Raw genomic sequence first — 72,089 nt, 5'->3', positions numbered from 1 at the left:
GTGGGAGAGCATTTTGGAGATAGTGATCATAATTCTATCTCCTTTACAAAAGCATTGGAGAGAGATAGAAACAGATAAGTTAGAAAAGCATTTAATTGGAGTAAGGGGACTTATGAGGCAATCAGGCAGGAAATTGGAGGCTTAAATTGGGAATAAATGTTCTCAGGGAAATGTACGGAAGAAATGTTCAGGGGATATTTGTGTGGAGTTCTACATAGGTATGTTCCAATGAGACAGGGACTTAGGGTAGGGTACAGGAACAGGGTGTACAAAGGCTGTAATAAATCTAGTCACGAAGAAAAGAAAAGCTTATGCAAGGTTCAGAGAACTAGGTAATGATAGAGATCTAGAAGGTTATAAAGGCTAACAGGAAGGAGCTTAAGGAAATTAGGAGAGCCAGAAGGGGACATGAGAAGGCCTTGGCGGGCAGGATTAAGGAAATCGCCAAGGCATTCTACAAGTATGTGAAAAGCAAGAGAATAAGACGTGAAAGAATAGGACCTATCAAGTGTGACAGTGGGAAAGTGTGTATGGAACCAGAGGAAATAGCAGAAGTACTTAATGAATACTTAAGTATTCACTATGGAAAAGGATCTTGGTGATTGTAGTGATGACTTTCAGCAGACTGAAAAGTTTGAGCATGTAGATATTAATAAAGAGGATGTGCTGGAGCTTTTGGAAAGCATCAAGTTAGATAAGTCACCGGGAGTGGATGAGATGTACCCCAGGCTACTGTGGGAGGCGAGGGAGGAGATTGCTGAGCCTCTGGCAATGATCTTCGCATCATCATTGGGGACGGGAGAGGTTCCGGAGGATTGGAGGGTGGTGGATGTTGTTCCCTTATAGATAGATAGTGGATAGTCATACTTTATTGATCCCGGGGGAAATTGGTTTTTGTTACAGTTGCACGATAAATAATAAATAGTAATAGAACTATAAATAGTTAAATAGTAATATGTAAATTATGCCAGGAAATTATGAAATAAGTCCAGGACCAGCCTATTGGCTCAGGGTGTCTGACCCTCCAAGGGAGGAGTTGTAAAGTTTGATGGCCACAGGCAGGAATGACTTCCGATGACGCTTTGTGCTGCATCTTGGAGGAATGAGTCTCTGGCTGAATGTACTCCTGTGCCCACCCAGTACATTACGTAGTGGATGGGAGACATTGACCAAGATGGCATGCAACTTAGACAGCATCCTCTTTTCAGACACCACCGTGAGAGAGTCCAGTTCCATCCCCACAACATCACTGGCCTTACGAATGAGTTTGTTGATTCTGTTGGTGTCTGCTACCGTCAGCCTGCTGCTATTCAAGAAAGGGAGTAGAGATAGCCCAGGAAATTATAGACCAGTGAGTCTTACTTCAGTGGTTAGTAAGTTGATGGAGAAGTTGATTCAGGGATATTCAATATTCAGGAGGGATAGACATGAAGGAAGGGGAGGTGGGGTGGGGTGGCGTTGCTAGTTAAGAAGAGATTAACGCAATAGAAAGGAAGGACATAAGCCGGGAAGATGTGGAATCGATATGGGTAGAGCTGCGTAACACTAAGGAGCAGAAGATGCAGGTGGGAGTTGTGTACAGGCCACCTAACAGTAGTAGTGAGGTCGGAGATGGTATTAAACAGGAAATTAGAAATGTGTGCAATAAAGGAACAGCAGTTATAATGGGTGACTTCAATCTACATGTAGATTGGGTGAACCAAATTGGTAAAGGTGCTGAGGAAGAGGATTTCTTGGAATGTATGCGGGATGGTTTTTTGAACCAACATGTCGAGGAACCAACTAGAAAGCAGGCTATTCTGGACTGGGTTTTGAGCAATGAGGAAGGGTTAATTAGCAATCTTGTCGTGAGAGGCCCCTTGGGTAACAGTGACCATAATATGGTGGAATTCTTCATTATGATGGAGAGTGACATAGTTAATTCAGAAACAAAGGTTCTGAACTTAAAAAGGGGTAACTTTGAAGGTATGAGACGTGAATTAGCTAAGATAGACTGGTAAATGACACTTAAAGGATTGACGGTGGATATGCAATGGCAAGCATTTAAAGGTTGCATGGATAAACTACAACAATTGTTCATCCTAGTTTGGCAAAAGAACAAATCAAGGAAGGTAGTGCACCCGTGGCTGACAAGAGAAATTAGGGATAGTATCAATTCCAAAGAAGAAGCATACAAATTAGCCAGAGAAAGTGGCTCACCTGAGGACTGGGAGAAATTCAGAGTTCAGCAGAGGAGGACAAAGGGCTTAATTAGGAAGGGGAAAAATGATTATGAGAGAAAACTGGCAGGAAACATAAAAACGGACTGTAAAAGCTTTTATAGATATGTAAAAAGGAAAAGACTGGTAAAGACAAATGTAGGTCCCCTGCGGACAGAAACAGGTGAATTGATTATGGGGAGCAAGGACATGGCAGACCAATTGAATAATTACTTTGGTTCTGTCTTCACTAAGGAGGACATAAATAATCTTCCAGAAATAGTAGGGGACAGAGGGTCCAGTGAGATGGAGGAACTGAGCGAAATACATGTTAGTAGGGAAGTGGTGTTAGGTAAATTGAAGGGATTGAAGGCAGATAAATCCCCAGGGCCAGATGGTCTGCATCCCAGGGTGCTTAAGGAAGTAGCCCAAGAAATAGTGGATGCATTAGTGATAATTTTTCAAAACTCGTTAGATTATGGACTAGTTCCTGAGGATTGGAGGGTGGCTAATGTAACTCCACTTTTTAAAAAAGGAGGGAGAGAGAAACCGGGGAATTATAGACCGGTTAGCCTAACGTCGGTGGTGGGGAAACTGCTGGAGTCAGTTATCAAGGATGTGATAACAGCACATTTGGAAAGTGGTGAAATGATCGGACAAAGTCAGCATGGATTTGTGAAAGGAAAATCATGTCTGACGAATCTCATAGAATTTTTTGAGGATGTAACTAGTAGAGTGGATAGGGGAGAACCAGTGGATGTGGTATATTTGGATTTTCAAAAGGCTTTTGACAAGGTCCCACACAGGAGATTAGTGTGCAAACTTAAAGCACACGGTATTGGGGATAAGGTATTGGTGTGGGTGGAGAGTTGGTTAGCAGACAGGAAGCAAAGAGTGGGAATAAACGGGACCTTTTCAGAATGGCAGGCGGTGACTGGTGGGGTACCGCAAGGCTCAGTGCTGGGACACCAGTTGTTTACAATATATATTAATGACTTGGATGAGGGAATTAAATGCAGCATCTCGAAGTTTGCGGATGACACGAAGCTGGGTGGCAGTGTTAGCTGTGAGGAGGATTCTAAGAGGATGCAGGGTGACTTGGATAGGTTGGGTGAGTGGACAAATTCATGGCAGATGCAATTTAATGTGGATAAATGTGAAGTTATCCACTTTGGTGGCAAAAATAGGAAAACAGATTATTATCTGAATGGTGGCCGATTAGGAAAAGGGGAGGTGCAACGAGACCTGGGTGTCATTATACACCAGTCATTGAAATTGGGCATGCAGGTACAGCAGGCGGTGAAAAAGGCGAATGGTATGCTGGCATTTATAGCGAGAGGATTCGAGTACAGGAGCAGGGAGGTACTACTGCAGTTGTACAAGGCCTTGGTGAGACCACACCTGGAGTATTGTGTGCAGTTTTGATCCCCTAATCTGAGGAAAGACATCCTTGCCATAGAGGGAGTACAAAGAAGGTTCACCAGATTGATTCCTGGGATGGCAGGACTTTCATATGAAGAAAGACTGGATGAACTGGGCTTGTACTCGTTGGAATTTAGAAGATTGAGGGGGGATCTGATTGAAACGTATAAGATCCTAAAGGGATTGGACAGGCTAGATGCAGGAAGATTGTTCCCGATGTTGGGGAAGTCCAGAACGAGGGGTCACAGTTTGAGGATAGAGGGGAAGCCTTTTAGGACCGAGATTAGGAAAAACTTCTTCACACAGAGAGTAGTGAATCTGTGGAATTCTCTGCCACAGGAAACAGTTGAGGCCAGTTCATTGGCTATATTTAAGAGGGAGTTAGATATGGCCCTTGTGGCTACGGGGGTCAGGGGGTATGGAGGGAAGGCTGGGGCGGTGTTCTGAGTTGGATGATCAGCCATGATCATAATAAATGGCGGTGCAGGCTCGAAGGGCCAAATGGCCTACTCCTGCACCTATTTTCTATGTTTCTAAGATCCTGAGAGGCAGGTTTTATGAACATTTGGAGAGGCATAATATGATTAAGAATAGTCAACATGGCTTTTTCAAGGGCAGGTTGTGCCTTTCGAGCCTGATTGAATTTTTTGAGGATGTGACTAAACACATTGATGAAGGAAGAGCAGTAGATGTAGTGCATATGGATTTCAGCAAGGCATTTGATAAGGTACCCCATGCGAGGCTTATTGAGAAAGTAAGGAGTAATGGAATCCAAGGGGACATTGCTGTGTGGATGCAGAACTGACTTGCCCACAGAAGGCAAAGAGTGGTTGTAGACAGGTCATATTCTGCATGGATGTTGGTGACCAGTGGTGAGCCTCAGGGATCTGTTCTGGGACCCTTACCCTTCGTGATTTTTATAAATGACCTGGATGAGGAAGTGGTGGGTTGGGTGAGTAAGTTTGCTGATGACACAAAGGTTGGGGGGTGTTGTGGATAGTGTGGAGAGCTGTCAGAGGTTACAGTGGGACATTGATAGGATGCAAAACTGGGCTGTGAAGTGGCAGGTGGAGTTCAACCCAGATAAGTGTGAAGTGGTTCATTTTGGTAGGTCAAATATGATGGCAGAATTTTGTATTAATGGTAAGACTCTTGGCAGTGTGGAGGATCAGAGGGATCTTGGAGTCCGAGTCCAAAGGACGCTCAAAGCTGTTCCGTAGGTTGACTCTGTGGTTAAGAAGGCATACGGTGCATTGGCCTTCATCAATCATGGAATTGAATTTAGGAGCCGAGAGGTAATGTTGCAGCTATATAGGACCCTGGTCAGACCCCACTTGGAGTACTGTGCTCACTGCAGGAAGGATGTGGAAGCCATATAAAGGGTGCAGAGGAGATTTACAAGGATGTTGCCTGGATTGGGGAGCATGCCTTATGAAAACAGTTTGTGTGAACTCGGCCTTTTCTCCTTGGAGCGACGGAGGATGAGAGGTGACCTGATAGAGGTGTATAAGATGATGAAAGGCATTGATCATGTGGATAGTCAGAGGCTTTTTCCCAGGGCTGAAATGGCTCCCACAAGAGGGCATAGATTTAAAGTGCTTGGGAGTAGGTACAGAGGAGATGTCAGGTGTAAGTTTTTGACGCAGAGAGTGGTGAGTGCTTGGAATGGGCTGCCGGTAACGGTGGTGGAGGTGGATACAATAGGGTCTTTTAAGAGACTTTTAGATAGGTACATGGAGCTATGGGTAAGCCAAGTAATTTCTAAGGTAGGGACATGTTTGGCACAACTTTATGGGCTGAAGGGCCTGTATTGTGCTGTAGGTTTTCTATGTTTCTATGTCTCCTGATCATTTCCCCAGCACCAGGCAGTGAGCGGTGGAGAGCAAAGATAGGGGGCAGTCCTTCTGGGACAGAGGGGAACAAAGGAGCAGTTTCCAGAGACGGGGAGACTATGGTGAATGTAAAGCAGAGACTGTTGTGTGTTTACGGTATGCGCAGGCCCTTGGTGTGAGGAGGTCTGTGAGCTGGGACGCTGGGGACCAGACTGTGCCTTCGAGTGCCGCTGCCTGAATGGAGGTCGTTGCCACTGGGAGAACGGAAACTGTCTGTGCGCGCCGGGCTACAGTGGTCCGAACTGCCAGCACCGTGAGTAAACACTGCAAACCCTTACCCCGTGCCCAGCTTCAGGCTTGGGGAAGAGTCTGGGCCTCTTGCTCCAGCTAGTAGCTCGGTCCCAACCACCTCCAGGCCCAGGCCTCCATCACCACCATTGCGTCGTACTGCTCCCCTGTTTCCACCACATTCCTCACCCCTCACCCCCCCATCACTCCTCTGAGCCTTCCCTCTTCCTGCCACTTGACTTCCACGAACACCCTAACCTCCTCTCTCCTCTGACCCCGCAAATGCTCCCTTACCCCAGCCCCTGCTGCATCTTCACCTTCCCTTCTGACCTTACCCTCTCTGAGGCAAAATGTTCTGTCCACAGCAAGGAGCTTTCCTTTGTCCCCTTCCACACATACCTCAGTGAGTTCTGCACCCACCATGACGCCAAGCTCATCTCCAGCTTCGAGTCTACTTCCTTGACAAGGATTCCACCCCCTGCACTGATAACCTTAAAAACCATAGGATTAAAGGAGCAGAATTAGGCCATTTGGCCCATCTGCTCGGCTCCACCATTTTATCATGGCTGATCCAATTTTCCTGTCAGCCCCAATCACCTGCCTTCTCCCTGTATCCCTTCATGCCCTGACTAATCAAGAATCTATCAACCTCTGCCTTAAATATACATAAATATTTGGCCTCCACAGCTGCCATTGGCAAAGCATTCCACAGATTCACCAATCTCTGGCTAAAGAAATTCCTCCTCATTTCCATTCTAAAAAGACGCCCCTCTATGCTAAGGCTGTGTCCTCTGGTCTTAGACTCTCCCAGCAGAGGAAACATCCTCTCCACTTCCACTCTGCCAAGGCCTTTCACCATTCGATAGGCTTCAATGAGGTCACCCCTCATTCTTCTGAATTCTAGTAAATACAGTCCCAGAGCCATCAAATGCTCTTCACATGACAAGCCATTCAATCCTGGAATCATTTTTGTGAACCTCCTTCGAACCTTCTCCAGTTTCAGCACATCCTTTCTAAGATAAGAGGCCCAAAACTGCTCACAGTACTCCAAGTGAGGCCCCACCAGTGATTTATAAAATCTCAAAATACATCCTTTTACATTCTGGTCCTCTGGAAATGAATGCTAACATTGCATTTGGCTTCCTCACACAGATTCAACCTGCAAATTAACCTTTAGCGACTCCTGCACAAGGACTCCCAAGTCCCCTTGCACCACAGTTGTTTGCACTTTCTCTCCATTTTGAACATTGTCAACCCTTTCATTTCTTCTACCAAAGTGCATGACCATACACTTCCTAACACTGTATTCCATCAGCCATTTCTTTGCCCATTCTCCTAATCTAAGTCCTTCTGTAGCCTCTCCACCTCCTCAAAGCTATCTGCCCCCCACCACTCTTCATATCATCTGCAAACTTTGGAACAATGCAATCAATTTCATCATCCAAATCATTAACGTACAATGTAAAAAGAGTCGGTCCCGACACAGGCCCCTGTGGAACGCCACTAGTCACTGGCATCCAACCAGAAAAGCCTCCCTTTATTCCCATTCTTTGCCTCCTGCCAATCAGCCACTGCTTTCCCCACACTAGAATCCTTCCTGTAATACCATGGCCTCATAGCTTGTTAAGCAGCCTCGTGTGTGACATCTTGTCAAAGGGCTTCTGAAAATTCAAGTACACAAAATCAACCAATTCTCCTTTGTCTATCCTGTTTGTTATTTCTTCAAAGTATTCCAACAGATTTGTTAGGCAAGATTTTCCCTTCAGGAAACCATGCTGACTACAGCCTATTTTAACATGTGTCAACAAGTACCCTGAGACCTCATCCTTAATAATTGAACATCTTCCCAACCACTGAGATCAGACTAACTGGCCTATAGTTTCCTTTCTTCTGCCTCTCTCCCTTCTTAAAGAGTGGAGTGACATTTGCAATTTCCAGTCTTCCAGAACTATTACAGAATCTAGTGACTCTTGAAAGATCTTTACTAATGCCTCCACGATCTCTTCAGACACCTCTTTCAGAACCCTGGGGTTCTGGTGCAGGTGACTTATCTACCTTCAGACCTTTCAGTTTCCCTCGAACCTTCTCTCTAGTTATGGTAAATTCACACACTTCATGCCCCCTGAGTTTTGGAACCATACTGCTAATGTCTTCCACAGAGCAGACTGATGCAAAATATTTGTTCAGTTCATCCGCTATTTCGTGTCCCTCATTACTACCTCTCCAATTTTGTTTCCTAGTGGTCCAATATCCACTCTCACCTCTCTTTTATACTTTATGTATCTGAAGAAACTTTTGGTATCCTCTCTAATATTATTGGCTAGCTTACTTTCGTATTCCATCCTTCCCTTAATGACTTTTTAAGTTGGTTTTTAAAAGCTTCCTAATTCTCTAATTTCCCACTAATTTTTGCTCTAACCCCTAATCCCATTGTAACGCTCAGCTATATTGGCTCGTATTGATCTAGGGGAAATCCTGTCCGCCGCCCAAGCTTGCCTCCCGGTTGCGTCGGTTGCTGTGCAATGCCACCCGATACGGCCTCAAACATCAATCATCACAGCACACAACGTACATTTTACAGATTACACTTCATAAATCTTACTAGGACTATGAGATTAATAGAGATACAATATTAAAAGGAAAAGAAAAAGGCACCAGACTTATCAAAGTTCAATTTCTTTGTGCACACAGTTGGAGCTCAAATACCCGGGGTCTTCTCTCTTCACCCTGCGATCCACTCCGACCCCCTCGACTCGCAGCTCGAGATCACCCAAGGTGATTGACCAGGGCACTCCCAGCACGTCCATCTTACTCCTGGTCTCTCCTCCAAAAAGCCGCCAAAAACACCGTTTCCCAGCCAAATGAGACAGAGTATCACCCCAAAAAAGAATAACATGGACACCCATTGGTTCCTTCGCTCTCTTATCGATAATATAACCCAAACAAGCCACCAGCGAGAGAACCTTCTCAGCATTTAACATAACAGAAACCATTTTAATTATAACATAACAAAGAAGCCATTTTGATTAACATACATAGTAACATAAAAGAAGAAACCCCTTACACCATTTTCAGCTTTCTTCCTTTACTTGGACACCCTGCACGGGATCCTTTTCATCTCTAACTGCTGACAAGAGATTAACTGTCTTGTCCTTACCACGCCACTGTTCTATTCCAACCCTGCTCACTCTGAACGCACTGCCATCCACTTCTACCACTCTGTGCACCAATCCCAGTCCCGAAGAGGGACCGTGGCCCATAATGTCGACTGTTTATTCCCCTCCGTACAAGCTGCTTGACCTGCTGAGCATTCTGTGAGTGTGTTAACTGTGGTATGGTGGGTATACCTGCTGCCCTCCAGCCCTCGAGGTCTGGGTTCAATCCCAAGCTCTGGCACTGTGTGTACATGTGGAGTTTGCACATTCTCCCTATGACCGCATGGATTTTCCCCGGCAACCCCAATTTCTTAGAATAGTACAGAATTGGGAGAGACCCTTCAGTCCATCATGTGTTCTGACCATGGTGCTGTACAATGTCCATCTCCCTCTGTTCTCTGCACGTTCACATGGTGCTGTACAATGTCCATCTCCCTCTGTTCTCTGCACGTTCACATGGTGCTGTACAATGTCCATCTCCCTCTGTTCTCTGCACGTTCCATGGTGCTGTACAATGTCCATCTCCCTCTGTTCTCTGCACGTTCACATGGTGCTGTACAATGTCCATCTCCCTCTGTTCTCTGCACGTTCCATGGTGCTGTACAATGTCCATCTCGCTCTGTTCTCTGCATGTTCACATGGTGCTGTACAATAGCCATCTCCCTCTGTTCTTTGCACGTTCCATGGTGCTGTACAATGTCCATCTCCCTCTGTTCTCTGCACGTTCCATGGTGCTGTACAATGTCCATCTCCCTCTGTTCTCTGCACGTTCCATGGTGCTGTACAATGTCCATCTCCCTCTGTTCTCTGCACATTCCATGGTGCTGTACAATGTCCATCTCCCTCTGTTCTCTGCACGTTCACATGGTGCTGTACAATGTCCATCTCCCTCTGTTCTCTGCACGTTCCACGGTGCTGTACAATGTCCATCTCCCTCTGTTCTCTGCACGTTCCATGGTGCTGTACAATGTCCATCTCCCTCTGTTCTCTGCACGTTCACATGGTGCTGTACAATGTCCATCTCCCTCTGTTCTCTGCATGTTCCATGGTGCTGTGCAATGTCCATCTCCCTCTGTTCTCTGCACGTTCCACGGTGCTGTACAATGTCCATCTCCCTCTGTTCTCTGCACGTTCACATGGTGCTGTACAATGTCCATCTCCCTCTGTTCTCTGCACGTTCACATGGTGCTGTACAATGTCCATCTCCCTCTGTTCTCTGCACGTTCCATGGTGCTGTACAATAGCCATCTCCCTCTGTTCTCTGCACGTTCCATGGTGCTGTACAATGTCCATCTCCCTCTGTTCTCTGCATGTTCCATGGTGCTGTGCAATGTCCATCTCCCTCTGTTCTCTGCACGTTCCACGGTGCTGTACAATGCCCATCTCCCTCTGTTCTCTGCACGTTCACATGGTGCTGTACAATGTCCATCTCCCTCTGTTCTCTGCACGTTCACATGGTGCTGTACAATGTCCATCTCCCTCTGTTCTCTGCACGTTCCATGGTGCTGTACAATAGCCATCTCCCTCTGTTCTCTGCACGTTCCATGGTGCTGTACAATGTCCATCTCCCTCTGTTCTCTGCACGTTCACATGGTGCTGTACAATGTCCATCTCCCTCTGTTCTCTGCACGTTCCATGGTGCTGTACAATGTCCATCTCCCTCTGTTCTCTGCACGTTCACATGGTGCTGTACAATGTCCATCTCCCTCTGTTCTCTGCACGTTCCATGGTGCTGTACAATGTCCATCTCCCTCTGTTCTCTGCACGTTCACATGGTGCTGTACAATAGCCATCTCCCTCTGTTCTCTGCACGTTCCATGCTGCTGTACAATGTCCATCTCCCTCTGTTCTCTGCACGTTCACATGGTGCTGTACAATGTCCATCTCCCTCTGTTCTCTGCATGTTCACATGGTGCTGTACAATGTCCATCTCCCTCTGTTCTCTGCACGTTCCATGGTGCTGTACAATGTCCATCTCCCTCTGTTCTCTGCACGTTCCATGGTGCTGTACAATGTCCATCTCCCTCTGTTCTCTGCACATTCCATGGTGCTGTACAATGTCCATCTCCCTCTGTTCTCTGCACGTTCACATGGTGCTGTACAATGTCCATCTCCCTCTGTTCTCTGCACGTTCCACGGTGCTGTACAATGTCCATCTCCCTCTGTTCTCTGCACGTTCCATGGTGCTGTACAATGTCCATCTCCCTCTGTTCTCTGCACGTTCACATGGTGCTGTACAATGTCCATCTCCCTCTGTTCTCTGCATGTTCCATGGTGCTGTGCAATGTCCATCTCCCTCTGTTCTCTGCACGTTCCACGGTGCTGTACAATGTCCATCTCCCTCTGTTCTCTGCACGTTCACATGGTGCTGTACAATGTCCATCTCCCTCTGTTCTCTGCACGTTCACATGGTGCTGTACAATGTCCATCTCCCTCTGTTCTCTGCACGTTCCATGGTGCTGTACAATAGCCATCTCCCTCTGTTCTCTGCACGTTCCATGGTGCTGTACAATGTCCATCTCCCTCTGTTCTCTGCATGTTCCATGGTGCTGTGCAATGTCCATCTCCCTCTGTTCTCTGCACGTTCCACGGTGCTGTACAATGTCCATCTCCCTCTGTTCTCTGCACGTTCACATGGTGCTGTACAATGTCCATCTCCCTCTGTTCTCTGCACGTTCACATGGTGCTGTACAATGTCCATCTCCCTCTGTTCTCTGCACGTTCCATGGTGCTGTACAATAGCCATCTCCCTCTGTTCTCTGCACGTTCCACGGTGCTGTACAATGTCCATCTCCCTCTGTTCTCTGCACGTTCACATGGTGCTGTACAATGTCCATCTCCCTCTGTTCTCTGCACGTTCCATGGTGCTGTACAATGTCCATCTCCCTCTGTTCTCTGCACGTTCACATGGTGCTGTACAATGTCCATCTCCCTCTGTTCTCTGCACGTTCCATGGTGCTGTACAATGTCCATCTCCCTCTGTTCTCTGCACGTTCACATGGTGCTGTACAATAGCCATCTCCCTCTGTTCTCTGCACGTTCCATGCTGCTGTACAATGTCCATCTCCCTCTGTTCTCTGCACGTTCACATGGTGCTGTACAATGTCCATCTCCCTCTGTTCTCTGCACGTTCACATGGTGCTGTACAATGTCCATCTCCCTCTGTTCTCTGCACGTTCCATGGTGCTGTACAATGTCCACCTCCCTCTGTTCTCTGCACGTTCACATGGTGCTGTACAATGTCCATCTCCCTCTGTTCTCTGCACGTTCCATGGTGCTGTACAATGTCCATCTCCCTCTGTTCTCTGCACGTTCACATGGTGCTGTACAATGTCCATCTCCCTCTGTTCTCTGCACGTTCCATGGTGCTATGCAATGTCCATCTCCCTCTGTTCTCTGCACGTTCCATGGTGCTGTACAATGTCCATCTCCCTCTGTTCTCTGCACGTTCCATGGTGCTGTACAATGTCCATCTCCCTCTGTTCTCTGCACGTTCACATGGTGCTGTACAATGTCCATCTCCCTCTGTTCTCTGCACGTTCACATGGTGCTGTACAATGTCCATCTCCCTCTGTTCTCTGCACGTTCCATGGTGCTGTACAATGTCCATCTCCCTCTGTTCTCTGCACGTTCCATGGTGCTGTACAATGTCCATCTCCCTCTGTTCTCTGCACGTTCACATGGTGCTGTACAATGTCCATCTCCCTCTGTTCTCTGCACGTTCCACGGTGCTGTACAATGTCCATCTCCCTCTGTTCTCTGCACGTTCACATGGTGCTGTACAATGTCCATCTCCCTCTGTTCTCTGCACGTTCCATGGTGCTGTATAATGTCCATCTCCCTCTGTTCTCTGCACGTTCACATGGTGCTGTACAATGTCCATCTCCCTCTGTTCTCTGCACGTTCCATGGTGCTGTACAATGTCCATCTCCCTCTGTTCTCTGCACGTTCACATGGTGCTGTACAATGTCCATCTCCCTCTGTTCTCTGCACGTTCCATGGTGCTGTACAATGTCCATCTCCCTCTGTTCTCTGCACGTTCCATGGTGCTGTACAATGTCCATCTCCCTCTGTTCTCTGCACGTTCACATGGTGCTGTACAATGTCCATCTCCCTCTGTTCTCTGCACGTTCACATGGTGCTGTACAATGTCCATCTCCCTCTGTTCTCTGCACGTTCCATGGTGCTGTACAATAGCCATCTCCCTCTGTTCTCTGCACGTTCACATGGTGCTGTACAATGTCCATCTCCCTCTGTTCTCTGCACGTTCCATGGTGCTGTACAATGTCCATCTCCCTCTGTTCTCTGCACGTTCACATGGTGCTGTACAATGTCCATCTCCCTCTGTTCTCTGCACGTTCCATGGTGCTGTACAATGTCCACCTCCCTCTGTTCTCTGCACGTTCACATGGTGCTGTACAATGTCCATCTCCCTCTGTTCTCTGCACGTTCCATGGTGCTGTGCAATGTCCATCTCCCTCTGTTCTCTGCACGTTCCATGGTGCTGTACAATGTCCATCTCCCTCTGTTCTCTGCACGTTCCATGGTGCTGTACAATGTCCATCTCCCTCTGTTCTCTGCACGTTCACATGGTGCTGTACAATGTCCATCTCCCTCTGTTCTCTGCACGTTCCATGGTGCTGTACAATGTCCATCTCCCTCTGTTCTCTGCACGTTCCATGGTGCTGTACAATGTCCATCTCCCTCTGTTCTCTGCACGTTCCACGATGCCGTACAATGTCCATCTCCCTCTGTTCTCTGCACGTTCACATGGTGCTGTACAATGTCCACCTCCCTCTGTTGTCTGCACGTTCCATGGTGCTGTACAATGTCCATCTCCCTCTGTTCTCTGCACGTTCACATGGTGCTGTACAATGTCCATCTCCCTCTGTTCTCTGCACGTTCACATGCCTTTTAAGCGGCTCTATTGTATCTGCCTTGGGGGAAAAATTACCCCACGCACCACCTTTGAACACTCCCCCGCACACAGTTAAATATATGCTCTCTGATATTGGACATTTTCACCCTGGGGAACAGATGCTATCCACTATGTCTCTCATAATCTTTCGTCAGCTTCTGCTGCTCCAGAGAGAACAGCCCAGGTTTGTTCAATTCTCCTTGTAGCTCACGCCCTCTAATCCAGGCAGTATCCTGGTGAGTGTCTCCTGCATCTTCTCAAAAGCCCCCTCAAGCTGCCCGCAGGAGGTAAGGCTCAGGGTTAGGGAGCAGCTCTCCCCACGGTCCTGGGTCCCACCTGACCAGATGCAGATTCGTCTCCCACGTGGGGGAGATTTGGGACGACCTGTGTGAAGGGAAGTGGGAGGACAGAAGCCAGTTGCTGCCTTGTGGGGGGGGCGGGATGTGGGGGATGCATCGAGACGTGTGGCCTCATATCTTCTCCGGCCTCCCGTCAGATCAGCCGGGGAATAATTCCAGTAAGATCACCCCAGCTCCTTCAGCAGATGGACTGTCACTTGGGGCCACGATCAGCATTGTGATCCTGCTAGCCGTGGTTGTCTTCCTGCTCTCCTTCTTCATCTGCCTGAGACACAAGTACGGAGGGAAAGCCACCAGACTGCCTCCAGTGACCTACACAGCAGCCATGGGGATGAGCAACGGAGAGTACGTTGTACCAGGTGAATGCGCAACACGCGCGGCAGGGCAGAGTGGGGAGTGTGGCTTCAATAACACACACTAACCTAGTGAATCATCCTCCAGACACACATAGTGCCCTGGTTCATACTCTTACTGTTATGCTGTATGTACCTCATTTTGGGCAGTTCTGTAAGAGCAGTCTGTTTTCAGCTTGTTTGGGTTATTGTCGAAGATGAGAGATGAGAAATGTGTGCCATCCAATTAGGATGGTCGGATAAAGGGGAGGTCCCTCTGGTGAGGGACACTAAGATTGGGCTTGGGGCTTTTGTTCGAGAGGAGATGGAGAGAGAAGGCGCAGGGGAGAACCAGTCGTAGCGCGTGATCCAGTGGGAGACCTGTTTGTTCAAGATGGATTACGAGCGACGTTCGTATGGTGGTGTGTGCTTTCACGTTGACCGAGGGCCCAGTGTGTGAGTGACAGAGCAGTTCAAAATGAGCTCCAACTTGTGCACTTTTGACTGTTTAATTAGAATGGGCCCTTTTCTTTTTGTTATGCCTTACTAACCCTTTAGTTAAGATTCATACATATAATTCCGTTAATCGTATGCAGTGTGCTGTCTGTTGTTTCGTGGCGTTAATTTGTAACAGGGTAGCGAATGACACAGCGTCCACACAAACCAGGGTTTGGGTGGGATCGAGTGCGCTTTAATCTCATGGGTTTGGTGGGGCCGCAGGTTGTCTTTTCTACACTTACAGACAAGGAAACGGGGTGTCTCACACAAATCCCCAGGGTCAGACACAGAGTGAAGCTCCCTCTATACCATCCCATCACACACTCCCGGGGTCAGACACAGAGTGAAACTCCCTCTACACCGTCCCATCACACACTCCCGGGGTCAGACACAGAGTGAAACTCCCTCTGTACCGTCCCATCACACACTCCTGGGGTCAGACACAGAGTGAAGCTCCCTCTACACTGTCCCATCACACACTCCCAGGGTCAGACACAGAGTGAAGCTCCCTCCGCACTGTCCCATCACACACTCCCGGAGTCAGACACAGAGTGAAGCTCCCTCTACACCGTCCCATCACACACTCCCGGCGTCAGACACAGAGTGAAGCTCCCTCCACACCCTCCCATCGCATACTCCCGGGGTCAGACACAGAGTGAAGCTCCCTCCACACCCTCCCATCGCACACTCCCGGGGTCAGACACAGAGTGAAGCTCCCTCCACACCGTCCCATCACACAAAACCCCAGGGTCAGTCACAGTGAAGTTCTCTCTACACCATCCCATCGTATGCTCCCCGGGTCAGACACAAGAGCTGCAACACTTGGGAGGCATTAGCAGGGGACTGGAAAGGTCAGTGGGGGTTAGCAAGATGGAGGTGGGGTTTAACCACTCTCCTGGGGTTGTCTGGAGATGGGACACATCAATGACAAGGGAGCATCACCCATCGCAGAGGTTGAGAAATTTGTGGATATCCGGAGAGTTTCGATAAGGTCCCGGGTGTGAGGGCCATATGGAGGGCTAATGTCGATGGGACTGGGTTGCAACATACTGACAAGGACAGAAAACAGTCCAGTTGGTGACGTGGTCACCCTTGGGATCTGCGTTGGGACTATCAACATCGATAATATGGCTGAGGGGGAACTATATGTAACGTCTTTCCCAGAGCCTGGGCTCTGGGGCGGGGAGAAGGTGTCCACTGGGGAGGATGCAAAGATATCCAAAGTGAGTTAACATCAGAGTTAAGGTTGATTTTATTGCCAAATGCACAGGTCCATTGACATAGAGGTCCAAAGCAAAAGTTGTTTGCAGCACATAGCACATTGATTGGGTAGGCAGCGTTCACAAGAAAAACATATTTTAAACATAAAATATACAGAAATCTCCAAGCGAGAACAAAGAAAACAAAGCCAGTTTCATTGCCAAGTGTTGCTGTACTGCGGTGACTCAAGAACCGAACGGTTGAAGAGAAGTAGCTGTTCCTGAACCTGGTGGGGTGGGGCCTGAGGCCTCTGTACCTCCCGCCCAGTGGTAGCTGTGAGGAGGTGACATGGCCCAGATGGAGGGGTCTTTGTAGGTGGACTTTGCCTCCTCGAGATAGCGCCTCTTGTAGGGATCTTGGGGCTCCAATCCCGTAGCTTCCTGAAAGTGGCTGTACAAGCTCACCGGGTGGTAAAGGAGGAATGTGGCGTTGTTTGCCGTTACTAGTCAAGGAACTGAGTTCAAGAGTTAAGGAGTAATGTTGCAGTTTTATGAAACTCTGGTTGCATTGCATGTGGAGAATTGCACTGAGTTCTGGTTGCCCCATTAGAGGAAGGATGGGAAAGCTCTGGAACAGGAGCTTCACCAGGATGCTGCCTGGATTAGAGGGCGTGAGCTATACGGAGAGGTGGGACAGACTGTGACTGTTTCCCCTGGAGTAGTGCAGGCTGAGAGGAGACCTGACAGATGTGTATAAAATCATGAGAGGCACACATAGACTAGTGAGTCAGTCTATGTTCCATGGTAGGAATGTAAGGTACCAGAGTAGGTGAGAGGCAGAAGGCTTAAGAGAAATGTGTGGGGCAAGTTTCTTGTTAAACAGAGTGGTGGGTGGCTGGAATGTGTGGCTAAGTTGTTAGAGGGGCAGATAGAGGCAAGCAAGAGTCTCTTAGATAGATACATAGGTGTAGGGAATGGGACATTGTGTAGCTAGAAAGGGTCAGTTTAGTTAGAACTGGCACATGTAAGGGCTGGAGGGCCTGTTTTGTGGTGTGCTGTGCTTTGCCCCGATCTAAATGAACATTGTTCCCCTCTCTCCTTAGACGTGCCACAAAGTAACGTCCACTACTACGCCAACCCCAGCTACCACACCCTGCCACAGCGACCACCCTGCCAACCACCCCTCCCTGAGCTACCCGGCAACAGGAACAGCACCAAGGTAAGGCCTCCCTCATTGGCTGGGCCGGGCCAGTGGGAGTGAGCAGCAAACCAGAGTCACTGTGTTCTGATTAGATGGTCCATGGGCATGAGCCGCGCTGGTCAGTTGCTGGTCCGTTGGTCAGTTGCCACACACAGAGAGCAGAGCGGGGAATTCTACATTCAGAGACAAGACCAAATCCCAGTTGAGCTGAACTGACCAAAACTCAGTCAATACACCCTATCGACTCCTGGGGCTCTGGCTTCCACAGCGCCCATTCGCGGCTGGTCAGGACCCCTCGTTCCGAGGGCCAGTCAAAGTAAATTTATTATCAAAGTACTTGTATGTCACTACATATAAACAAAGACTGACATTTAACCAATGTGTAAAAGGACAAACTGTGTAAATTAATAATAATAATATTGAGAACATGAGTTGTCGAGTGCTTGAAAGTGAGTCCATAAGTTGTGGAGTCAGTTCAGTGTTGAGGTGAGTGACGTTGTCCATGTTGTTTCAGGAGCCTGATGGTTGTATGGTAAAACCTGGTGGTGTGGGAGCTCCTTCCCGATGACAGCAGTGGCCTGGGTGGTAGGGGTTTTGATGATGGATGCCGTGTTCTTGAGGAAGCGCTCCTTGTATATGAGCTGAACAGTTTCTCAGTTCCTGGGCACTGGTATTTCCAACAAATCATGGCACTGTCTGCTGTGCCTTTATAGAAGTTAGGTTATGAAGATACGCAGTCCTCTTTTATTGTCATTTAGTAATGCATGCATTAAGAAATGATACATTATTTCCTCCGGTGTGATATCACAAAACACAGGACAAACCAAGACTGAAAAAACTGACAAAACCACAGAATTATAACATATAGTTACAACAGTGCAACAATACCATACCATAAGAAGTCCGTGAGCACAGTAAAGTTCAAAGTTTCTCGAATGTCCCACATCTCACACAGACGGGAGAAGGAAGAAAAACTCTCCCTGCCATGCCAACCACAGTCCGACTCTGAGTCATCCGAAAACTTTGAGCTCTGACCAGCTCTCCGACACCAAGTACTGAGCGGTATCTCTGCCGAATGATTCGACCTCCTTTTCGGTCGCCAAAAGCAGGCAAGGCCGGGGACTTTGAGGCCTACCCTCCGAAAGATTCCGGACCACACAGTAACAACAGCAGCGGACGGGCGTTTCAGAAATGTCTCCAGATGTTCCTCTGTGCTTTCACGTCCGTTCTCCATCAAATCAGAATTGTCCACAGCCCCTATTTAACAGATACGACATCATTTTTCACCGGAGGGCTGTGCACGCGTGGCACTCCACCATCTTCTCCTCCCGCCGAATTTATTAAAGTTTATTAAAGTTTTAAATGAAGTGCTGCATCTACGCAAATTTCTAAGAAAGTAGAAAGTCTAAGATTAAAGTCTTGCCTTCTTTGTGATGGCATGTATGTGCTGGTCCCAGGACAGATCTTCTGATATGATAACACCAAGGAATATAAAAGTACTGACCCTCTCCAACTTCGATCCCCAAATGAGGACTGGCTCATGGAGCTCCAGTTTCCTCATCTTTAGAAGTCAGCTCTGGTTTGGCTGATGTGGAGTGAGAGGTTGTTGTTGTGGCACCACCCAGCCAGATTTTCAGCCTTCCTCCTATATGCTGATTCATTGCCACCTTTGATTCAGCCAACAACAGTGACGACATCAGCAAACTTAAATACGGCTTTGGAGCTGGCTTAGTCACACCTTCGCGGACATAAAGCAAATCGAGCCGCTGGAGCGACAGTGCTGATGCTGATTGCGAAGATGTTGCTTCCATTTCATACTAACTGGTGCCTGTCACTGAGAAATTCAAGGATCCAATTGCACAGGCAGTTATCGAGGCCCAGGTCTTGGAGCTTAGTGATGAGTTTCGAGGGGATGATGGTATTGAATGCTGAGCTGTAGTCAATGAAGAGCATCCTGATGTATGCATCTTCATTGTCCAGTTGTTCCAGACCTGACTGAAGAGCCAATGAAATGACTTTGACCTGCTGTGATGGAAGGCAGATTGAAACAGACCCAGGCCACTCCAGGAGTTGATATGCTTCATGACCAATCTCTCAGAGCACTTCATCACCGTCGACGTAAGTGCTCCTATGAGTCAAGTTACTATTTCATTCTGGGTACTGGTATGATTGAAGCCTGTTGCTCCTGAAGGATGCTTTCACATTGGCCTCAGAGACTCAAATCACAGGGTCATCATGGGCTGTGGGAATTACTGAGGGTGCCTCCATGGTCAGTCAAAGTGAGCATAGAAGGCATTGAGCACATCTGGGAGCAAAACTTGTCATTTATGTTACTTGGTTTTACTTTGTAGGGGGTGATGGCATTCACAACTGTTAAACATCCTTCAAGCTCAGTGCAGAATTGCCACTTTGCATGTGAGATGACGTTTGGAGGTTACACCAGGACCTCTTGTAATTTCCTCAATTGTCAGACCTGAATGCCGTCAATCTAGACTGTGAATGCAGGTCTTCGGGTTGGGGAAGACGGAATGATTTTGTGGTGACACACTCGTGCACAAGTGCACTTATTCATTCAGGTCCTCGGAGTCCTTCAACACTGTCCAGTCCACTGACTCAAAGAAGTCCCATAGCTGTTCCCCTGCCTCCCAGGACACATCTTTGTTGTCCTTACCTCAGGCACAAACTCTTGATGGTAGCATAACAGTGGTCAAGTGTGTTGGGTCCTCTGGTGCTGCAGCTGACGAAAGCTGGCAAAGATTTCTTTAAGGCAGCCTGATTAATTCCTTCAGCAAAGGATGGGAAAGGCGTCAGGCTAAGCCATTTCTTGTTTATTAACCAACGGTTTCAGTGAAGTGCTTTGGGAGGGGAAAAGGGTCTGGCTGTTCCTGAGGCATAGACCTGGGACCTCCCCCACCCCCCCCACTGAAGAGTGGGAGAGATTGGGACTAACACTTATGGTCGCTGTGCTCTTTCACCAGAACTCTGTGTCCTTGGTATGACCCACCCACTCACTGTCCTCTCTGCTCCGCACCCCCCAACAGAAGACCGACAACCTGTTCTGGAGCAAGAAGAACCTGGAGGTGGAGAGTCCTGGGCTGCTGCTGGACTGTAATGCCACCTTGCCCGCTGACTGGAAGCACAGCGCCAAGCACAAGGAGCTGGGTAAGGCCGCGACACTCAGTGAAATCCCCGTGCTGAGTCTACGTCCAGCATCCTTACCTGTCTGCGGCCAAGCACGCACGCCACTGACCCACAGAGGTTCTGCCTGCCAGTCTGTGCTGAGGGTGGGATGTGGGTTCTGTGGGTCTGTGCCCTCAAGGAGAACGTAATTGGCGTGGGCCAATGCTCCTTGTTCTGGTCTGAGCAGAGTCGAATACCCACCCCTCCCAATTTCTGCCTTCTCCCCCCTCTCTCCCACATCCCCCCTCCCACCAGTACAAACCCTCTGTCTCTCCATAACCTGTCCCTCTAAATTCCTACTCTGCCCTCCACTATTTCCCTCTTTCCCCACTCTCCTGCTCGCTACATGCACAGTGCCAAAGATGGGAACTGGACCAGTGTTCCTGGAGCTGGGGTGGTGTGGTAGGCAGCCTCTGAGCCAGTGGGATGTTTAGTCTGCAAGTGCTGGGTCGATGGACAATATCCCTGTGTTAAACTTTGTAGGGAAGTTAGAGTTGAAGCTCAGAGATGCAAGAGTGTAATTACAGACTGTTTTCTCCCTCCCCAAACCCCTCAATCCCATGACACTCTCTACCCATGTTCTCTGCTCCTCTATCTGCTTCCTTGCTGAGTTCATTCCCTCTCCTGTCCCCTCCTCTCTACACCACTGTCAACACCCATTCCATCTGCCCTCTCTTCCGTCTCCCGACTTCCTTCTCCCGCCCTCTGCCCCCATCCCATATCTCTGTATTCTGTCCACAGGCATGTGTCCAATGGACAGAAGTTATAGTTGCAGCAACAATCTCCCCAAGTACAGCAACACAGGTAGTGACATTCCCCTGCACCCCCCTCGTGACTTCCTTCACCATCCCACCGGTTCAGCATCCCTCTCAACACTGTCCCCTCCCCACTCCCCCCTCCCCCCACCAGCATGGTCCCCCTCCACTTCCCTACCTCCCCTCAGTTCGGTCCCCACCTCCTGCCCCCCCCCAGCACTCTTGCCCTTCCTCCCAGCCCTTTCCTGGACTCGCCCCTCTCTCCTCGTCCCGTCCCACTCAGGTACCGCCAGTCCCCCCCAGCCGCCGGGTGTTGGTGACCCTGCCCTCTACCCCCAGTACTCCCGGCTTCCGGGTCCGACGCCGGCTCCAACGAGGGGTCGCTGAGCAGCGGGGAGAACGTCTACGCCACCATCCAGGACCTGCCGTCCCTGGAGGGCAGATTCCCCGAGAGCAGCTACGTGGAGATGGGGTCACGGGGCGGACACGAAGAGACCCACGCCAGCAACGCAAGGGAGAAGGCCAACACAGGTGAGGGGAGCAGAGAGGTGTGGGAGGGAGTGAGCGGAGCTGGTGGAGAGTGAGAGGCGAGGGGAGGGGAGGGGAGGGGGATGGTGTCGGGATGGAGGGGAAGGGAAGAGAGTGGGAAGTGGGGAGGAGGAAGGGGAGGGGAAAAAGAGGGAGTGGAACAAGAAGGAAGGGGAAAGAGGAGGGAGACGGGCAGGAAATAGGGAAATGTGATGGAGCGCGGGGGGGGCGCAGGGGGGTTGGGAGAGAACTGATCTCACCACTGCCTGCACAACTCGAGTGCTCCTTCTCTCCTCGCTCCCTTCACGTTACTGCACCCCTCTTTCTCTCCTTTCCATTCCCTCACATCCTTCCCATCCTTCTCCCCCATCCCACCACCCCATTCCCATCCCCTCCCATTCCTCTCCCTTCTCCCCCAGTATAACCCCTTTCTCCTCTACAACCCCCTTCTCCACTTCCCCCTTATAGCACCTACCCTACTCCCACCTTCTCCTCTTCTAACCTCTCCTGCCACTATCCTTCATTCTCTCCCCTTCACCCGCTCCCCGTCCCCCTCCCCCTCCCCACCCGTCCCAACCACTTCTTGCCTCCCTTTCTACACCCTTCACCCCATCCCAACCAGCTCCTCTCCGCTTCCCTCTCTAACCCCTTCCCCTGCTCCTCTCCCTCCTCCCGTTTCCCCTCCCTTCTCCTTCACCTCCCCCTCTCCTCCTCACCCTCCCCCACTCACCACCTTCTAATCTCTTCTCCCCTCCCCCTTCTAAGTCTTCACCCGCTCCCCTGGTCCCTCTCCCTTCTCCTTCAACCGTTTTAACCCGTCTCCTAACTATCCTCCCCACCAATCCCTCCCCTTACCCACCAATCCCTCCCTTTCTATCCTTCCTCTCCCCTCCTACCTTCCTGTCTTCCCCTTGTTCCCTCCACTTCACCCACTCCTTCAACTTCTCCCCTTTTAACCTCTTTCCCCTCCCCTTCCCCTCACCCCCTCCCAGTCTCCCTTCTAACCTCTTCTCCCCCCTCCCCCACCTCACCCGTTCCCTCCCTCCCATATCCTGTCCCCTTCTCCCTCCCCTCTTCCTGTCTCCCTATCACCTCTCTATCCCCCACTAATCCCCTTTCTTTCTCCATGTTCCCCCATCTCCCTCTCCCCTGACTTCACCCTACCCCTACCCCTCCACAGGCAGGTGGGATTCGATCAGAAATCTTTCCCTGACCCGTGTTTTTTCTTTCCCCGCCCAGGGCCACCTGTGCGAGGAGAGACCGTTCCGGTATCCCGGGACAACCCCGGCCACTACTCCTGGCCCAGGAACAGCCACATCCCCAGTCACTACGATCTTCCCACCAGCCACCCCCATTGCCCCTCCCTGCAGCAGCAGAGATAGAGTCTGGGAAGGGATGGACTGGGGCAACCCCAGCGGCCTTGCGCTACCTGCCCATTGCCCCTCCAACACGCCACTCGAGTACTGAAACCATCATTAACCAGCCACTGTTCCCTGGATCTGAGGAGCTGCCGACAGACCTATCTTCCCAAAATACCTGCCTCCCACTGGATTTCCCAGCTGGTTACTAAGCTGCCGTCTAATGTCGTAGCAAGGCTGGAATTGTGGAAAATTCCCTCAGGCTGAAGACGGCATTTCCAATCAAAGGAGACCAGGGCAAACGCAGGTCCTAAGGAAATGCAAGACACTGGGAAACGCAGACTGGGGAATGTGGGCCACTGGGTAACACAGGACGGAAGAAAACACAGGCCATTGGGTAATGTGAATGGCAAGCGGGGACAGAGTGCGATTAAAATGCCCCCAGCAAACACACAGACTGTGTTGGGGTGGGGGCGGTGGAGATGACGGAAAACGCAGGCTGCAACACAGACCACGGGGAAACAGCATGTAAATCTGAGCAGGGTTGTTAAATGCGGCCCGAGCACAGATCTTTGATTCCGCACGTGAATTGCAGGTTTATTGTTGGGCGAGGGGTGGGAAGGTACACTTGCTCGGCTCCCGTTGGATAGTATCGTCGCTTTGTGGGAGGGGCGGTGCTGAGGGAGGGAACGTCGCACCGTGAGAGGGGCTGAATTGTCATCTTCTGTGGTGTATTGAATGCTGCATTATTGCCAGTGCTGATGCCATGATTAGCGATTTTCCTTCTGTTACCGCTCCGAGCCCCGACTTGAGTTTGGAACTGTGAAAGTATGTAGCTGAACACTTCCTGCTTCTCGATTCCTGTGTGATGAGGTGTGGTCGGGCCTGCAGGTTCGAACCCAACTCTCACAATAAGGTTTATAAGCACTGACGTATATGACAAAATTACTGAAAATGAATAAATGGTGCGTGGGAAAAAATAGAATAACGAGGTAATGTTCCTGGGTTCATGGACTGTTTGGAAAACTGTTGGGCGAGGGGAAGAATCATTGAGGCTCCTATATCTCCTCCCAAAGTGGGCATGTCCCCAGTGGCTGGGGTTCTCAGTGATGAATACCACCTTCTTCAGAAATCACCTTGACGAAGATGTCAAATTTCCCAGCTGGAAAACAGCTTTGGAAGAGTTTAAAACCATCCTTGCTCCCCTCTTACCCTTTTTTTTCTCCTCACCTGCCCCCCCTTCCCTTTCTCCCGTGGTCCACTGTTCTCTCCTATCAGCTTCCTTCCTCTTCAGCTCTTTGCCTCTTCCACCCGCCACCTCACAGCTTCCCACTAACCGTCCACCGCAAGAGGCTTCTCCCAACACTTCCCAGCTTGGACTCTTCTCTTCCTTTCAAATCCTGATAAAGCCCAAAGCTTCCCCCATTTATTCCCCTCCATAGATGCTGCCCGACCTGCTGCGTTCCTCCAGCATTCTTCAGAACAGAACGACTCTGTCGTATTTATTCCAACCAGGAGAATGGCCGGGAAACGTGGTCCTCCGGCGGGCGGCTCCAGACTGTGGATCCCACCGCCCCAAACTTCGGGTCCAACGACCCCAGACGCCTTAGGACTGTGAAGTATGCAGCCTCTAGCTCCGGGTCCAGCTCGGACTCGGCCTCGGCCGTCACCACGTCCTGTCTGAGCCCCTCCTCGCTGCCACTGGGCCCCCGGACCACCACTCTGCAATGCTGGTCTCTCAGGCTGCCCTGTCATCTCTTAGGTCGTCAGCCCCTCCACCTTCCCTTCCCTTCCCTGAACACCCCAACCCTCCCCTTTCCTCTGATGCCAGTTCTTTTGCCCTCTCTGCTCCCAGCTCTAATGCCTGCTGTATCTTCACCATTGCCTCTGATCTTCCCCTCTCTGAGTCAAACTCAGCAAGGGCCTTACAGTTGTCACCCTTCTCTCATACCTCAGTGAGTCCCACGACACCAAACTCTTCTTCAGTTGCCTCCGTCTCCCAGCCCACTTCTTTGACAAGAATTTCCACCCCGTGCCAATGACCCTTTTTCCTGCCTTCAAACTTCTTCCTCTTCTTGGACACTCCGCTCTGGTTCTCTGCCAGCTCTGCATCCTTTCATCTCAAATTGCCAGTGAGACATCAACCGTCTCGGCTTCAGCACTCCTCTTTCCTCCTCAAACGCACTGCCCTCCACCCTCTTCCCACAGATCCCAACCTTGCCATCAAACCCACAGATAAAGCTGGGTGCTGTTGTAGAGTGGCGGACTGACCTTTTCCTCGCGGAGGCCAGGCAGCAACTCTCAGGCAGCTCCTCATACCTACCCCTCGAAGAGTATCCCACTGCGGACCATCAAAATAAACCTGTCTCTGACACCATCACTAACCTCATCAGCTCCAGAAAGCTTCCATCCATTGCCAACAAACTCATAAATCCCTTACCCTACACTGCTCATTTCTACCTCCTGGCCCACTGGACTCGTGTATGCGTACCTCCGCTCCATTCTTTCCCTCTTGGTTCAATCCCTTCCAACTCGCATCCACAACACTTCTCATGCTCCATCTCCTCAATGACTTTCAATTCCCCAGCCCTGACCATGGATGTCCAGTCCCTATACACTTCCATGCACCATCAAGAAGACCTTAAGGTTCTCCGCTGAATTCTCAACAAAAGGCATCCTGCAAATCACCCCTTCCCTTACCTCAATTCAGGGCCTCAAACAGTCCTTCCAGCTGAGGCAACACTTAACCTGCAAATCAGTCATGGGGGACTGCTTTGTCGAGCACTTCTGTTCCATCCGCCAAGATCGGAATTTCCCGGTGACCAACCATTTTAATTCCTATCCCCATTTGTGCTTTGACATGTCCATCTTTGGCCTCCTCTTCTGCCACAATGAGGCTCCTCTCAAGGAGGAGGAGTGATACCCTATATCTGTTTGGGCAACCTCCAACCTGATCGCATGAACGTTGATTCCTCATTGTTTTCCTCCCTCCCCTTCCCTCTTATTTTCCACTCTAGTCACTTACCTCTTCTCAACTGCCCATCGCTTGCCCCCTGGTGCCTCTCCTCCTTCCCTTTCTCCCATGGTCCACTCTCCTCTATCAGATTCCTTCTTCTTCAGCCCTTTACCTTTTCCATCCACCTGGCTTCATCTATCACTTTCTCACTATCCTCCTTCCTCCCCCCACCCCACCAACCTTTTTTATTCTGGCGTCTCCCCTTCCTTTCCAGTCCTGTAGAAGGGTCATGGCCTGAAACATTGACTGTTTACAAGACCAGATAGACCATAAGACTTAGGAGCAGAATTAGGCCATTTGGCCCATCGAGTTTGCTCCGCCATTCAATCATGGCTGATCCTTCCCCCCCCCCCCCCCAACCCCATTCCTCGGCCTTCTCTCCGTAACCTTTGATTCTACACCCAATCAAGAACCTATCAAGCTCTACCTTAAATATACCCAATGAGCTGGCCTCCACAGCTGCCTGTGGCAACAAATTCCACAAAGTCACCACCCCTTAACTAAAGAAATTTCTCTGCATCTCTGTTTTAAATGGTGCCCCTCTACCCCAACACTGTGCCCTCTTGTCCTAGACACTCCCACCATGGGAACCATCCTTTCTACATCTACTCTGTCCAAGCCTTTCAACATTTGAAAGGTTTCAATGAGATCTAAATTCCAGCAGGTACAGAAGCAGTGCCATCAAACATTCCTCATATGATAAGCCCCCATTCCTGGAATCATCCTTGTGAACAACCCTCAGCATCACATCCTGCTCCTGTACTCGAGACCTCTTGAAATTAATGCCAACATTGCATTTGCCTTCCTCACCACCCTCACAACCTGCAGGTTCACCTAAGTGCCTTTGCATCTCAGATTTTTGTTTGATTTTTCTCCCCATTTAAATGCCCATTTATTTCTACTACCAAAGTGCATGACCATGCATTTTCTAACATTGTATTTCATTTGCCACTTCCTTGCCCATTCTCCTAATCTGTCTAAGTCCTTCTGCAGCCTTCCGGTTTCCTCAACACTACCTGCCCCTCCACTAATCTTCATATCATTTGCAACAAAGCCATCTATTCCATCATCTAAGTCATTTATATACAGCACAAAAACAAGTTTTCTCAACACTGACCCCTGCGGAACACCTCTGGCAGCCAACCAGAAAAGAATCCTTTTATTCCCACGCACTGCCTCCCATCAATCAGCCAATACTCTAATCATGCTAGCAACTTTCCTGTAATACCATGGGCTCTTAACTTGGTAAGCAGTGTCATGTGTGACACCTTGTCAAAGGCCTTCTGAAAATCCAAATATACAAGATCTACTACATCCCCTTTATCTATCCTACTTGCAATTATTTGAGATTACAATAAGTTCGTTAGGCAAGATTTTCCCTTAAGGAAACCATGCTGACTTTGTCCCGCGTTACCAAGTACTCCACAAACTCATCCTTAACAACTGTCTCGAACTACTGAGTTTAACTAGTCTGTGGTTTCCTTTCTGCTGCCTTCCTCCTTTCTTAAATAGTGAAGTGACATTTGCAATTTTTCAGTCATCTGGCATCGTGCCAGAGCCCAAAGATTCTTCAAATGCCACCACAACCTCTATTGCAAGCTCTTTCAGAGCCCTAAGGTGCAGTTCATCTGGTCTGGATAACTTACATACCTTTAGTTCTTTCAGCTTTTTGAGCACCTTCTCCCTTATAATAGCAACTTCACTCACTTTTCTTCCCTCGCACGTTTCAACACCCGGCATGCTGCTAGTGTCTTCCACAGTGAAGGCTGATGCAAAATACTCATCTGCTATCTCCTTGTCCCCTATTATTTCTTCAGCCTCATTTTCTAGAGGTTTTGTATCCACTTTCATCTCTTATTTTTATATTCTTGCAAAATCTTTTTCCATCCACCTTGATATTGTTTGCTAGCTTGTTTTCATAGTTCATATTTTCCCTCCGAATGATTCTTTTAGTTGCTTTCTGTAGGTTTCAAAAATGCTTCCTGACCGTCCACCTTCCTGCTAATTTTTGCTTTGTTGTATACCCTCTCTTTTGCTTTTACTTCCCTTGTCAGTCACAGTTGTACTATTTTGTCATTTGCATTGGAATACATCTATCTTTGATTTTGGAATACATCTATCCTGCACTTCCACATTTTTCCCAGAAGCTCAAGCCATTGCTGCTCTGCTGTCATCCCTGCCAGCAACTCCTCTCTCATACCACTGTATTTCCCTTACTCCAATGAAATACTGCTACGTCAGACTTTACTTTCTCTCTGTCAAATTACAAGTTGAACTCAACCATATTGTAATTATTGCCTCCCAAGGATTCCTTTACCTTAAGTTGCTTAATCACCTCCAGTTCATTACGTAACACCCAATCCACTATAGCTGATCCCCTAGTAGGCTCAATGACAAACTGCTCTAACAAGCCATTTCGTAGGCATTCAACAAATTCACTCCTGAGATCCTTTACCAACCCAATTTTCCCAATCTACCTTCATGTTGAGATCTCCCATGACTATCATTGTGCCCTTTTGGTAGGACTTTACTATTTACCATTGTAATCTGTAGTCCACATCCCAGCTACTGTGTAGAGATCTCTGTATAACTGCCATTAGAATTCTTTTACCCTTGCAGTTTTTTTAAAAAAACTTAACCCACAAGGATTCAAAACACGAGGAAATATGCAGATGCTGGAATTTCAAGCAACACACAAAAGTTGCTGGTGAACGCAGCAGGCCAGACAGCATCTCTAGGAAGAGGTACAATGGACGTTTCGGGCCGAGACCCTTTGTCAGGACACTGAATTCCACAAGGATTCAACATCTTCCAATCCTATGTCACAGCTTTCTAATGATTTGATGCCATTCTTTACAAGCAGAGCCACTCCACTCCCTCTGCCTTCCCTCACATTCCTCCGATACGATGTGTAACCCTGGACATTCAGCTCCCAAATCCAACCATCCTTCATCCATATAACCATATAACAATTACAGCACAGAAACAGGCCATCTCAGCCCTCCTAGTCCATGCCGAACTCTTACTCTCACCTAGTCCCACCGACCTGCACTCAGCCCATAACCTTTCATTCCTTTCCTGTCCATATAGCTGCCCAATTTAACTTTAAACAACAACATCGAACCTGCCTCAACCACTTCTGCTGGAAGCTCATTCCACACAGCTACCACTCTCTGAGTAAAGAAGTTCCCCCTCATGTAACCCCTAAACTTTTACCCATTAACTTTCAACTCATGTCCTCCTGTTTGAATCTCCCCCCGTCTCAATGGAAAAAGCCTATCCACGTCAACTCTATCAATCCCCCTCGTAATTTTAAATACCTCTATCAAGTCCCTCCCTCAACCTTCTACACTCCAAAGAATAGAGACCCAACTTGTTCAACCTTTCTCTGTAACTTAGGTGCTGAAACCCAGGCAACATTCTAGTAAGCCTTCCCTGTACTCTCTATTTTGTTGACATCTTTCCTATAATTCGGTGACCAAAACTGTACACAATACTCCAAATTTGGCCTCACCAATGCCTTGCACTATTTCAACATTACATCCCAACTCCAATACTCAAAGCTCTGATTTATAAAGGCCAGCATACCAAAAGCTTTCTTCACCACCCTATCCACATGAGATTCCACCTTCAGGGAACTATGCACCATTATTCCTAGATCCCTTTGTTCTACTGCATTCTTCAATGCCCTACCATTTACCACGTATGTCCTATTTTGATTAGTCCAACCAAAATGTAGCACCTCACATTTATCAGCATTAAACTCCATCTGCCATCTTTCAGCCCACTCTTCTAAGTGGTCTAAATCTCTCTGCAAGCTTTGAAAACCTGCTTCATTATCCACGACTCCATCTATCTTAGTATCATCTGCATACTTACTCATCCAATTTACCACCCCATCATCCAGATCATTAATATACATGACAAATAACATTGGACCCAGTACAGATCCCTGAGGCACATCACTAGTCACCGGCCTCCAATCTGACAAACAGTTATCCACCACTACTCTCTGGCATCTCCCATCCAGCCACTGCTGAATCCATTTTACTACTTCAATATTAATACCTAATGATTGAGCCTTCATAACCAACCTTCCGTGTGGCACCTTGTCAAAGGCCTTACCAAAGTCCATATAGACAACACCCACCGCTTTACCCCCATCAACTTTCCTAGTAACCTCTTCAAAAAATACAATAAGATTTGTCAAACATGACCTTCCACACACAGATCCATGTTGACTGTTCCTAATCAGATCCTGTCTATCCAGATAATTATATATACCATCTCCAAGAATACTTTCCATCAATTTACCCATCACTGACATCAAACGCACGGGCCGATAACTGCTAGGTTTACTCTTAGAACCCTTTTCAAACAATGGAACAACATGAGCAGTATGCCAATCCTCTGGCACCATCCCCGTTTCTAATGACATTTGAAATATTTGTCAGAGCCCCTGCTATTTCCACACTAACTTCCCTCAAGGTCCTAGGGAATATCCTGTCAGGACCCAGAGACTTGTCCACTTTTATATTCCTTAAAAGCACTAGTACTTCCTTTTCTTTAATCATCATAATTTCCATAATTTCCCTACCTGTTCCCCTTATCTTACACAATTCAATATCCTTCTCTTTAGTGAATACCAAAGAAAAGAAATTGTTCAGAATCCTCCCCCATCTCTTTTGGCTCCACACATGGCTGTCCACTCTGATTCTCTAAGGGACCAATTTTATCCCTTACTATCCTTTTGCTATTAATATAACTGTAGAAACCCTTGGGATTTATTTTCACCTTACTTGCCAAAGCAACCTCATATCTTCTTTTAGCTTTTCCAATTTCTTTAAGATTCTTTTTACATTCTTTATATTCCTCGAGCACCTCATTTACTCCATGCTGCCTATATTTATTGTAGATATCTCTCTTTTTCCGAACCAATATCCCTCGAAAACCATGGTTCTCTCAAACTTTTAACCTTTCCTTTCAACCTAACAGGAACATAAAGATTCTGTACTCTCAAAATTTCACCTTTAAATGGCCTCCATTTCTCAATTACATGCACGTGGCCAAGTGGTTAAGGCATTGGACTAGTGACCTGAAGGTCGTGAGTTCGAGCCCCAGCCGAGGGAACGTGTTGTGTCCTTGAGCAAGGCACTTAATCACACATTGCTCTGCGACGACACTGGTTCAAGCTGTATGGTTCCTAATGCCCTTCCCTTGGACAACATTGGTGTCGTGGAGAGGGGAGACTTGCAGCATGGGCAACTGCTGGTCTTCCATACAACCTTGCCCAGGCCTGCACCCTGGAGAGTGAAGACTTTCCAGGTGCAGATCCATCATCTCGCAAGACTAACGGATGCCTTTATTTCTTCCCATAAAACAAATTGTCCCAATCCACTCCTTCTAAATCCTTTCGCATCTCCTCAAAGTTAGTCTTTCTCCAATGAAAAATCTCAACTGAGTCCAGAGCTATCCTTCTCCATAATTATATTGAAACTAATGGCATTGTGATCACTGGACTCGAAATACTCCCCAACACATACCTCCGTCACCTCACCTATCTCATTCCCTAACAGGAGATCCAACACTGCCCCTTCTCTAGTTGGTACCTCTATGTATTGCTGCAAAAAACTATCCTGCACATATTTTACAAACTCTAAACCATCCAGCCCTTTACAGTATGGGCTTCCCAGTCTACGTGTGGAAAATTAAAATCTCCCACAATCACAACCTTGTGCTTACTACAAATATCTGCTATCTCCTTACAAATTTGCTCCTCCAATTCTCACTCCCCATTTGGTCTATAATACACCCCCATAAGTGCTACTACACCTTTTCCATTCCTCAATTCCACCCAAATAAGCCTCCCTAGTTGAGCCCTCTAATCTATCCTGCCAGAGCAACACTGTAATATTTTCTCTGACAAGCAATGCAACACCTCCCCCTCTTGTCCCTCTGATTCTATCACACCTGAAGCAATTAAATCCAGGAATATTTATTTGCCAATCACACCCCTCCTGTAACCATGTTTCACTAATAGCTACCACATCATACTTCCAAGTATCAATCCATGCTTTAAGCTCATCACTCAATCCATGATTCAGTGATGGCCACAACATCATACCTGACAATCTGTAAAGGGGAACAAGATCATCCACCTTATATCTCATACTCCATGCATTGAGATAAAGACATTGCTACCCTTTACGATTCTGCATCCCTAATGCACTGATACTCACCCTGCCGGCTGCAATTTTGACCTATCATCTGCCGGCCCTTCCTGACAGTCTGACTGCACACTATCTTAGCTCTTTTTTTTTAATCCTGAGTCTCCTCACTCCAGTTCCCATCTCCTTGCAAAATGAGTTTTAACCCCTCCCCAACAGCTCTAACAAACCTGCCCGCAAGAATATTGGTTCCCCTGGGGTTCAGGTGCAACCTGTCCCTTTTGTACAGGTCATACTCCCCAGAAGAGATGCCAATGATCCAAGAACCTGAAGCCCTGCCCCCAGCACCAGCTTTTCAGCCATACATTTATCTGCCAAATCATCCTGTTTCTACCCTCACTGGCATGTGGCACAGGCAGCAAACTAGAAATTACTACCCTGGAGGTCCTGTTTCTCCGCTTTCTGCCTAGCTTTCTAAGTTCTCTCTTCGGGACTTCTTTCTTTCCCTCCCCATGTCATTGGTACCAATATATACTGAGACATCTGGCTGCTCTCCCTCCCCATCCAAGATGCTGTGGATGCAACTCAGGACATCTCTGTCCCTGGCACTTGGGAGGTCACACACCGCCCAGGTGTCCCATTCATCTGCACAGAATCTCCTGCCTGTTCCTCTGACTATTGAGTCTCCTATCACTACCACTCCCCCTCTTCTCCCTTTTTCTTTTCTGCACCATGGACCCATGCTCAGTGCCAGTAACCCAGTCTCCACAGTGGCCATCCCCCAAAACTGTATACTGTACTTATTATTGAGGGGTGCTTTAGCTAACTGGTTATTCACCTTCCCATTCCTCCTCATGACAGTCCCCCAGCTACTGTCCTCCTGCAACTACTTCCCTGTAACTCTGACCCTGTACAAGCCGAAGGTCATCCAGCTGTTGCTCCAGTTCCTTCACCGGGTTCTAAGGAGCGGTACTTCGTGCAGGTCTAGTTCCCTGGGAGACACTGGGTCTTCCAGGACTCCAACATCTGGCATGAGGAACGCACAACTGCCCTCTTCGCCAAGTACTCCTGACACAGTTATTTACTTCCATAGATGTTGCCTAAACTGCTGAGTTCCTCCAGCACTGTGTGTCTGTGTGTGTCTGTGTGTTCCTTTACTGTACCTTGGCCTGTATCTCCTCCGTTGTCAGTCCTTGGGGGAGTCCCCCAGCTCCTCACCTCCCACCCCACCAGCCCCCCACAATAAACCAAGCGATTTTCACGATCTCCACCAGGTCCAAAGAGAGAGGGCTGAAGTTCAGTGGAGATGTACAGGGCAAGTTTTCTTTAATGACAGTGGTGGGTGCCTGGAATGAGCTGCTGGGAGAGGTGGTGGAGACTAGCAGCATAGGAGTGTGGAAGAGAAGTTTAGGGAGGCAGGTGAGAGTGGGGAGGACATGGTTAACATCCAGGGATGAGAGATTAGATTAATTGGTTTAATTAGTTCCACATAAGGCACCCCTCCAACACTCACTCCCCTTTGCCTCCTAGAACATTAACAATCATCAAGCTGTCTTTGCTTGGTTTCCCCAACAAGGGCAGCAGAACCTACTGTTAGCAACACAGGCAGCAATATCCTCTCTTCACGGCCACATTAATCCAGCTGGTCTCACCCTACCACAGATATTTACCCTGTTGTAACCCTCCCCCATTACCTGCTCCAATACCAAAATCCACCCATTTTCTCCCCTCCCAGTTTGGGAAAAGTTGTCAGACCTGAAGCATGAACCATTTCTCTCTCTCCATAGATGCTGACTGACCTGCTGAGTGTTTCCAACATTTGGTTTGAATGTTGTCATTGAGGAAATGGCCCTCCCTCCTGTTCTAACACCTCACTCTCAGAGCGGGGAAGCAGATTCCCCCTCTACCCCTTCCCCAGCTCAATAATCAAACCCAAGGGGAACCCTCCCCTCCTGAACCTTACAACCTGTCCAAACCCCAACGCAAAGAGTTGATGTCCTCGTAACCCTGTCCCCACGCGCAGACACACTAACCAAGGGAGAACTGCTTGCATTGGATTTTAATGCGATATAATTTACTTACAATAAAATAAACATCTTTTACAAACAGGGCAGGTACTGCACAGGAGAAACAATTGACGGAATAAGAACCCTCCACTCTGGCAATGGCTCATGTCTAAACCCCAGGGGAGAGGGGGGGGGAGGGGGGAGGGGGGAGGGGGGAGGGGGGAGGGGGGAGAGGGGGGGGAGGGGGAGGGGGGAGGGGGGAGAGGGGGGGGAGGGGGAGGGGGGAGGGGGGAGAGGGGGGGGAGGGGGAGGGGGGAGGGGGGAGAGGGGGGGAGGGGGAGGGGGGAGGGGGGAGAGGGGGGGGAGGGGGAGGGGGGAGGGGGGAGAGGGGGGGGAGGGGGGAGGGGGAGGGGGAGGGGGGAGGGGGGGAGGGGGGAGGGGGGAGGGGGGAGGGGGGAGGGGGGAGGGGCATGTAGGTACAGGTAGAGATTAGAGTTGAGAGGGAGGGAGGAAAAGGAAAGGACAGAGAGGCAAAAAAGATATCCAAGGCAGAAAGAAGGGTGGGTGGGGGGGGATGGTAGAAGATGAGAAGTAAACTTGTGGTCTGAGTGGGTCCTCCTGCCATGACCAGCTCAAGGAAACATGCCCGGGGTTAAAGTTGGCCAGTTTCCATGGTAACCCCCATCCCAACCTGGTCTTCGACTGGAATCATATGTCCTTCCCTAGCCTCAGTGGTACAGTGGTGCAGACAGGTGGGGGTGAACAGGCAGGGAGGGGACGGAACGATTGGCAGAGGGCCCTGATCTACATGTCCTGGCAGCATTGGACTCTGCGCCCCTTGTCCGCAGGGGGTGGGGAGATGGACACGATGTCCCGGCCGGGGACCCAACTCCCACTCTTCTGGGTCCGCAGTGAACTGGCGCTGAGACACGATCCGGTAGATTTCTGTGGGGGAGGGAGGAGGAGGACGACAGTTATTCCAGGTGCTTCCCTTCCACCACCAAGCCACCCACCCAGGGTTTCTGGAAGACAATCTCACTGACAGTCACAGCTGAGGAGCGGGGAAATATCAACAGGGCAGTGTGGACAAATGGTGATAGCAGGGGATCAGTGGGCAGTATGGCCTCAGGGACAAGGAGGTGAAATGACAAGCAGACCCCTTACAACCTCTTCCCTCTGGCATCAGACTACAAGTAGACAGAATGGAAGAAAAGGCATATGGAGTTCTTGCCTTCATCAGATAGAGGGTTTGATCGCAACCAGCGGTGCAGTGTGGAGTCTGCACGTCTGCGACCATGCAAGATTGCCCCCAGGTGCTGCAGTTCCCTCCCAACAACGTGGGTTAATTGGCCACTGTGAACTGCCGTCGAATGGCAAATGGATGACACGGGGATATGAAGGAGGGAAGTGGGAGTGGGGTGTTAAGTGGGTGATCAGAGTTGGCATACATGTGATGGGCCGAAGAGTCTCGAGGAGAGGGAGTAATGGAGGGTTCCTACCGTTGAGGAGAGTGTGGAAGGCTATCTCCACGTTGGTGGAATCCAGGGCCGAGGTCTCGATGAACAGCACGCTACTCTTCTCTGCAGGAGAGGGGGGGGGGGGGGTGTTAGTGGCCCTGCAAGTCCACAGTCATCCCTCCAGAACCCCTCCCACAGCAACCTTCTCCCCACACCCTCTCCCCTGCCTCCCACCTCCTCCTCACACCCTCTCATCATTCAGGGGGCTGGGCTTCTGGGGGCTAGCAGAGACACGATGGGCAGAGCAGTTGACCTGGGCCGTCACCTGACGCCGATTTCCCAAGATCAGACTCGAGGCAGAGGGCGGAGGCCACACGTGGAGTCTGCACATTCTCCTGATTACCACACCACACACATTTCCCCTGGGGTGCTGCAGTTACCCTCCCACATCCCAATGACATGCCAAGTCAGTGGTTAATCATGCCTTCCCCCTCTTGGAGTGTGGGTAAGGGGTAGAAACTGGGGAGTGAAATGGGGGGGTCGGGTATAAATGGGAGGGACAAAGAGCCCACTCCCCTGTTCGTCCCTTCATCGTTCCCTCTGATACCCCCTCCCCGTCCCCTCCCGCCCCCTTTGCCCACACCACCTGCAAAGGCCCTGGCCTCTTCGGTAGGCACTGCCCGCATGTGCCTCAGGTCACTCTTGTTGCCCACCATCATGACCACGATGCTGGGGTCGGCGTGGTCTCGCAGCTCCCACAGCCACCGCTCCATGTTCTCGTACGTCAGGTGCTTGGCAATATCATACACCAGGAGCGCCCCCACTGCCCCCCGGTAATATCTGGCGGAGAGAGGGGAAGGGGGGAAGAGACGTCACCGACAGGGTTGACCAGTAGAGAAATGACGCCCGTGACTTTGCACACCGTCCGCCACGGCCCGGGGTGAACCCAATCCCCAGGCTCTGGGAAGCCGAGGCAGATCTCTGACAGGAGGTCAGTGGCCAGGTTTCACAGCCGAAGGTCGGGGTGAGGCAGGAGGAAAATACTCGAGATGGGCATGAGATATTTCCTCCTGAAGTCTGAGAGCCCGGGGGGATCCAGCAAAGAAGTTGAAGCCAAACTATTCGAGATGGTGGTGGGGGGGGGCGGGGGTGGAGTCACTGCTGGGGACAGGGGAATGAGGGGACTGAATCTGGGTAGTCAATTCCAATCAGATTACACGGTGGCTAGGCTCGCAGGGTGATATGGCCTCCTCCTGCTGCCGTTTTGTGTTCCTACTGCTTGCTCAACCCCATCCACACGCTAGGAAGGGTGTGTCTGCACCGGAGAGGGTGCAGAGGAGATTCCCCAGGACTTTGCATGGGACAGGGTGTTTCAGATACGAGGGAGAGACGGGAGAAATCGGGTCTGTTCTCCCTGGAGAGGAGGCTGCTGTGGGAGGTGCACAGAGTTACGAGGGGAAGGGACAAGGTGGAGAGAGGGCAATGTCTCCCTGGACAGAGTTTTGAGGGAAGGGGAATGAGATTTTAGTGGGGATCCAAGAAAGGTTGGTATCTGGAACATGGTGCCTGTGGGGGGGGGATTCTCAACATTGAAGAAGCTTGTATCCTTGTTGCAGAGAGGTCTAAAACTGAAGGAGATAAGAGAGCAAGGTAACGGTGGGGGAGAGTGGAAGGGATTTTGAGGGTGAATTTTTCCCCGGGGGAGGGTGGTTTGATGCCTTGTCTGAAAGGGTAGTGGGGGCAGAGACTCCTAGTTTACTGTAGTGTCTGCACGAGTGCTTGAATCACCGAGGCGGAGAGGGGGGTGGATCAAGTGGTGGGGAATGCGATGGGGGTAGACTGAGACAAAGGACCCGTTTCTGTGCTGTGCCAATCCAAGAGCTGCGGAGCCTTGCCCAGCTGGCAAGGACACCTACCATGTTCCCTACACACCTGCTCTCACTCCACCAGGAGCAGGACTGACTGCCTCCTCATCCTCACCTGCAGTGTGAGTTTTGACTCCCTGCTGCCCCTTCATAGCACGCTATTCATTTCCTGACCCTCCCATCTGCCGTCCTGACCAGCCAGAGAACGGCTGGTGTTTGACCTCACTGACTCCTTCCCGTATTGGAATGAGCTGCCAGAGGAAGTGGTCGAGGACGGTACAAATGCAACATTTAAGAGGCGTGTGGAGAAGAGGGGCTTGGAGGCTTACGGGCCACATACAGGCAACCAGGACAGTGCAGCCAGAATGGACCAGTGGGCCAAAGGGCATTTTGTGACCCAATTGCTCTATGGCACCTCCCTCCCACTCGCCTGTGTCTCCCACCAAACCTCTTGGAAGCAGTGGATGACCTGTGCCCAGAGCACCGAGGGTAGGCAGCACCATAGGTCAGTCACCCTCTGCTGGAAGAGACCTCCTCATCTCAGTCTGGAACAGCCAAGCCCTTCCCTCCCCTTCCCACTCTCCCTCCTCCCACCCCAGCCAGAGGAAACATCCGCACTGGACTAACACAGCACTATTCCTCCGCACCCCCACTCCCCAAATACTGCTCGGCCTGCAGTGTCCCTGATCCAGATTCTGCTGCCCCTGGCCTTCTGTGACATCTACCCTGTTTCACTAGGTCCTCTCATTCTAAGCTCATGGTCTGTAATCTCCCCGCACAGCAGAGACCCCCGTCCCAGAGACTGACCCACTGAAAGAATGATTGTCCAGTGCAGACACTGGAATTTGATGAAGATTGAAAGGTATCTCCACCACCTTTATGTCGTGAAAGGGCCATTGTCTTGGCAACGTTCTCTTCCATCCCCACTGACTGCTTTGCCCTACACCCAGTGAGGGGGGAGTGTGTGGGGTGGGGGTGGGGAAAGAGTGCCAGACCAGCTCACCCACCTCACAGGAACCCAAACAGCCGGGGCAGTGATGGACTTGTAGTTCACACAGCCCCAGACCTGCACTTGGTGCTCCCAGCTAGTCCCATGGTCGGTCCTGAGCTTCCCATCGCTACTTCAATTCTCCACCCTCTTCTCCCTCACCTCCCCCCCCATGCCTCCTCGAGGCAAGATTGTGGGACAGGTTGGGAGACGCAGGAGTGCGCTGATGCTGGAACGTGGGGGAACTCAGACAGCGTCTGAGAGAGGGAAATGGACGGTCATCACCTCTGGCCAAGTCGCTTCATCCAGGCTGCAACGGTAAGAGGGGAGGGAGGTGATGCGAAAGAGGCAGGTGACAGGTGGGTCCTCATGAGGAGGAGAGAGGGCGAGCAGTGAGAGGATCAGTGGGTGGGGACTCTAGTAAATTTCTACAGTTATACATTTCTGACAGGTTGCATGACTGACTGGTAAGGAGGCGCAGGATCAGAAAACTCTGCAGAGTTGTAGACCCAGCGCGGGCACAGTCCTCCCCTCCCCTCCATCGAGGTCATCTACAAGGCGAAGCCTCAAGAAGGACCCGAGTAACCCACTCATTTCACCTGCTCTGACAATGGGGTCAGGGAACCCCACTTCCTCGCCAATCCTTGGCATCTCACTTTGCCTGAGACCCTCCCACCCAAAGTGTTTGGAGTTTCTCTCCCCTCCCTGTCACAGTATCCCCTACTGAGTGCTCCTGGCGTGTTCTGGTCCAGCTTGCCAGTGAGCAGTGGAGGGGGGTGGGGGTGGGCTTTGGGGGCACCAACAGAGTAGGGACTTGGGTTGAACAGCTGATCTTCTCAGACATGTTTATATTTTATTCCATCATAACCCGGGCAGAACCTGTTGCTGGGAAAACAGGGTCGCCATGGACACCTACAGGTAAGGTGAGCCCCTTGTCACCGCGCCCAGTAACAGGATACAGAGAGAACACACCCGCCTGTGCAACTCTGCCTCCAGGTGACTCTGGCATCCGGCACTGATCGGGGAGGGTGGGGAGAGAGGGAGGGCCACAGTTTACCCACAGACCACTCTCACAGCTGTAGTGGAGTCAGGGATTAATTTATCGTGATGTACATATTTGTGAGGGGATTAGACAGGGTGGGTACACACAGACATTCTCGCAGGGCTCAGGAATCAAGAACTATAAGGCACGTGGGTTAAGGTGAGAGGGGAGATTTGAAAGGGGCCCAAATAGGCAATGTCTTCACCCAAAACGAGTTCCTAGAGCAAGTGGTTGAGGCAGGTACATTAACAACATTTAAAAGACACTTTGACAGGTACACGGATGGGAATGGTTCAGAGGGACACGGACAGGGACAGATCAGGGGGGCACGGACGGGGGGACGGTTCGGGGGGGGCACGGACGGGGGGACGGTTCGGGGGGGGCACGGACGGGGGGACGGTTCGGGGGGGGCACGGACGGGGGGACGGTTCGGGGGGGGCACGGACGGGGGGACGGTTCGGGGGGGGCACGGACGGGGGGACGGTTCGGGGGGGGCACGGACGGGGGGACGGTTCAGGGGGGGCACGGACGGGGGGACGGTTCAGGGGGGGCACGGACGGGGGGACGGTTCAGGGGGGGCACGGACGGGGGGACGGTTCAGGGGGGGCACGGACGGGGACGGTTCAGGGGGACACGGACGGGGACACGGTTCAGAGGGACACGGACGGGGACGGTGCAGAGGGACACGGACGGGGACGGTTCAGAGGGACACGGACGGGGACGGTTCAGAGGGACACGGACGGGGACGGTTCAGAGGGACACGGACAGGTACACGGACGGGAAAGGTTCAGAGGGACACGGACGGGGACGGTTCAGAGGGACACGGACAGGTACACGGACGGGAAAGGTTCAGAGGGATATGGACAGGGACACGGACGGGAACGGTTCAGAGGGACACGGACGGGAACGGTTCAGAGGGATACGGACAGGGACACGGACGGGAACGGTTCAGAGGGACACGGACGGGAAAGGTTCAGAGGGATATGGGCCAAATGTGGGCATTGGGACTAGCTGAGATGGAAATCTTTGTCAGCATGGACCAGTTGGGCTGAAGGGCCTGTTTTTGTGCAGTGTGACTGTGACCATCTGGGGATAAGGCAGGAGAGTGGTGCTGAGGGAGAGCAGAGGGGCTGGGGCGAGGGCTCGTGGGTGCTGAGGCAGAGCGGAGGGGCCTGGCCGTGGGCTCGTGGGGGGTGAGGCAGAGCGGAGTGGCCTGGGCGAGGGCTCGTGGGTGCTGAGGGAGCGAGGGCTCGTGGGAGGTGAAGCAGAGCGGAGGGGCCTGGGCGAGGGCTTGTGGGGGGTGAGGGAGAACGGAGAGGCCTGGCCGTGGGCTCGTGGGTGCTGAGGGAGAGCGGAGAGGCCTGGGCGAGGGCTCGTGGGTGCTGAGGGAGAGCGGAGGGGCCTGGCCGTGGGCTCGTGGGTGCTGAGAGAGAGCGGAGGGGCCTGGCCGTGGGCTCGTGGGTCTTGAGGGAGAGCGGAGGGGCCTGGGCGAGGGCTCGTGGGTGCTGAGGGAGAGCGGAGGGGCCTGGGCGAGGGCTCGTGGGTGCTGAGGGAGAGCAGAGGGGCTGGTTTAGTGGAGGGTAGTTCTGTTGTTCACTCACGCTGAGGTGATGGCCCGGTACCGCTCCTGCCCTGCTGTGTCCCAGATCTGGGCCTTGATGATCCGGTTTTGGAGCCGGACGCTGCGGGTGGCGAACTCCACACCGATGGTGCTCTTGGTCTCCAGGCTGAAGTCGTTGCGTGTGAAGCGGGACAGTAGGTTGCTCTTCCCTACCCCGGAATCGCCGATCAGCACCACTGCAGCGGATGGGCAAGAGGTCAGGATCTTGGCTGCACTCAGACAGCACCCCCCCCCCCCACCGCACCTTCCTCAGCCCTCAGTCACTCCAGACCTTCACCTCGACTGGAACCGAGAGAGGAAACCCCCCCCCCCCCCACAGTGGGAGGAATGCCCACCACAAACCTCAACCTCCGAGGGAGAAACCCCCCCACCCCCCTTCTACATTCTAAGACTAGTAGGCCCAACCCTAACCGAAGGTTTGCCTGTTCCCTAGTCCAAGACACCCCTCCTCCCTGCCACCTACCCCCCCCCGTCCCCCAGACATTGATGGGCTGCTTGTGTTATCTGGCTGTGTCAAGTTTACCCGCAATCGATTGGCTGCTGCGGGTAGGGGAGGGCTGCAAAGTGGGGAGCGGACTCCATGGTTACCATCCACCGGGTGGAGACGTGGGGAGAGAGATGCCAACCCCTCCCTGCTCCCCCTCGGTATCCTGACCCCAGAGAGAGTGCTGTCCCCCAGTGGCAGGCCGGATCAGCGGTGCAGTCGCCCAGAAGCTGGGGTCAGGCTCACGTCCCACAGTGCATTGTGGGGCTCTCAAACACTGGGCTTCACCAGAGTGGGGTAAGGGGCCCCATGCCCACTGCACGTTCCGGGCCAGGTCAGTGGCTGCAGGGCGAGGCCCAGAGCCGTCTCAGTTTCAGAGTTACACCGCGTTCAAACAGGCCCTTCAGTCCAACGTACTGACCAAGGTGCCCCATCTGGACTCGTCCCATTTGCCTGCACTTGGCTCACGTCCCTCTCTAAACCCTTCCATGCACCTGACCAAATGTTGTTAACGTACTTGCCTCAACAACTTCTGGGTGAAAAATTTGTCCCCCACATCCCCTGTAACACTTACCCCTTGAATCCCCTTTCAAACTTTACCCCTCACCTTAAATCTATGCCAGTAGTTTAGCGTGGGGAAAAGGCTAATCATCTTCCTTGTCTACAAAACTTATGATCCCTTTGCTCCGGGGAAAACAGTCCTGGCCTCCCCAGTCTCTCTTTATAGCTGAAACCCTCCAGTCCTGGTGACAGCCTCGTGAATCTTTTCAAAATCAAATCAGGTTTAATTATCATTCAAACCATACACAAATACTGCTGAACGAGACACCCTTCTTCTGGGTCCAATGAGCAAAACTTTCGAAGGTAGCGAGTAATATAATTCAAAATATCAAGCAAAGAAGCATATTCACTCAAAAAAATCCCAACGTATATAGTCCAAGACTCTGAGTGACAATTGACGGTACCATATCCCGGCACGCAACCAGCCTGTAATTCCACTGCTTGAACACAGGAGGGCAGCACCAACAGGCGAGGCCAGGCCCCAGCCAAGCACAACCACATGACTCCCACCTGGTCTACAGCAGCAGGCAAGCCCAAGGCTTGAGGCCTAGTATTTACTACAACTGAGGCTCCCATGTTAACTGTCCCGCTACCTGACAAGGGTAACAGGTCTGTAGCAACTTACATTATCACTGTCCAAAAGAGTCTTGCAATTGCAAGTGAAATGTCCGTGACAATCTGCCACGGTTATCCTGCACCAACTCTGATGCTTCCAAGCAGTCAGCAACATGGTCTGCAGCCAGGTCGGATCCCCCATACCCAACGGGCTCCTCTGACTCATCAAGCAACACACATCAGGCAGCATCTCTAGGAAGAGGTACAGTCGACGTTTCAGGCCGAGACCCTTCGTCAGGACTAACTGAAGGAAGAGTGAGTAAGAGATTTGAAAGTGGGAGGGGGAGGGGGAGATCCAAAATGATAGGAGAAGACAGGAGGGGGAGGGATGGAGCCAAGAGCTGAACAGGTGATTGGCAAAAGGGATATGAGAGGATAATGGCATAGGAGGCCGAGGGAGAAAGAAAAGGTGTGGGGAGGGAGCCCAGAGGATGGGCAAGGGGTGTAGTCAGAGGGACAGAGGGAGAAAAAGGAGAGTGAGAGAAACAATGTGTGCATAAAAATAAGTAACAGATGGGGTACGAGGGGGAGGTGGGGCCTTAGCGGAAGTTAGAGAAGTCGATGTTCATGCCATCAGGTTGGAGGCTACCCAGACGGAATATAAGGTGTTGTTCCTCCAACCTGAGTGTGGCTTCATCTTTACAGTAGAGGAGGCCGTGGATAGACATGTCAGAATGGGAATGGGATGTGGAATTAAAATGTGTGGCCACTGGGAGATCCTGCTTTCTCTGGCGGACAGAGCGTAGATGTTCAGCAAAGCGGTCTCCCAGTCTGCGTCGGGTCTCGCCAATATATAGAAGGCCACATCGGGAGCACCGGACGCAGTATATCACCCCAGCCGACTCACAGGTGAAGTGTTGCCTCACAGGTGAAGTGTTGCCTCACCTGGAAGGACTGTTTGGGGCCCTGAATGGTGGTAAGGGAGGAAGTGTAAGGGCATGTGTAGCACTTGTTCCACTTACACAGATAAGTGCCAGAAGGGAGATCAGTGGGGAGGGATGGGGGGGGGGGGGACGAAGGGAGTTGCATCTGCTCTCAGGATGAGGCTTTTCATTCTGGGACGAGGGAGATGTCTTCCTTTTCAAAGAAAGGGGCTTCCCTTCCTCCACTATCAACTCTGCTCTTAAACGCATCTCCCCCATTTCACGTACATCTGCTCTCACTCGATCCTCCCACCACCCCACTAGGAATAGGGTTCCCCTGGTCCTCACCTACCACCCCACCAGCCTCCGGGTCCAACATATTATTCTCCGTAACTTCTGCCACCTCCAACGGGATCCCACCACTAAGCACATCTTTCCCTCCCCCCCCTCTCTGCATTCCGCAGGGATCACTCCATACGCAACTCCCTTGTCCATTCGTCCCCCCCATTCCTCCCCACTGATCTCCCTCCTGGCACTTATCCGTGTAAGCAGAACAAGTGCTACGCATGCCCTTACACTTCCTCCCTTACCACCACTCAGGGCCCCAAACAGTCCTTCCAGGTGAGGCAACACTTCACCTGTGAGTCGACTGGGGTGATATACTGCGTCCGGTGCTCCCGATGTGGCCTTTTATATATTGGCGAGACCTGACGCAGACTGGGAGACCGCTTTGCTGAACATCTACGCTCTGTCCGCCAGAGAAAGAAGGATCTCCCAGTGGCCACACATTTTAATTCCACATCCCATTCCCATTCTGACATGTCTATCCATGGCCTCCTCTACTGTAAAGATGAAGCCACACTCAGGCTGGAGGAACAACACCTTATATTCCGTCTGGGTAGCCTCCAACCTGATGGCATGAACATCGACTTCTCTAACTTCCGCTAATGCCCACCTCCCCCTCGTACCCCATCTGTTACTTATTTTTATACACACATTCTTTCTCTCACTCTCCTTTTTCTCCCTCTGTCCCTCTGAATATACCCCTTGCCCATTCTCTAGGTCCTCCCGCCCCCCCTTGTCTTTCTTCCCGGACCTCCTGTCCCATGATCCTCTCGTATCCCCTTTTGCCAATCACCTGTCCAGCTCTTGGCTCCATCCCTCCCCCTCCTGTCTTCTCCTATCATTTTGGATCCCCCCCTCCCCCTCCCACTTTCAAATCCCTTACTCACTCTTCCTTCAGTTAGTCCTGACGAAGGGTCTCGGCCTGAAACGTCGACTGTACCTCTTCCTACAGATGCTGCCTGGCCTGCTGCGTTCACCAGCAACTTTGATGTGTGTTGCTTGAATTTCCAGCATCTGCAGAATTCCTGTTGTTTGCCTCTGACTCATTACTGGGCTCCTACAACATCTCGACTGACCCATTCAATACCAGTCCAGCTACTCCGATCAACAAGCAGTTCACTGATGGGAGTAGCCCCAGAGCACCCAGTTTTCTTGGAGTAGAATTGCCTTTAGATCCTCTGCACGCTCTCCAGCTTAATCACACCCATCCTACAGCCAAATCATCAGAACTCAATACTGTACCCCGGATCTGGTCTCACCAACATCTTGTACAGCTGTAACATGGTACCCCAGCTCCTATACCCAGTGCTCAGACTGATGATGCCAAATGTCTTTACTGCCATCTACCAAGGTGTTCCTTCAGAGTGTACATGAGGCAAGAGCAGAAATTGCAGGGGTCCTGGCAGAGATAATTGAATTATCTTTAGCAGTAGATGAAGTACTAGAGAATTTGGAGGATAGCTAATGTTCCACTGTTTAGGAAGGCTCTAAAAATAAACCAGGAAATTATAGGTTAGTGAGGCAGACCTCATTAGTGGGAAAGTTATTAGAAAGTATTCTAAAGGACTGGATATACAAATACTTGGATAGGCATGGAGTGATTAGGAATAATCAGCAAGGCTTTGTTTGTGGCAAGTCATGTCTAACCAATTTTATAGAGTTTTCCAAGGAAGCTACCAGGAAAGTGGATGAAGGCAAGGCAGTGGATGTTGTCTACATTGACTTTAGCAAGGCGTTTGACAAGGTCCCACATTGGGAGGTTGGTCAAGAAAGTTCAGTTGCTCCACATTCAAGATGAAGTAGTAAATTGGATTAAACATTGGCTTTGTGGAAGAAGCCAGAGTGTAGCAAAGGGGTTGCCTCTCTGACTGTCAGCCTGCTGGGTCCATTACTGATTGTCATCTATCTCAATGATCTGGATAAGGTAGTTAACTGGATCAGAAAATTTGTGGATGCCACCAGTGGCGTAGTGACCATCAGAGCTCGTAGCAGGATCTAGACCAGCTGAAACTTAATGCAGGCAAGTATGACGTGCCGCACTTTGGTGAGACCAACCAGGGCAGGTCTTACACCATGAGCGGTAGTGCACTGAGGAGTGCGGTAGAATAAAGGAATCTAGGAATATAGATCCATAATTCCTTGAAAGTTGCAGCATGGGTAGATAGGGTCGTAAAGAAAACTTTTTGCCCATTTGGCCTTCATAAATCCAAGTACTGAGTACAGGATGTTATGTTGAAGTTGTACAAGACATTGTTGAGGCCTAATTTGGAGTATTGTGTGCAGTTTTGGTCACCTACCTAGAGGAAAGATGTAAACAATGTTGAAAGAGTGCAGAGAATATTTACAAGGATGTTGCCGGGACTGGAGGACCTGAATTATAAAGAAAGATTGAGTAGGCTAGGACTTTATTCCTTAGAACAGCAAAGATTGAGAGGAGATTTGATAGAGGTATACAAAACTATGAGGGGTATAGATAAGGTAAATGCAAGCAGGCTTTTTCCACTGAGGTTGGGTGGGTTGGATTAAAGGTGAAAGGTGAAAAGTTTAAGGGGAACATGAGGGGTCTTCACTCAGAGGGTTGTGAGGGGGCCATTGCAAGTGGTGCATGTGAGCTAGATTTCAATATTTAAGAGAAGTTTGGATAGGTGAATGGAGGGCTATGGTCCATGTGCAGGTTAATGGAAGTTGGCAGTTTAAATGTTTACGCACAGACTAGATGAGCAAAAGGGCTTGTTTCTGCGTTGTATTTTTCTATGACTCTGACTCCACCTGTGTCTCCATTTTCAGTTAAGTAGACTTGTACAGAAAGGTGCCAGAAAGCCCTTTTTTTCTAGTAACATCACAAAGTATCCCACCAACCCTACTCATAGTTTGTTTGTCCCGCTCCCATCAGGATCCACACCAGGACCACCAGACTCAAAAGCAGCTACTTTCCCCGGTAAGGCTGATTGATACCTCCACCCACCAACCCACCCCTCCACACCCCCTCACCAACACATCCACAACCACTACGTTACCATTCCCTGTCAGAGTCACGTTATGTACAGACACTCCTGTGCCTAGCATCACTTTCTGTACAATGTACATAAGCTCTCTTACGTATCCATTTATTATGTTTTTGTTAGCATTGTGTTTTTTTGTGCTGCATCGGATCTCATGTACATTAAACAATCTTGAACTCTGCAATGTCACCGCTCAACGTCCTTCACTCCAAGGAACACAGTAACAACCTTGCGAATCTTTCCTCCAGCTTAATCACATTCTTCCTATAGCCAGGTGACCTGAACTATGCAAAAGTTTTCTACACTCATAACATGACATCCCAACTCCTGTACTCAGTGCCCTAACTGATGATACCGAATGCCTGCTTCACTGCTGTCTACCTGTAGCACCATTTTCAAGTGCATCACTTTGCCAGTACAGATTCAACCTGGCATTGCTCTGCACGTCTTATCAGCCGATTAATCTGGCCAGTGACACGGCAGGCAGTGCCGCTGCGTCACAGCTCAGAGACGCTGGTTCAATCCGCTTTGCACCTTCTCCCCGTGGCCGCGTGGGTCTCTCTCCCGTGGCCGCGTGGGTCTCTCTCCCCGTGGCCGCGTGGGTCTCTCTTCCCGTGGCCGCGTGGGTCTCTCTCCCCGTGGCCGCGTGGGTCTCTCTCCCACATCCTGAAGGGGTGCAGGGTCAGTAGGTAAACTGGCTGCTGTAAAATGCCTCCTCCCCCTTAGTGTGCAGGTGAGGAGTAGAATCTGTGAGGAGTTAGTGGGAATAAGGGAACCTGTGTAAATGGGTGGTTTGAGGTCAGCACGGACTGGGTGGGATGAGGGGCCTGTTCTTAGGCAAACGTCCTCAATGATTCTCCATTATTAATACCCTGTAAACTGCAATAACCTGCACCACCCACCCCCCCAACTCCCAACGCTAACTTTCACATCACCTGCAAACTTCCAAATCACATCCAGCACATTGGCTTCAGAGAGCGGTAGCAGACGATTGTTACTCTGACTGGCAGCCAGCGTCTACTGGTGTGCTGCAGGGGTCAGCACTGGGTCTATTGTTGTTTGTTGTCAACAATAATAAGGTGGTAAACTGGATGAGCAAATTTGTGGAAGACACCAAGACTGAAGGTGTCAAGGAAGGGTATCAAATCTTGCAAAGTGATCTAGACCAGATGGAAAAAATGGGCTGAGAAATGGCAGGTGGAATCAGATGCAGACAAGTGTGAGGTGTTGCACTTTGGTAGGACAAACCACGGCAAGACTTGCACAGTGAATGATAGGACTCTGAGGGGCACAACAGAACTAAACAATCTGGGAATATGGATCCACAATTCCCTGATAGGGACATTGGCCATCCTAAACCAGGGCATTTAGTACAGGAGATGGAATGTTACTTTGAAGCTATGGAAGACATCACTGGGGACAAATTTAGAGTATTGTGTGTAGATCTGAATCACCTTTCTGCAAGAAAGATATCAATAAGAAAATTTACAACAATGTTGATGGGACTTGAGGACCTGGAGCTACAGGGAGACATTGAGTAGGTCAGGACTTTATTCTTTGGAGTGCAGGAGAATGAAGGAGTTTCTCATAGAGGTGTAAAAAATCATGAGCGGTATAGATAGGGTGAATGCAAGCAGGCTTTCCCCCCTCCCCTCAGATTGGATGAAAATAGTACTAGAAGTCATAGGTTTAAAGTGAAAGGTGAATTATTTAAGGGGAGCCCGAGGGAGAATTTCTCTAATTAGAGCAGGAGTTCCTAACCTTTTTTATGCTATGGACCCCTACCATTAACTGAGGACCTCTGCTCCAGGTAATAAAGTCCTAACCTACTCGACCTTTCCCTGTAACTCAACCTTTCTCTAGGTGCCACTGAGAACAAATCCAGACTGTCCAGTCTCTCCTTATAACCACTGCCGTCCATTCCAGGAAAGACCCCGGCAAGTCTGTCTCATACTCTATCACTCCTTGGGAGGAGCAAGTATGGAATAAGCTGCCGATGGAGGTGGTAGAGGTGGGTTCAACTGTAACAGTTAACAGAAGTCTGGATAAGTAAATGGACAGGAGTGATATGGAGGGCTACGGTCTGGATGCGGGTAGATGGGACTAGGCAGATAATAATTGGGCATGGGCCAGATGGCGTGTTTCTGTGCTTTAGTACTCTATAAAACAGCGAGACCCCTCCCCCCCCCCAGAACAGATCCCTCTGGGACACCCAAGTCACAAAAACACACAGAGCACTCTGCAATTCTGGTCGCCACTCTGCAGGAAGGATGTGGGAGCAGTAGAGAGTCACCAGGTCTTTTCCGGAATGTACGGCAGTGATTACAGAGAAACTGGACAGGCAGGGTTTGCTCTCAGAGGCTCCCAGTGGGGTATTCAGAGGGGCAGGGGAGAATTGGGGAGTTTGAGTGGCATAGTGAAAGGTTGAGTTGTAGAGCATAGAAATCTACAGCACATTACAGGCCCTCTGGCCCACAATACTTACGTTTCTCTCATCTTTAGTGGTCTTAATGAGAAAGGTCGGGCAGGTTAGGGTTCTATTCCCTGGAGCAGAGGAGAGTGTGGGGAGATTTAAGAGGAACATAAAATTATGAGGGGTACAAATAGGGTAAATGCCAGCAGGGTGTTTCCACTAAGGTTGGGTGAGACGAGAACTGGGGTCCATAGGTGAAGGGTAAAAGGTGAAATATTTAAGAGCGAACTTCTCCACGCTGAAGGTGGTGCGGGCGGTGGATGCAGTTCGATGCCAACGTTTCAGGTAAGTACCTGGATGGGAGGGGTATGGAGGATTAGTCCAGGTGCGGCTCAATCGGAATAGGCAGAGAAACAGTTCGGCGTGAACTAGGGGGACCCGTTCCTGTACTGCGGCGCTTTGACTCCACAGGCAGTCCTCTTCCCGGGACAAGGGAGTCTGGAACTAGCGGCCCCGGGTCTACAGTGAGAGGGGAGAGGGTTCACGCACAGGGTGATGGGTGCACGGATTCAATTGCCAGAGTAAGTGGAGGGAAAAAAAGATAATATGGTAATTATAACATAATCCAGGGTGACCAGGGATGGGAGCTCAACGTTCAGGGATATTCAATATTCAGGAGGGATAGACATGAAGGAAGGGGAGGTGGGGTGGCGTTGCTGGTTAAAGAAGAGATTAACGCAATAGAAAGGAAGGACATAAGCCGGGAAGATGTGGAATCGATATGGGTAGAGCTGCGTAACACTAAGGGGCAGAAGACGCTGGTGGGAGTTGTGTACAGGCCACCTAACAGTAGTAGTGAGGTCGGAGATGGTATTAAACAGGAAATTAGAAATGTGTGCAATAAAGGAACAGCAGTTATAATGGGTGACTTCAATCTACATGTAGATTGGGTGAACCAAATTGGTAAAGGTGCTGAGGAAGAGGATTTCTTGGAATGTATGCGGGATGGTTTTTTGAACCAACACGTCGAGGAACCAACTAGAGAGCAGGCTATTCTGGACTGGGTTTTGAGCAATGAGGAAGGGTTAATTAGCAATCTTGTCGTGAGAGGCCCCTTGGGTAAGAGTGACCATAATATGGTGGAATTCTTCATTAAGATGGAGAGTGACATAGTTAATTCAGAAACAAAGGTTCTGAACTTAAACAGGGGTAACTTTGAAGGTATGAGACGTGAATTAGCTAAGATAGACTGGCAAATGACACTTAAAGGATTGACGGTGGATATGCAATGGCAAGCATTTAAAGGTTGCATGGGTGAACTGCAACAAATGTTCATCCCAGTTTGGCAAAAGAATAAATCAAGGAAGGTAGTGCACCCGTGGCTGACAAGAGAAATCAGGGATAGTATCAATTCCAAAGAAGAAGCATACAAATTAGCCAGAGAAAGTGGCTCACCTGAGGACTGGGAGAAATTCAGAGTTCAGCAGAGGAGGACAAAGGGCTTAATTAGGAAGGGGAAAAATGATTATGAGAGAAAACTGGCAGGAAACATAAAAACGGACTGTAAAAGCTTTTATAGATATGTAAAAAGGAAAAGACTGGTAAAGACAAATGCAGGTCCCCTGCAGACAGAAACAGGTGAATTGATTATGGGGAGCAAGGACATGGCAGACCAATTGAATAATTACTTTGGTTCTGTCTTCACTAAGGAAGACATAAATAATCTTCCAGAAATAGTAGGGGACAGAGGGTCCAGTGAGATGGAGGAACTGAGCGAAATACATGTTAGTAGGGAAGTGGTGTTAGGTAAATTGAAGGGATTGAAGGCAGATAAATCCCCAGGGCCAGATGGTCTGCATCCTAGAGCGCTTAGGGAAGTAGCCCAAGAAATAGTGGATGCATTAGTGATAATTTTTCAAAACTCGTTAGATTCTGGACTAGTTCATGAGGATTGGAGGGTGGCTAATGTAACTCCACTTTTTAAAAAAGGAGGGAGAGAGAAACCGGGGAATTATAGACCGGTTAGCCTAACGTCGGTGGTGGGGAAACTGCTGGAGTCAGTTATCAAGGATGTGATAACAGCACATTTGGAAAGCGGTGAAATGATCGGACAAAGTCAGCATGGATTTGTGAAAGGAAAATCATGTCTGACGAATCTCATAGAATTTTTTGAGGATGTAACTAGTAGAGTGGATAGGCGAGAACCAGTGGATGTGGTATATTTGGATTTTCAGAAGGCTTTTGACAAGGTCCCACACAGGAGATTAGTGTGCAAACTTAAAGCACACGGTATTGGGGGTAAGGTATTGGTGTGGGTGGAGAGTTGGTTAGCAGACAGGAAGCAAAAGGTGGGAATAAACGGGACCTTTTCAGAATGGCAGGCGGTGACTGGTGGGGTACCGCAAGGCTCAGTGCTGGGACCCCAGTTGTTTACAATATATATTAATGTCTTGGATGAGGGAATTAAATGCAGCATCTCCAAGTTTGCAGATGACACGAAGCTGGGTGGCAGTGTTAGCTGTAAGGAGGATGCTAAGAGGATGCAGGGTGACTTGGATAGGTTGGGTGAGTGGGCAAATTCATGGCAGATGCAATTTAATATGGATAAATGTGAAGTTATCCACTTTGGTGGCAAAAATAGGAAAACAGATTATTATCTGAATGGTGGCCGATTAGGAAAAGGGGAGGTGCAACGAGACCTGGGTGTCATTATACACCAGTCATTGAAAGTGGGCATGCAGGTACAGCAGGCGGTGAAAAAGGCGAATGGTATGCTGGCATTTATAGCGAGAGGATTCGAGTACAGCAGCAGGGAGGTACTACTGCAGTTGTACAAGGCCTTGGTGAGACCACACCTGGAGTATTGTGTGCAGTTTTGGTCCCCTAATCTGAGGAAAGACATCCTTGCCATAGAGGGAGTACAAAGAAGGTTCACCAGATTGATTCCTGGGATGGCAGGACTTTCATATGAAGAAAGACTGGATGAACTGGGCTTGTACTCGTTGGAATTTAGAAGATTGAGGGGGGATCTGATTGAAACGTATAAGATCCTAAAGGGATTGGACAGGCTAGATGCAGGAAGATTGTTCCCGATGTTGGGGAAGTCCAGAACGAGGGGTCACAGTTTGAGGATAGAGGGGAAGCCTTTTAGGACCGAGATTAGGAAAAACTTCTTCACACAGAGAGTGGTGAATTTGTGGAATTCTCTGCCACAGGAAACAGTTGAGGCTAGTTTATTGGCTATATTTAAGAGGGAGTTAGATATGGCCCTTGTGGCTACGGGGGTCAGGGGGTATGGAGGGAAGGCTGGGGCGGTGTTCTGAGTTGGATGATCAGCCATGATCATAATAAATGGCGGTACAGGCTCGAAGGGCCGAATGGCCTACTCCTGCACCTATTTTCTATGTTTCTACTTAAGGCATTTGGGCACGAGCTGGGAAAGGTGAGGCGCGACGGGAGCCAAAGGCAGACGAGGTGCGGGTGCGTTTCGCGGTCGGCATGGGGGTGTTGTCCCTCTGTAGGGGAATCCTGGATGTGGAGACGGCAACGCACCGATTAGGCCAGAACACACATTTCGTACGGCAGGGAGTGGCAGACGGCCCGAAAATCAACCGCACATTACACTACACCATCACAACGAGCCATCTCCCCGACCCCCGTCGCCCCCAACCGGAGGCTTCAACCACTCCGTGACCGGCAAGAGGTGGGTGGGGGGAGGAGGCAGAGGTTCGGACCCTGTGGTCGTTGTACGTACACACACACTATAAATAATACGTTTACACACGCACACTATAAATAATACACTTTTATACACGCACAGTATAAATAATACACTTTTATACACGCACACTATAAATAATACGTTTACACACGCACACTATAAATAATACACTTTTATACACGCACACTATAAATAATACACTTTTATACACGCACACTATAAATAATACTTTTACACACGCACTACAAATAACACACACTATAAATACAAATTTACACACACACACAATAAATAACACACACACACACACTATAAATAATACACTTTTACACACACACTATAAATAACACACTCATACACCAGTAGGGACGGACCGGGCACACTCACCGATAAACCCAGAGGGAGAAGAGATGGTGGGGTAGAGCGGAGAGAGAGTGAAGGGGAGGGAAGAGATAGAGATGAGAGCAGTGAGGGGACAGGACGTTTTCTCGGGGAGCGGGGTGTGAGTATATAGGAACGAACCGGTGGGGGGGTGGTGAAAGAGGTAGGGACAGATCGAACGGACTCATCCTTAAACAGGTAGTGACTGGGAGAGAGAGAGGGGTCGGGGTGGAAGAAAGGGGCTCCGGGGGTGGGAGGCGGACTCACCCTTACACAGGTAACGAACGGGAAAGGGGCTTGGCGGGCAGCCTTCCCTCTCCTCGCCCTTGAACAGGTGTCACGGGGAGGGTGATGGCTGAGAGGACGGGTACCTGCCCCTGGGTGGAGGTGGTCTTGAGACTCACTTTTGAACAGATACTCACGGGGAGGGTGTTGGGATTTACCCTTAAAGCTGCTCATGGCGGGGGTGGGGATCTGTCCCGGGGTGGACGAGGGAGGGCGGGACCCTCTCCCAAGGGTGGTAACAGGCAGGTGAGCACGGACTCACCCTTGAACAGGTAATCATACTCGTCGTCCTTGCTTCCCATCGTCGCCACTCAGACTCACCCGGTTACTCCCCGCTCCAACTTGTTCTCGCCTCGCTTCTCCGCTCTACCAATGAGCGTAGACTTGGACCGAACGACCAATGGAGATCGGGCATCTCGGGGTGAACACTCCGAGATCAGGAATCTGCCCCGGCCGCTTCAAACACACCCAGTGGACCAGCCGGTGTGAACACCCTCGGAACACGCCAGCCAGGCTCACGTGACCCAACCAGCTGGAGAAACTCATTGGGAAGTTGCTCCTGAGCTGGGGGGGGGGGGGAGGTCCCGGGACTGATTGACCAATCCCGCGACAGAACGTCTCAGACTAACCAATCCGGAGTGTGCCAGATCCGGAGTCCAAACATTCCCGGGACAAAATGCCTCAGTTGGGAACAATCCAGGAAACAACCAGGCAGGAGATCAACCAATTCCGAAACTGAGCGACTCCAGACTCAATCATTGGACAGACTAATTCCAGAACAGACAAATCCCGGGACAAAATACTGATACAAGTTGTCTAAAACTACGAGGGGCGGAGGTAGTCAGACACTCTGAAAGTCAGAGGCAGGATATAAACGTAAACACGAGGAATTCTGCAGATGCTGGAAATTCAAGCAACACACATCAAATTTGCTGGTGAACGCAGCAGCCATCTCTGGGAAGAGGTAGAGTCGACGTTTCGGGCCGAGACCCTTCGTCAGGACTAACGAAGGGTCTCGGCCCGAAACGTCGACTGTACCTCTTCCTAGAGATGCTGCCTGGCCTGCTGCGTTCACCAGCAACTTCGATGTGTGTGGCTGGATATAAAGTCGGTCAGCAACTGGGAGCACGAAATTCATGAAGTCTCCAGTTTTGGATGGATGAGAAGCGAATAAGCATAAATAAGCACAGAATTGTGTTCTCTTTCTATCACTCCTCCACGGCTCTCCCCTTTGGCTGTGGTCGGGTTGGCCCTGCAGGAAGGGATCAAGGTGAGGAACGAGAGTTTATCAGCAGCACCGGAAGCTCAGCAAGGCAGATTCCAGCATATCGACACGATGTTTGGGAAAAAGTCCTGTGACGGGTCTTTCAGGTGTTTCTCTTTATATTCCCAAGTTTCAGGTGACTAATAAGAAAAGATTATCAGACAAAGTATCAGTATTCGTGTCTGAGATGGTTGCTATCATTTCAGCCTTGGAAAGCTCCCCTGATGATGTACTTCTGTGCTGTGATTGGGTCTCAATTAGAACAGGTACTCCAAATTGTAGGCACATCTTCTTGAGATTGGAAAACATCTGTTGAGGCTGTAGGGCCCAGCCTGTGTACATTTCACAAGGGTTCCTGCCCATGCTGGGGTTGAAGAAAGACGAGGTGACAGACGTTCCTGCCAAACAATCACTTACAGTTAAGGATATAAATGTAGTCGTGCCTTGGCATAAGACAGAAGTGAAAGCCATAACTAAAAAGTCTATTCGATTACTGTGGCAACATCGTTGGGTTAAGAAACAGAAAGGATGGCATTTATATAAAATTCAGAGGATGGTGGGAACTCAAGTGGGTGATGGGTATGAAAGGAGAGAAGTTACACTTACACATTAAATATTGGACATGCCAGGCTGAATAACTCCCAGTCCAGATTTAATATGCATGATCTGTATATGATACAGCATATATCGTTTGTATGGAGTTCCTGTGCAGTGCAAAGGAAACATCTAATTAATAAATTGGACAGAGAGAACAGGCAGAAAGTTTGAAGTGGAAAGTTTATTAGGCTATCACTGCCATCCTAATAGATATAATTGTATCTTTTAGGAGGACTAAGCCTGAACTATTGATGGTGAGGATGTGGATGTGGTGAGGACCTACAAATACGTGGGGGTGCACCTGGATGACAGACTTGAGTGGAGCACCAACACAGAGACTGTGTACAAGAATGGTCAGGGTCACCTCTACTTCCTGATGAGACTGAGGTCCTTTGGAGGGTGCAGGCCTCTCCTTGACATGTTCTACCAGTCTGTTGTCACCAGTACGATCTTCTGCACAGTGGTGTGCTGGGGCAATGGCATCAACATGGGTGATGCCAACAGGCTCAATAAACAGATTATAAATGATGGCCCTGTTATAGGAGTCAAACTGGACATGCTGGAGACTGTAGCAGAACAAAGGACCCGACGGAAAATCCTGGCAAATCTGTACAATATTTGTCACCCTCTGCATGCACCTTGGCTGAACAGAGGAGCACTCAGTAATAGACTAAGAGAACTGCTCTACTCCGAAGAGTGCTACATTGGGTCACTCTTACCCTCAGCCGTTAGGGTCTGTAATGAGTCAAACTACAGCCGGGGAAGTGATGACCCCCTCCTGTTAGACTGTTTGTGATAAATTATTTTTTATTCTTTCTACTTCTGCAAACTTAAAGCACACGGTATTGGGGATAAGGTATTGATGTGGATAGAGAGTTGGTTGGCAGTCAGGAAGCAAAGAGTGGGAATAAACAGGACCTTATCAGAATGGCAGGCAGTGACTAGTGGGGTACCGCAAGGCTCAGTGCTGGGACCCCAGTTGTTTACAATATATATTAATGACTTGGATGAGGGAATTAAATGCAGCATCTCCAAGTTTGTGGCTGACACGAAGCTGGGCAGCAGTGTTAGCTGTGAGGAGGATGCTAGGAGGATGCAGGGTGACTTGGAGAGGTTAGGTGAGTGGGAAAATTCATGGCAGATGCAATTTAATGTGGATAAATGTGAAGTTATCCACTTTGGTGGCAAAAACAGGAAAACAGATTATTATCTGAATGGTGGCCGATAGGGAAAGGGGAGGTGCAACGAGACCTGGGTGTCATTATACACCAGTCATTGAAAGTGGGCATGCAGGTACAGCAGGCGGTGAAAAAGGTGAATGGTATGCTGGCATTTATAGCAAGAGGATTTGAGTACAGGAGCAGGGAGGTACTACTGCAGTTGTACAAGGCCTTGGTGAGACCACACCTGGAGTATTGTGTGCAGTTTTGGTCCCCTAATCTGAGGAAAGACATCCTTGCCATAGAGGGAGTACAAAGAAGGTTCACCAGATTGATTCCTGGGATGGCAGGACCTTCATATGAAGAAAGACTGGATGAACTGGGCTTGTACTCGTTGGAATTTAGAAGATTGAGGGGGGATCTGATTGAAACGTATAAGATCCTAAAGGGATTGGACAGGCTAGATGCAGGAAGATTGTTCCCGATGTTGGGGAAGTCCAGAACGAGGGGCCACAGTTTGAGGATAGAGGGGAAGCCTTTTAGGACCGAGATTAGGAAAAACTTCTTCACACAGAGAGTGGTGAATCTGTGGAATTCTCTGCCACAGGAAACAGTTGAGGCCAGTTCATTGGCTATATTTAAGAGGGAGTTAGATATGGCCCTTGTGGCTACGGGGGTCAGGGGGTATGGAGGGAAGTCTGGGGCGGGGTTCTGAGTTGGATGATCAGCCATGATCATAATAAATGGCGGTGCAGGCTCGAAGGGCCGAATGGCCTACTCCTGCACCTATTTTCTATGTTCTATGTTTCTATGAATGCTGAACTGTAGTCCAAGAACAGCATTCTCACATAAGCATCCCTCTTCTCCAGGTACGTAAGGACGGTGTGTAGAGCTGTGGCTATGGCATCAGCTGTCAATCGGCTGTGTCGGCAAATGAATTGTAGTGGGTCCAGTGTGGGTGGTAGCAAGCTGCAGATGTCGTCTTTCAACGTGCTCTCAAAGCATTTGCTTATTACTGAGGTGAAGCCTGAAGGTACACACTCAGCGATTCAGGAACAGCTTCATCCCCTCTGCCATCCAATTGCTGAGTGGACATTGAACCCATTAACACCACGTCATTTTTAATATATATTGTTACTGTTTTTGCACAATTTTTAATCTATTCAATATACATATACTAGAATTGATTTATTTATTTATTATTATTATTTTATTATTCTTTTCTTCTTCATTGTTATGTATTGCATTGAACTGCTGCTGCTAAGTTAACAAATTTCATGACACATCATAAACCAGATTCTGATTCTAAAGTGTCTTGCAGCAGAATCAAAGGTACATAGGATCAGATAGGCAACATCACAAGAAAACTATAAATTAACAACATCAGCTATGCAAAATTATGCAAAGAGGAACACACGTAGAACAAAAGAGATCTATTGTGGTGATTCTAGTGCAAAAGGGTCAGAGTAGCCATGGTGTTGCTACACTGAGTTAGTGATTGTGGTTGCACTGGCTGCCCGATAACCACGTGATTGAAGGGAAGTTACAGCTTTTGAACCTTCTGCCTGATGATAGCTGCAGGAAGATGACCTGCCCTGGATGGTGAGGATCTTTGATAATTGATGCTGTCTTTTTGAGATAGCGTGTCCTGTAGATACAACCACTAGTGGAGAGCAATGTGCCTGTGGTGTATTGGGCAGAATCCACTACCGTCTACAGCTTCTTACGTTCCTACGCATTCGAATTGCTGTACCAAACCATGATGGAACTAGTTAGGACTCTAGCACACTTGTAGAAGTTTGTTAGAGCATACAGTGACAAGCTGAATGTCCTTGGCCTCCTAAGAAGCTAAATACGCTGGTGTGCCTTCCTTGCGTTTGCGTCCATGTGCCCAGAACACAGCCAGCAACTTAAAGCAGCAGACTCCTTCCATTGCCAATTCCCCAATGTAGGCTGGTGCACGCTTTCCCTTCCCATTCCTGAAGTCAGCTCTTAGTTTTACTAGCGATGAACTCGAGCTAGAGGTCGTTGTTGCTGCACCAATGAACCAGGTGCCCTAATCACGCTCTGGTCGTCTGACTCATCACCACCTTGTAATTCATCCAACAACACAAGTGTTGTCAGTGAATTTATAGAGGCATTGCAGATGTGCTCAGCCACACAGTCGTGTGTGTGTGTGTGCGCACGCTCAGAGAGTAAAGTGGGGGCTAAGTACATGGCCTCAGGCACACCTGTGATGATGGTCAGTGAAGAGGAAATATTGTTACCGATCCTCACCAATAGAGGTCTGCTGATGAGGAAGTTGAGGTAAAGAGGCCGTGCTCAGCACAGACATGGTGGACCAAAAGGCCTGTGCTATACTGGAAACCCCTCAGTTATTATTGTAGTAGTAGATCACTTCACTGTTGGCGCGTGGCCAAGTGGTTAAGGTGTTCGTCTAGTGATCTGAAAGTCGCTAGTTCAGGCCTTGGCTGAGGCGGGGTGTTGTGTCCTTGAGCAAGGCAGTTAACCACACATTGCTTTGCAACGACACCGGTGCCAAGCTGTATCGGCCTTTGCCCTTCCCTTGGACAACATCAGTGGCGTGGAGATGGGAGACTTGCAGCATGGGCAACTGCCAGTCTTCCATACAACCTTGCCCAGGCTGACTAATGGATGCCTATATATATCACCCCGGGGCAGGGGGTGGGGGAACGTGAGCAGCACAGTCCTTTGGATTTTAGGACTGTAATAGAACAGTACCGGAAGCATTGACTGTGAATTTATAATGAATAAAGTTTATTTTGATATTCACATTTTACCATGAATGCCCGCAAGGAGATGAATCTCGGGAAGTATATGGTGACATATATGTACTTTGATAATAAATTTACTTTGAACTATATAAAACCTGTGTTTTACCAGTTCTTCCGCGGGGGGCACATGAGTGGCAATGGGGCTATCGGTTGTAAGGGATGTGATAGAACAACACTTAAAGCATTGGCTATGGATGTAAGAGTGAAAAAGCATTGCAGTAAGCCTAACTCTAATTCATGGTTTATTCTTGTAAATTATTTTTATTATAAATGAAGCTTAGCTTGATAAATAAAAAAATACTGTTCTATCACCAACGATACGCAGACTAAGGTTAGATAACATCACCCGCGCCAAGGGAGGTCATTGCTTCAGTTCTTGAAGGGGCTTTTTTTTTTAACTCTTTGCTGCCCAGACGTGAGGGTCAGAGGACAGCAAATATGGTTGCTCTATTCAAGGAGGGCAGAGGGGCTGGGCCTCCCGTATCAGTGGTAGGCAGGCTACTAGATAACATTCTGAGGGTTGGGATTAATGATTACCTGGAAAGGCAGGGGCTAATCGGGGTACTCACAGGGCTTTGTTTGTGGAAGAGTGAGTCCAGACAATTCAAGACCCTTTGTCTGGCCTGCTCTCCAGAGGGAGATTCTGGGTCCATAGGGCACAGCCTCAGAATAGAAGGATGTCCCTTTAAAACACCAGATGAGGAATTTCTTTAGCTGGAGGGTGGTGAATCTGTGAAACTCTTTGCCACAACTGGCTGTGGAAGCCAGGTCATTGGGTAGTTTTGAAGTGAAAGCTGATAAGTTCTTCATTAGTAAAGGCGTCAAAGGTTACGGGGTGAAGGCAAGATGGGCGAAAGATGTTGAGAAGAAAAATGAATCGGCCATGATCAAATGGTGGAGCAGACTTGACGTCTTATGGTCCATTTCCCTCCACAGATGCTGCCTGGCCTGCTAAGTTCCTCCCGTAGTGTGTTCTTCCAGAATTGGAATCATGTTTATTATCTCTGAAATTTGTTGTTTTGTGACAGCAGTACAGTGCGAAGTATTTGGGATTATTCAGGAGTTATAGAATGAGGTGAACAAAGTAGATATTAATTAAAATGAAAGCCAGTCTTCAGGAAGTAAAACTTGTTCAAATTTAACTTCCAACTGATAAACTGGTGATTTTTTAGATGCTGGAAATCATGATCAACAAACACAAAATGCTGGAGGAATCCAACAGGTCAGGCAGCATCTACTGTGGGGAATTAACAGTTACGTTTTGGGATGAGACCCTTCTGTAGTCATGATGAACATCAACTGTTTATTCTTCTCCATAGATCAGCGGCCCCCAACCCTTTTTATGCCATGGACCCCTACGTTAACTGAGGGGTCCGTGAATCCCAGCTCGGGGAGTCTGACCTGCTGAGTTCATCCAGCATTTCGTGTCTGTTATTCACAACTTCCAAATGAAACTTGTGGTTCGTGAAACCAGTCATTGGATATGGTAAGTCCTGATTCTTCCCATTGAAACTATGTGGGGGAAGACAATAGATGAATGTTCATGTTAATTGGTGGTCAGTGGAAAAACTTCAGCATAAGACAAGGGAAGGCATTAAGATGTGGAGAGTATTCTGACTGGTTGCATCGCTGTCCGGTATGGAGGGATGGAGGGGCCACTGCACAGGATCGCGGGAGGCTGCAGAGGGCTGTAGGCTTAGTCAGCTCCACCTTCCAGGCACGATCTTCCCCACCATCAAGGGCACCTTGGAGAGGTAGAGCCTCAAGAAGGACCCTCACCACCCAGGACATGCCCTCTTCTCACTGGAGAGGAACAGGAGCCTGAAGACACACTCTTAGCAATTTAGGAACAGATTTGTCCCCTCCAGTGCTGGAGGCCAAGTCTGTGAGTATGGAAGTTGATAGTTTCCTGATTGGTCGGGGCATCAAAGGATATGGCAAGAAGGCAGGTGTATGGAGTTGAGTGGGATCCAGGATCAGCCACGATGGAATGGCGGGTAGACTCGATGGTCTGAATGGGCTCTGTGTTTCATAATAAACTCTTTGGGGTGCACGGACACAGCAGTCCTGTTCCCTGGGGCCCTGAATGGTGTTGCTTGAATTTCCAGAGCGTTCACCAGCAACTTTGATGTGTGTTGCTTGAATTTCCAGCATCTGCAGAATTCCTCGTGTTTATGATGTTAAACAAGCATTCAGCTTATTGAAGGCCGCGACTACCGAACAAGAAACAGCCTACCCTGACACCTTTCAAATCATTGTCAGGGACTTCAAAGAGGCTTGTTTGAAGAAAGCCCTGCCCCGTTATCATCATGTCACCCGCAACACCAGGGGTTACAATGCATTCAAACACTATGATTAGGAATGCCTATCATTCTGAGCCCAGGCTGCATTTCGGGAAATCTGATTGTTCAGCTGTCCTCCCACCTGCATACAGGCAGAGGCTACAGAGATAAGGACACCAATGAGGCTGAGGAGTGACTACGGGATTGCTTCGGATTGTTAGACTGGGCTGCGTTCATGGCCCCATGACAGGATCTGAGCAAACACACCACAATTGTCACAGGCTTTATAAGAGCAGTCATAGGTGAGCATATCCCCACAAAATCATTCAGATTCTTCCCCAACTAGGAGTCCTGGATGAACTGTGAGATCTGCAATCTGCCAAGGGCCAGATCAGGTCTTGCAACCAAAGTGAAATACAAGAGGTCCAGGCATGATCTCTGGAAAGGCATTTCAGGTGCACAGTGGCAATTCCAGACCAAACACAAATCACTGAAGGATGCTCGACAGCTGTGGCAGGACTTCAATGCTATAACCTCCTGAAACGAGAAACCAAGTAACATAGGTGACAGCAAGGCCTTGCTCCCAGGTGAGCTCAATGCTTTTTATGTTCATTTAGATCATCAAAACATGGAGAACCTTCACAAACTCCCACAGCCCCCGATGACCCTGTGATTTCAGTCTCTGAGCTGACATGAGAGCATCTTTCAGGATCGTGAACCCATGGAAAGAATTTGGCCCCAACAGGGTACCTGGCCAAGTACTAAAGACCTCTGCTGATCAACTGGCTGGAATGTTCACCAATATTTTAAACCTCTTGCTTCAAGTAGATTTCAATTATACTGGTTCTCAATGTGGTAACCTGCCTCAACGACTATTGTTCAGTAGCACTTATATCCATCCATTATGTGAGGTGCTTTGAGAGGTTTGTGATGAAAAATATCAACTATTGTCTCAGAAGCCACTTGTACTCACTGCAATTTGCGTACCGTCACAACAGGTCAACAGCAGATACCATTTCATTGGCTCTTCACTCAACCCTGGAACATCTGGACAGTGACGATGCTTACATTAGGGTTGTCTTCATTGACTACAGCTCGGCATCAGTGCTATTATCCCCTCAAAAGTAATCAACAGACTTTAAGGCCTTGGCCTCAGTATCTCACTGAGCAACTGGATTGTCAATTTCCTCACTTGCAGACCCCAGTCAGTTCAAGATTGGCTACAACATCTCCTCAACAATCTTCCTCAGCACAGATGCACCACAAGGCTGTGTGCTTAGCCCCCTGCTCTACTCCACAAGACACAGGAGCAGAATGAGACCATTTGGCCCATTGAGTCTGCTCTGCCATTTCATCACGGCTGATTTATTATCCCTCTCAAACCCATTCTCCTGCCCTCTCTCCATAACATTTAGTCCTAGACTCAACCACTATAGAAAACATCCTCCCTACATCCACTCTATTCAGACCTTTCAATATTTGATAGGTTTCAACGAGAGCCTCTCATTCTTCTAAACTCCCTTGAGTACAGGCCCAGAGTCATTAAATGCACCTCATACTCTAACCCTTTCATCCCCAGAAACATTCTCATTAGAACATTAAAATTTTTTTGACTAGGCCATTTGGCCCAACAAAGCAAGCCAAACCCATGAACCTCCTCTGGACCATCTCCAATGCCAGCACATCCTTTCTTAGATAAGGGGCCCAAAACTGCTTACAATACTCAAGTGCATTCTAACCTATACCTTAATACACCTCAGCATTACATCCTTGCTCTTATATTCTATTCTTCTCAAGAGAACTACTAACATTGCATTTGCTTTCCTTACCACAGACTTAATCTACATAACCTTCAGGGGAATCTTGCACAAGGATTTCCAAGTTCCTACGCACCTCTGATTTTTGAATTTTCTCTCTGCTTCTAATCCTTCTAAAAGTGCATGACCACACACTTCCCTACACTATATTCCATCTGCCACCTCTTTGGCCATTCTCCCAATCTGTCTACGTCTTTCTGCAGACTCCCTGATTCCTCTCCACCTAGCCAGCGTGGCCACAAAGCCATCAATTCCATCATCCAAATCATTCACTTATACTGTGAAATGAACAATGATCTCTGCAGAACACCACTAGTCACTGCAGCTGACCAAACAATCCCTCTTTATTCCCTCTCTTTGACTCCTGCCATTAAGCAAATCTTCTAACCACACTCACAACACGCTGGAGGAACTCAGCAGGTCGGGCAGCATCCGTGGGAAAGATCGGTCGACGTTTCGGGCCGGAACCCTTCATCAGTCTCTTACTCTTCTAACCGCATTGCTATCTTTCCTATAATAACATGGGCTCTTACCTTGTTAAGCAGCCTCATGTGTAGCACATTGTCAAAAGCCTTCTGAAAATCCAAAGAAACAACATCCACTCACTCCCTTTCATCAATCTTGCTTGTTGGTCCCCAAACAATTCCAACAGGCAAGATTACTCTTTAAAGAAACTACGCTGACTTTGGTCTATTTTATCATGTGCCTCCAAATACCCGGAAACCTCATCCTTACTAACAAACTCCAACACCTTCCCAACCACTGAAGTCAGGCTAACTGGCCTATAATTTCCTTTTGATTCTGACCCCCATCCCCCACTTCTGAAGAGTGCAGTGACATTTGCAATTTGCCAGTCCTCTAGAACCTTTCCAAAATCTAGTGATTCTTGAAATAACTTTACTATAATCTCCACAATCTCTTCAGCTACCTCTTTCAGAAGCATTGGATGTGGTACAATTGGTCCAGGTGACTCATCTACCTTCAGACCTTTCACCTTCTCCTGAGTAACAGCAACACCACTCACTTCTGCCTCCTGACACTCTTGAATTTCTGGCATACCGCTAATGTATTCCATAGTGAAGACTGATGCAAAATAGTTCAAAGTGTATTTATCATCAAAGAATGTATAAATTATACAATCTTGAGATTTGTTTGTTTACAGGCGGTTTCAAATAGTTATTAACTTCCTCCACCATTTCTTTATCCTCCAATACTACCTCTAAAATGTCATTTTCCAGAGGTCCAATATGCACTCTCACCTCTCTTTTACACTTTATGTATTTGAAAGAACTTTTGGTATCCTCCTATATTATTGGCTAGCTTCTCTTCATATTCCATCTTTTCTCTCACCATGGGATCTTTAGTTGCCTTCTGTTGGTTTTGGAAAGTTTCCCATCTTCCAACTTCCCTTTGCTCATGTTATACTTCTGATCATGAGGCTAAGCACAGCTCCATCGCCCTATTCAAATTTGCTGATGACACCACTGTCATTGACCAAATCAAGGGTGGTGACGAATCAGCGTGTAGGGGGAGATTGAAAATCTGGTTGAGTGATGCCACAACAACAACCTCTCACTCAATGTCAGCAAGACCAAGGAGATCATTATTGAATTCATGGAGGTGGACACGAGGGGTCAATGAGCCCATTCTCATCGGGGTAACAGAGGTGGAGAGCGTCAGCAACTTGAAATTCCTCGGTCATTTCAGAGGATCAGTCCGTTACAAAGAAAGCACGGCAGCACCTGTATTTTCTTAGAAGTTTGCTAAGATTGTACAGAAAGGTCTACAAAAGGTAATGGATACAGCCCAGTCTGTGGGTAAAGCCCTCCCCACCAATGAGCACACCTGCATGGAGTGGAGTCACAGGAAAGCAGCACCCACCATCCAGACCATGTTCTCTTCTCACTGCTGCAACCAGTAAGGTGCTGCATGAGCTGTAGGACCTGCACCAACTGGTTCAACCTTTAGGGTTAGGATTATGAAGACACGCAGTCCTCCTTTTATTGTCATTTGTAATGTATACATTAGAAATGATACATTATTCCTCCAGTGAGATATCACAAAACACAGGACAGACCAAGACTGAAAAAAACTAACAAAACCACATAATTATAACATATAGTTACAACAGTGCAACAATACCATAACTTGATGAAGAAGTCCGTGAGCACAGTCAAGTTCAAAGTCTCTCAAAAGTCCCACATCTCACGCAGACGGAGAGAAGGAAGAAAAAGTCTCCCTGCCATACCCGACCACGGTCCGACTCTCAGTCATCCGAAAACTTCGAGCTCTGATCAGCTCTCCGACACCGAGTACTGAACGCCATCTCTGCCAAACGATTTGACCTCCTTCTTGGTCGCCAAAAGCAGGCAAGGCCGGGGATTTTGAGGCCTACCCTCCGAAAGATTCCCGACCACGCAGTAATGACAGCAGTGAATGGGCGTTTCAGAAATTTCTCTAGATGTTCCTCTGCTTTCACGTCCATTCTCCATCAAATCAGAATTGTTCACGGCCCCTATTTAACAGATACGATATCATTTTTCACCAGAGGGCTGCGCACACGCAGGCGCGCCGCCATCTTCTCCTCCCTCAGCAACTTCACAGTCACAAGTGTAAAGCAAGTGGAGCAGGGGGCTAAACACACAGCCTTGTGGTGTATCTGTGCTAAGGGAGACTGTGGAGGAGGTGTTGCTGCCAATCCAAACTGGGGTCTGCAAGTGAGGAAACTAATGATTCAGTTGCTCAAGGAGGTAAAGAGACCTAGGACTTAATGAAGACCATCTTGGTGTATGTATCTCTGCTGTCCAGATGTTCCAGAATTGAGCACAGAGCCAATGAAATCTGCTGTCGACTATATTCAAAATATTAAAGTTAAGTAGGTAATTACAGGCAGTGAAACTAGTTCATTGCTATCATTGTTTATAAAAAGTATAAAACCTTCTGTCAGGAGAGTGAAATTCTCTTGGCCTTTCTCTCTCCTAAAGGACTGGAGTGTGAATAAAGACTTTTATATTTCCCAGTTACAGCTTCCATATGGCTCAGCCACAACATCACAGGAACAAGTCACAAAAATAAATAAATAAATAAATAGCGCAAAATGAGGAAGTGCGAATTCATGCACATGGGCTCGTGGGCTGTCCAAAAATCTGAAATATTGATTTGGTCTTCAGCCTCCCTGATGGTTGTAATGAGAAGAGGGTGTATTGTGGATGCTGAGGGACCTGAGTGACAGATGCCACTTTCTTGAGGCACTACCTTTAGATGGCAGTGAGGGTTCTGCCCATGAGTAACGGGCTGAGTGTGCAGCCTTCTGCAGTCTTTTGTCATCCTGTGGATTGAAGGTGGCTCCGTACCATCTGTTTTCCCAATTCTACAGACTCTTGTGTTGACAGGAACACATTGGGCAGTGCGACGGCAGATGCAGTTTAATACTGATGAATGTGAGGTGATGCATTTATGGATTTTCATAACAATCAGACATCCACAGTTAATGGGCCCTGAGAAGAACTGAGGGACAGAGGCACCTAACCCAGGTAGGTCAGCTGACCTTAAGCCTACAGGATGGAAATATATCATTTGAACTGATGAGGAACACTAAGAGCTTCAAATGCAAAGGAGTGACAACTTTCCAGAGACCAACCATCACAGATGGGGGATACCCCAAGGACACGTGGAGATGAGATAGGAACAATGAGGAACACATTACCGGCAGACTCCTTTACCTTTTGTATTCTTTAACTGTTCACAGAGGGTCAGGAAAACTAATTGGATGTGAAAACAGATATTCAGTTGTGTAAATTCATGTAAATTCAGTTGAGCCAATAAAGGTACTTGTCGGTAAATGCAGATTATCTCTGCACCTCTCTGATCATTATCACTAAGCGGAAAATTCTTGTAACAGAGGGTAGGACACACTGTGAATGGTAGGGAGTACTGAGGGACAGAGGGACCTCGGTGTACGAGGGTAGGACACACACTGTGAACGGTAGGGAGTACTGAGGGACAGAGGGACCTCGGTGTACGAGGGTAGGACACACACTGTGAACGGTAGGGAGTACTGAGGGACAGAGGGACCTCGGTGTACGAGGGTAGGAAACACACTGTGAACGGTAGGGAGTACTGAGGGACAGAGGGACCTCGGTGTACAAGGGTAGGAAACACACTGTGAACGGTAGGGAGTACTGAAGGACAGAGGGTCCTCGGTGTACAAGTCGAATGATTCCTGAAGGTGGCAGCACAGATCAGGGGGTGAAGAAGGTTTACGAGATACTTGTCTCCATTAGCCGGGGCACAGAATACAGGAGCAGGGAGGTTATGGTCCAACTTTAGAAACCACTGGTCAGGCCACAGCTGAAGCACTGTGTGCAGTTCTGGTCACCAGACTCTCGGATGGAGGTGACTGCACTGGAGAGGGTGCATGGATGTGAAGAGTTATGAGGTGTAGAGATGGTCTGCAAAGTGTAAAACATCTCCCCAAAGCAGAGGTGTCTAAGGCCAACAGAAAATTGGGGAAGGAGAATGATGTCAAGCATGGATGCTAGGAACTTTGGGGTTGGTACCTGGGACACAATGCCTGAGCTGGTGGTGGGTGCAGAGCCTCTTACTATAGTAACGTATCTGGACAAGCACTTGAGGCCGAGAAGGAAATGGACTGAGTGCTGGGGATTGGAATTATTGGACATGGTACTGGAGGGCAAGTATGGATATGGTGGGCCAAATGGCCTGCTCCTGTGCTGCAGGACTTGAGAATAAACTGAACAGTCCCCCTAATTCAGGAGCTCAGAGTGGGGTAGACACACTCAGCACAGGCAACAGCCAGACACACCTGACATTGACCCTCCATCAACAGGCGAACTGAACAGGGTCAGGCACACACAGCTTTTAGTTGCTCCATTTCACACTGCTGCAGGTACACCCAAGAGAATGACATCGAGGTTAAAAGCAAAAGGTCAGGATGGCCGTTTTATTGATCCAAGATCTTAAAGGGTCAGTTTCTCACATAGATAGGTAGATACTACATTGATCCCAAAGGAGATTACAGTGTCTCAGTAGCATTACAAGTACACTCATATAAATATTAGAAGTAGAAAGAATAAAAAAATAAGTTTCCACAGTCTACCAGGAAGAGTCCCTCACTTCCCTGGGTATAGGTTGGCTCATTATAAAGCCTAGTGGCCAAGGGTAAGAACGACTTCATCTAGCACTCTTTGGAGCAGTGCTGTTGTCTTAGTCTATTACTAAAACTGCTCCTCTGTTCAGCCAAGGTGGAATGCAGAGGGTGCGAAACACCATCCAGAATTGCCGGTGCGTCCATCGGGTCCTTTGTTCTACCACAGCCTCCAGTGTGTGCAGTTTGACTCCGATAACTGAGCCAGCCTTTCCAATGTTTATTGAGCCTGCTGATGTTGAATGCCATTGCCCCAGCACACCACAGCAGAGATTGTACTGCCAACAACAGGCTGGTACAACATGTGAAGGGGAGTCCTGTATACTCCAAAGGACCTCAGCCTCCTTAGGAAGTCGAGGTGACCCTGACCCTTCTTGTACACAGCCTCTGTGTTGGTGCTCCACTCAAGTCTGTCATCCCAGTGCACCCCCCAGGTACTCGTTGGTCCTCACTACATCAGCCTCTTCACCATCAATAGTAATAGGGAGCAGTGCAAAAGGTCAGAGGGATATGGGTCAAATGATCAGCTTACATGGGAATATCGGCCAGCATAAACCAGTTGAGATGAAGGGTCATGTTGTATGACTCTGACACTTGCTCAGATCAAGTTCAAGGCAGATGTGTTCAGAGTCCTTGATACAAAAAAACACATTTTGTAATTAGAAGAAATTGTTTTTATTCCATTTGCTACAGAAAATATTACCAGACATATATTAACATACATATATTAATGTTTAACTGACCATCACCTTAATAGAAAACTAGAAAACCAGCCAGTACATCACTCTGCACCTCGTGTACAGGATATTCAGCAGAGCTGGTCCCTCCACACCATCCCATCACACACTCCCGGGGTCAGACACAGAGTGAAACTCCCTCCACACCGTCGCATCACACACTCCCGGGGTCAGACACAGAGTGAAACTCCCTCCACACCATCCCATCACACCCTCCCGGGGTCAGACACAGAGTGAAACTCCCTCCACACCATCCCATCACACACTCCTGGGGTCAGACACAGAGTGAAACTCCCTCCACACCATCCCATCACACACTCCCGGGGTCAGACACAGAGTGAAACTCCCTCCACACCATCCCATCACACACTCCCAGGGTCAGACACAGGGTGAAGCTCCCTCTACACTGTCCCATCACACACTCCCAGGGTCAGACACAGGGTGAAAATCCTTCTACACTGTCCCATCACACACTCCCGGGGTCAGACACAGAGTGAAACTCCCTCCACACCGTCCCATCCCACACTCCCAGGGTCAGACACAGAGTGAAACTCCCTCCACACATCACATGCTTGATATTCCTGAGGAGATCGCAACCAGGAGAGTACTGACAGGTCTGTGGGGTTCACGTGGTGGGGTATGGAGACGTGGTTGATGGTGTGCGGTGTTGGAGAGGGGAGGGGTAAGGGTGGAGTGAGGGAGCGGGGTTTTAGGGAGGGGAGGGGAGGGAAGGGTTGAGGGCTGGTGGGATTGTAGGGAAGGGAGGGGTGTGGTCTAGTCCTGGGAGTGACAGACCGTGCGGGGGGAAGCTCAGATGTTCTGACAGCAGGGTTTCTTACTTGGGGTCACCACGGCCCCATCGTTGGAGACGCTGTTGGGGCTGAGGGCGACTGTGGTTCGCGGTGTCTGACTCATTCGTCCCTCAGCCCGGCGACGGAAGATCTCTGTGGGGGTGGGAGGGAACAGAAGGTCAGGGCATAGCAAGATCCCACGGCTTGGCCACCCCAACCCTTCCCCACACCCAAAACCCTGACAAGCTCACGACCTGAGCCAGGAGAGGCCATTCAGCATAACCAACGGGCCTTCAGCCGATCTTTGTCACAAGCCCTCCCTCACACTCATTGGCAATTCCACTGTGACCCTCGGCCCTTCAGCTACAGGTGGGTGAAGGGGAAGGAGTAGGCATGGGGAGAGGGGAATGGGAGTGGGGGAGGTTTGAGTGTATGAGGGGCGGTTACCCAGGCAACCCTACCTGTGATAACAGACTGGAACGCCGGCTCCACGTTGGTCGAGTCCAGCGCAGACGTCTCCATGAACAACATCTGGTGTTTCTCTGCCAACACAAAGCGGCAGCCAATCAGCCAAGCCCTCGATGGCAATGGGGAGGTCGGCAGCCGATCACGTACTCAGCCCTGCCTGCCCGTGCTCTGATATCACGGCCAATTCCTCGCCCACCTCTGGATCACTACTGGTGGGGTTTGGTGGCCTTTCCCCACTTGACCTGTGGGAGTTCCTGACTCCCCCCCACCCCCAACACTGACTCCAACCTATAGGATGTTCCTACCCTGACCCCGACCCAAGGATGTTCCTCCCTGACCATTACACTGACCCCTGACCCAAGGATGTTCCTACCCTGACCATTACACTGACCCCTGACCCAAAGCCATGGATATTCCCGAGCCCGGCCCTAATCCCAGGGCATTCTCTGAAACTGCAGGTGCTGGACAGTAACCACATCTGGAACATCTGGAACACATCCGATGGGCAGAGCAGCTGTTCAAAGACCCAAGTTCTATCCAAAAATGGTCATGAAAACTACCTCATTATTCCTTCTTCCTGCACTGCTTATTTCTTCAATGCATGTGTTTTATAGTAATGTGCCCCGGGAAACAACACATCTTTAAAATCCCACCCCCCCACTCAGCTAAATGCAGGTACTCTGGTATTAGACATCTCTAGCCTAGAGAAAGGATGGAACCGGCTGCTCGATCTGTGCCTCTCATTACTTTAGGCCCCTCACCTGCGAAGGACATGGCCTCATCGATGGGCACGGTGCGGATCTCAGACAGGTCACTCTTGTTCCCCACCAGCATCACCACCAGGTTGTTGTCAGCATTGTCCAGGAGCTCGGTCAGCCACCGCTCCACATTCTCGTACGTCTGGTGCTTGGAGATGTCGTACACCAGCAGGGCCCCTACTGCCCCTCGGTAATACC

General features: G+C 49.3%; 2 protein-coding genes and 1 pseudogene across 10 annotated transcripts in view; 1 reads left to right on the top strand and 2 right to left on the bottom strand.

Annotated features, from left to right (window-relative positions):
* The window catches only part of LOC140211310 (uncharacterized), a 68,908-nt gene extending 44,697 nt beyond the window's left edge, over positions 1-24,211 (top strand). For 4 of the 9 annotated variants that reach the window (XM_072281021.1, XM_072281031.1, XM_072281041.1 and 1 more), the window contains 7 exons: positions 5,619-5,765; positions 14,310-14,531; positions 17,305-17,420; positions 20,444-20,564; positions 21,324-21,386; positions 21,677-21,868; positions 23,105-24,211. In XM_072281021.1, coding sequence (XP_072137122.1) covers positions 5,619-5,765; positions 14,310-14,531; positions 17,305-17,420; positions 20,444-20,564; positions 21,324-21,386; positions 21,677-21,868; positions 23,105-23,247 — 1,004 coding nt within the window. In that variant the 3' untranslated portion in view covers positions 23,248-24,211. Of the gene's footprint in view, positions 1-5,618; positions 5,766-14,309; positions 14,532-17,304; positions 17,421-20,380; positions 20,565-21,323; positions 21,387-21,676; positions 21,869-23,104 lie in introns of those variants that run through there. The other 5 variants (XM_072281023.1, XM_072281022.1, XM_072281035.1 and 2 more) reach the window with 5 other exon arrangements.
* A 10,908-nt stretch (positions 24,212-35,119) lies between these two features.
* On the bottom strand, positions 35,120-54,394 carry LOC140211377 (ras-related protein Rab-11A-like; annotated as a pseudogene).
* Positions 54,395-68,948: 14,554 nt separating this feature from the next.
* The window catches only part of LOC140211273 (ras-related protein Rab-11A-like), a 21,362-nt gene continuing 18,221 nt past the window's right edge, over positions 68,949-72,089 (bottom strand). Inside the window, exons 3-5 of the mRNA XM_072280977.1 lie at positions 71,895-72,088; positions 71,127-71,207; positions 68,949-70,818 (exon numbers count right to left, since the gene is read on the bottom strand). Coding sequence (XP_072137078.1) covers positions 70,685-70,818; positions 71,127-71,207; positions 71,895-72,088 — 409 coding nt within the window. The 3' untranslated portion in view covers positions 68,949-70,684. The remainder of the gene's footprint in view (positions 70,819-71,126; positions 71,208-71,894; position 72,089) is intronic.

Source organism: Mobula birostris, chromosome 2 (genome assembly GCF_030028105.1).
Source record: "Mobula birostris isolate sMobBir1 chromosome 2, sMobBir1.hap1, whole genome shotgun sequence".
Taxonomy (NCBI): domain Eukaryota; kingdom Metazoa; phylum Chordata; class Chondrichthyes; order Myliobatiformes; family Myliobatidae; genus Mobula; species Mobula birostris.
Note: the sequence above shows the minus strand (reverse complement) of the source record. Positions and strands in the feature narration are given on the sequence as shown.